The 72,089-nt window shown below is 39.3% G+C and overlaps 2 protein-coding genes across 2 annotated transcripts; one reads left to right on the top strand and one right to left on the bottom strand.

Annotated features, from left to right (window-relative positions):
• Window positions 1-22,416: 22,416 nt before the first annotated feature.
• LOC121599533 (knirps-related protein-like) lies at window positions 22,417-53,940 on the bottom strand. Its single transcript, XM_041927404.1, has 3 exons — window positions 52,716-53,940; window positions 26,191-26,268; window positions 22,417-24,170 (listed from the first exon to the last, which is right to left on the bottom strand). Exons 2-3 carry the CDS (start codon window positions 26,266-26,268, stop codon window positions 22,635-22,637), a joined length of 1,614 nt encoding a protein of 537 aa, XP_041783338.1. The 5' UTR covers window positions 52,716-53,940; the 3' UTR covers window positions 22,417-22,634.
• Window positions 53,941-60,672: 6,732 nt separating this feature from the next.
• LOC121598696 lies at window positions 60,673-62,378 on the top strand. The gene is made up of 3 exons (XM_041925914.1): window positions 60,673-60,957; window positions 61,804-62,014; window positions 62,077-62,378. Exons 1-3 carry the CDS (start codon window positions 60,673-60,675, stop codon window positions 62,259-62,261), a joined length of 681 nt encoding a protein of 226 aa, XP_041781848.1. The 3' UTR covers window positions 62,262-62,378.
• Window positions 62,379-72,089: the final 9,711 nt, after the last annotated feature.

The raw sequence follows: 72,089 nt of genomic DNA, 5'->3' as shown, positions 1-72,089 counted from the left end.
TATGGTTAATGTTCGAAGTAAAAAGTCCGTAGTGCAGATTCGCATATATTTTATCAGAGGTATGTCAGGACAAAAACTAAATAGATTGAGCATCATACAAAAATGAAACCCATTTAAACAAACATGAAGTATAACACATGAAGTAACTCAAATGAAGATACCGAATGAAACAATTGTACATGAGAGACATGTCTCTCTGTCACGGCAATCAGCATTCTTTTGCTTATCACATTTATAATACATCTTTTTGCCTTCCTTTCGCTTTCACCTAAAAAGCAAAAAAAGAAAAGATACATACACATATGGTAAAACGAAACACGATTCAATGCAGCGCAGCTTGTTCAGATGATAGAAGTATTTCTGCATATCGCACTTAATGGAACCGTTTAAAAGGAGAGTGGAATGGCCAGGATCGTAAAATTATTCTCAAGTTTAATTTGTCGAGTGTCTCGGGAGCAATTAACGCGTGATATAAGGTGCAGTCAGTGACGCTAGTGAAGGCATTGTGAGGAAGAAGAAAATAACAAATATGAAGGGAAAGAACGTAAGCTTCATAAGGCTTGTTATTTGACGGGTTCCACGGACAATCGATACGTACTGTCCTCGAAAACCGTGATCGCGAAGATCAGTGCGATCAGGTAGGCACAGTGTGGAATGGTGCCTTAATTTATTACCAATAAATTATTTTTTAATTTGCATGGCGCAAAAAAGTTTGACATGATGACGAGACGATGATTACATTAATGTGTGCCATCAAATCTCCGTTCTTGCGTGTTGGGCTGTTGGCCAACATCCGAACTGGAAGAGGAGCGCACCAATTGGCAAGGGTCGTTTAGCGTGTTGTACAAGTTCAATACTGGATCGCTGTACTGAAACGAAGGAAGTGTGCGAGACCGATATTCCACTTGTGTGGCTGCTCTTTATCTGACATCTTTCTCTTTTTGAGCAGCGAGGATAAATCTCCTTATTTTCGTGATTTTTATAGCCATCATTAAGTGCACACAGTTTGGTCAGCCTGCGACGATCATTGAAGTTGTGGAGATCTCAACGTTTTCGTGGTGGGCCATTATACGGACGAGCACTCTATTCGAACGATTTACGTGTAACATACCGTAAGGAGAGAACGAGATAGAGCTTCAGGAAGAGATTAACAGAACACATTCTTCGGACAGTTCGATGTACGATCCGAATCTAAATGGATTGAGGGAAATAATACTGTCGCTGAGCAAATCAGAGTGAAGGGAGGAGGATTGGTGCGGTCCGAGTAACATTTGATGTCCTTTTATTGAAACACATTGGTTTGCTTTTAAAATTGCTTTCTTGGGCTGTAAAAATGAAATCATGTATGCACAATGTTGACCGTAACGCAATTGATAAAGCCACAGCATCTAGGTGCTGTTACCGTATATGAGAGGAAGAAGTTTTTTCACCTATGCATCTATGTATACTTGGAGGTTTCATTGCCAATTGTTGAGTACTACACACTAGCTGCTGCTACCTGTCTGATAATGTCATGTAGAAATAATAAATTCCCATTTATTTCGCAACAGTTCCATGTTTCGACGGTCCAAGTGCACTTTAGTGTCACATGCAATTGTATAGCTGCAGCGGAAAGCAGCAGGTCGTGTGGGCAAAATTTAATGCATTTACACGATCCGTCGCACGACAAAACGAAATCATGATTCATTTCTTTTCCTTACTTTCGTTTTGCATTGGACAAATCCGCGCACCTTAAAGCCGGTGTATTCGACTGGAGGCCATGAAATAATTCTTGCACACTGCCACTTCATGAATGACTCCACGACCGAACGGATCTGGTGGCCACACTCGCGTTTCTCACATAGGACTTTTCACACTAATCTCATTCATATTCATCACACCGTACTGCAAGCTTTATCGAGCAGTGCAGGGATGTAGCATTGCCGGGAAGTGTACTAGTGCTTCACGACCCATTTGGGCTGCTAAATCGCAGTACGCTCGAGGCTAAGCTTCACGATTTCTGGCTCCTGCTGCAGACAGGCTGGCAGCCTGGTTTACTCTCAACAGACTGGAAGTATTATCATCATACTCCTGGAGCATGGGAAGATTCCATTGGCTTAATACGTTTGCTCTACACACCCTCACCAGTCGCAGGGTGCACAATGCAATGAACAAAAAGAATGTAAAGTTTATTTTCTTGGAAATGAATAGCAGCACTTCCGTTTACAGAATGAAAACGATTTTCATCGAAATGTAAATGCAGCTTAAGCAGCACTTGTCTGGGACAATATTTCATCGGGATGAAATAATTTTTCATGAAATCAGGGATTTCTGATCCTCTAGTCGTCAAGAAACTTTCTGCCCTATAAGAGATGATCAATTGAATATTTCGACAGCATCTTGTAACAACATGGAAAAGCTTTGCTCAACTGTAGAAAACGATTCAACTGTTACTTTGCGTACAGCACAATTATGATATACGATTGTGAAACTTATGTAGAAAACTACGAATCTTTAATTGTATCATGTAGGGTAAATGTACCAATAGTGGCGCAATTTGCAGTGGTTCAGATGTGCCTTAATGAATTTAAAGCGTCAGGAAGCTAAATATATGAATATTTTAGCATATATCAATTGGAATATGTTTTACCTTCGCAATAACAACCATTTTTACCATAAAACAAAACAAATTTACGAAAAACTACATATTTTTGTGACTGCTTTGTTGTACCTATAATGGTGGTAAGGTTCCTATAGTCGTCGTATTTTGTTCCTATAGTGGTGATAAACAAAGATACCTCAAAAACAGCGTATAATATCAATGGAACTTAGTTTTGAAGTTGTTTCCGTACGAATAGCAAGTATTGTAGCCATAATATTGATTTTAACATAATTTGATCGTAAACAATGTATAAAATTGAGTTAAAGAACTCAAACACCGCAAGAGTGTGCTTGATTCGGAGTCGGTTTTCGCTCTGTTAGATATGTGAATTTTTATTTTTTTTGACAAATTACTTACAGGAAACTTTTTTCTATTGCTTATTTTTGTTAAAACATTATGAAATGTTGAAAATGCCCCCAAAAAATCTGAAATATCTTGTTTTTACTTATTATATAACTAAAACCACTATAGGAACATGCCTGTTCTGTGTACCTATAATGGTGATAATGTCAAGGAAAACTTAAAAATGTAAACATATGGTCACAAAACAATGAACTTGAGTAAATCGATGAAATTTCATAACAGTTATGTTAAAAACTGTTTAAGTGGTCATTTAGAATGTTAAAAAAATATGAGTTTCGTTATGAAATCCTAAGGATTTTTAAAAAAATGTTGACGCATTTTACAAAATAATGGATTTTTTGGCCACTAAGTAACGGAATGGCCCCATTTAACTTTTAAATCCTTTGTAAAAGACTAGAGATCCTTTCACACTAACATAAACAACTTAATCTCTCTTAAATTATAGTGAGGAACGCATTCTGGTGCAATACCACCACTAATGGTACTACCACCACTATACGTTTAGTTTATAAAATGTGCAATGTAATTGGGACGTATCAGCATCTTACTCTCTCTCTCCCTCGCTCTCTCTCTCTCTCTCTCTCTCTCTCTCTCTCTCTTTTCTCTATCTCTCTCTCCGTTTTTGTGGTTATTTTATCTAACTTTCATCAGACATTGATAGTTGAAATTATCGAGAAAATATCCAACATATTTGTCATTTATCATATTCACCAACAAGGCTGCATGGGTACAATGGTCATTCGGACCTTTTAGGAATCTCTATAGGTCTAGGAAGCTTATGGCTTATAGATCTTCGACATAACTGGATCAGTACGTCGTGGAAAAGCTATGGAATGAAAATTAATTAAGAATAATTTTGTGCCGATTTAATTTGTTTTTGGTTGGCGAGGATACGCTCTATGCTTGGTTACTTAATAACCAATATTCACGTATGAATCAACAAGAAATGTTCGTTGTTAGAGAACAAGAAACCTATCATTTATGTAAAATTTGAATTAAATACGCCAAAAATGAATTTTGGTTGCCTGTTTTTAGTTTCGTTAACTGTTATTGTGCAATTATGAATTGATGTTTAAGTATGAAGGACGCTGCGAGATGTTTTTATAGTTTTGTTTTTAGGATGCCAGAATCACTATTCCTCTACAGTATGCATGTAACTTGAATCCAAAAATGAAAAAAAAGAATCGGAGCGAGAATCTTTAGGTAATGGCTTAAAGCAAACAATCATAAATGATCCCCAGGAAAACAAATATATGATCACTTATATTAATAACTCGTGCGCTTATCAAAGGTTTCAATCTAAATTTTTCAATTTCTCGGGCCGTCAGTTACTCCCATGACTATCCCCAGCGTTATGCACAGTAAATATGACTGCGTTATGCTGCTGCTTCATGCAAGGGGATGAACCGTTTTGTTTGGCTGTGTGCGGATGGTTGTGCTACATTTTGAGCGTAAGTTTCACGGCAAATGGTAACAGAGCAGAGTATCGGTTCTTACAGCCAGTCTATATTTCATATTCGCGACGGTGTGTTCGCGTTTCTGCGCGAGAACACATTTCTCATATTTCACAGACGGTAGGTGCGCGCGCGCTCGCGCGATCGAGCGTTCGTAAAAGCGATTTCGTTTTGGTGCCGGAGAGAACCCGGCCGTGGACTTTTCCTGTGCCCATCTAACATGCACTAAATCGTACACCAGTGTATGCAATGTTCTGAACGCCTTCCGATGAAGCGGTGGCAATGCGCCCGTTGGTAGGCAGTGTATTCAGCTTGTAAGATTGGGAATGGGGTGGCTGCCGCAAATAACAATAATATAAATAACAGTGTAAATATTTACCCCCTGCAATTTTTAATAAACTGATTTCAAAATATCAAACTGGTGCTTGAAATTTATTCTGAACATAGGAATACACATGCCTATAGGTTTCGCGGGACCTCCCTAAGCTTTCCGCATGTTTTGCACAGGGCATAGGATGGTTTTTAGGGTTGGAAGTGCAGAAGGGAAACAAATTGATGACAACCATAAAACGAGATAACTGCAGTGGTGCAGCTATCTTGAAAGCGTGGAGCCTTTGATACACATACACGGTTGTTGGTGGTTTGCTGGTGTTAATGCGTAAGGCGTAAGATTTACATGTAGTTTAATTGGTGCATTCAGACTCCTAATTTGTGAAACCATGGATCAACGGCAAGCAGTTGGAACCAATCATTTTCCATGGTTTGTGTGTGTGTAAATCAAGCAAGAAACATGAGCCTTAAACAATCGGCTGCAGTCATCAAGTTATTTTAAAGTGTGCGCCGTGATTGGTAGCTCTTATGGCTTATTGGTATTTGGTGAAACATGATGCGCAGTCAGCATTGAACAAATGTTTGGATGCATGCAAAAAAAAAAACACACACATAGAAATACACAGCCTAAAATGCATCAGTGCTTTTTCCGCAGAACGTCCGGGTGATGGGAAAAAATCGAAAGGTCCGTGCCTTGGCACCACCAGCAAGAAATCGATCGCCTGTAATGATAAGCAGTGCTATAAATTTAATTAGAAGCGCAGATGAAAGACTCCATGCTCAGGTGGCTCGTATCGGTGTGGCTGAGGTGGGCTTAAAAGATCCGCCAACCCCCACGGGGGCGCCCGAATGACTCCCTGAAAAGCGATCGCACTACCGTAGGGCTCGGAACAGAAAGGAAGAACGATACAGGGCGCAGTGCTGCATGGGAGCGTGTGTAAAAGAAATTAACGGAAATTATCCGTAAGTAGCAATTAAAAAATTTGCTTGCCCTGAAAGCAATCACGGGCCTGGGAAAACCGTGAGAAACCTCACCTCCAGCCCTTGTACTTGTTAACAGGCTCGGTATGAATTATGCACTTTAAAGGGGAACTGAGCGGAAAATAGGGAAGTGTAGTGCCGGTAATGAACCTTTGACGCATCGTGGGCGATTTAGAATAAAAAAGGTACATTCACACGAGCAATGGAACGGAATAAAGGACATGACAGTAGTTGTGATAAAGAAGAAAGTAGGGAAGAACCATCGTGAATGATGATCCGGTCTATGTAAGGAATGAATTATTATCTCTTGGCAAAAGAACTGAGAATGAATCTGCTCGTAAACGAATAGATTGTGGCGTTATTCTTTGCAGTAATCATTACGAGTTTGATAAAATGTATTGTATGATCCACATTCAGCGTTACTATATACGTTTGCATATTTACACTTTCTAAACACTATAAGTAGTCGTAACAATAGGTGTATGTAGGGCAATTAAAAAAATATAACATTTTTTAATTTAATCAAGCCGTCATGCAGATACCTGTATCCTTCTTACATAAAGAATGTCGCGGTCTTTCGTGTAATTTAGTGTACACTATTTACAACTTTCATGATCACGAGATGGCGGGCTATTTTTACAACCACCGTAGATCGCAGATGATTATCCGCGACCTCAGATACGTGGTGTCACATGATTTTGGCACACGCTTTCAGATTAACGATATGCGTAAACCTGATGACACTCGGCGCCCCGTGCTGTCTAATTAAAGGTACGCAACGTCTCGTCCCGCGTTACGTGAACCTTCGTACCGGTGGCCTATGGTTATTGGCAATGTATAAAACCATATTCAAACGTATGTTAGATTCAGCAATCAAATGAATGTCAATTAAAATAAATATATTGAAAATAAAACGGGCGGGCCGAATGAGCACCGACGAGCCGGACGTGTGCATGATCATTTTCCTTCAATAAACATTGTAATAGTTTAGTGTTGCCATTTGTTTGACTAGTGCGAGGGTTGTGCAGGCATGTGATGACACGAGTGCTATATGCCATGCATTGCGTTACCTACCAACAATACATCTCGCCTTGCCAGCAACGAACAACTGGTGGAAGTTATCCGTAGATGTAGTACCGGACAAGGGACACCCTGTTTGTTGCTTACTCGTATAGCGAACGTGCATTTCGTTCGTAATCGGTTCGCCCGGGACAACATATTTACATGATAAAAGTCTCATCTCTTTTCGAGGCAACTGCTCTGCCTGGTTAGGATGGTAGAAACACCCGATGGTTCTGGTGTTTAAGTACGTTCTGGTGAAGTCAACACAAAGAACCGATAGTGGACGCGCGCGCGCGACCGCTCGCGATGCAATTATTTTTCTTATTTATGATGAAATATTTCGAATACTGGTGCGATTGTGGGATTGTGTCGATTAGCCAGCTTCGGTGCCAGCGTATGGTAGATCGGATTTCCACCGTGGTGTGCTGCAGGTGGAAGAGATACTAAGGGGCAAGAAACAAGTGATTCATGTTTATAACAAATTAGTCAAGCTTTTCAAGTGTTAAATATGATGTTGTGTGGATGCTTTGCTGACTCTCACCGTTCACATGGTCGCCGTTCCGGCTTGCCCGGGTAGCCTTTTACCAGTGCTAAAATGTGTTTATCAATATTTTTCATGTGTTTTCAAAGAAACCTCGACATATTGGAGCTGTCGAGGAAGCTTTTATCTTCCAGCCGTGCACCGCATTTCACACGGGCAACCTTGTTCGGTCTCGTGATCGTTCTGCAAACGAGTTAGAGGGTTACCGACCGGCCAGTTTTCCAATAAGTCGAACGGTATTAATGTTCAATAGGAATGTGGGAAAAATAAGCTTTCAGCGGTCACGGTGACGTTGTGTCAGTTGTTATCGATGATTTAGTCTGGTTGTAGAACGGATTTGGAACTAAGCATTTTTTTAAATAAATAGCTAGAGATTACCTGTGTTTGTAGGACATCATTATCATTATTCAACTAATATTTTGAATGCGTTTTAGAGTTCTATTATTAAGTTATTAAAGTGCAAATTATGGAAGACAAACTAAAAAATACAGTTGACTTAAGAGTAGATAAAGCATAAAATCTGCCAATAAATAGATCATACTTACTTCACACTACTTATACCAAGTATTTTTTTAGCAAAAGAACAGTTGTTTGATTTTAGAGTACATAACTTTTTGACCGGATTATTGGGAATTGCCACAGTAGAATGCAACAAATTTCAAATCAGCTTATTGCAAGCAGCGATTTTGTTTCAGTTCCAACGGGTCATTATGCTATCAATATCTGAGAAATAGTTGCAATTACTAGCGTGGAAAGAAATAGCCATCGAAAAAGCTTATGCGCAAATAAGTTAAAGCTTTGAAATCTCCTAGTGAAATGCTGTTTGCAGCTACGAACAGAGGAGAGTAAGCAGAAGGTATACTGTTTTCGTGAAAATGTGATGGACGATTCTCATTCGAGCAATATTAATAATCGCAATTGAAAACATCTCACTTGTGGTTCGGTGTCGTTAAATATTAGTCCATGACATGCAAGATCCCATCGTTTTTGTGCACTAGTGAAACCGAATGCCGTGGAATCGTTCCACCAATCGATGAACATAAATTTCACCCAACGTTACCCTTGGTGCCGAGTGCGACCAGGCTGTGGGTTTCAGTGTGGCGGGATATTCAAATTAAAATAAAATAAACAAAACCAACAGCTCGCAGCTTTTGCATTCATCCTGATCTGCCGCTTCTGGACGGGCTGCCCACTAGAGCGTTCTTTGCCACCAGTCGGTGTTCTTCCTTTGGCGACTTTAATGAAGTGCGATCTCTCATTTCAGCAACTGCTGCGCTCCAGGTGAAGATAATTGCATTCTGATGCGGCCAAGCGGCGAACGTGCGAAAAAGGGGTTTGCAGTCGCTCTACACCTATTACGCTCACTTCTCAACGAGTTGTTACTTTTCCTTGGAGAATGTCCCGCGTTTCATCGGGGTCGAAAAGGGGGTGTTAGGGAAAACGTATCACGGATAACGTTAGTTTCGAGCGCACGGGAGAAGAATTAGCCAGTAAATAAATAACTTTAGGGCGCAGAATCGTTTTCAAAAGTAGTTGAGGTAGCGCCGTGACACTGCCTAGCTGGATCCGCTCCATTACATACATAGTGAGAAATGAGCTAGATAATGTTCTCCAGTAAACCGGCAGCGTGTAAGTCATATTTTGTCGGTCGTCAGCTGAGCATTGCTATGCTATTTTATTTTAACTTGAATGAAAAAAATCTCCTGCAGTTGTAGTGGATGTGCGTCCAGGATCGTGCACAAACAGAACTCGTGCAGGCTTTGCTATGACAGAGGGAACGCATTTACTTGCATTTCATCTGCTGGACATCGATCGCGTTGGGCCCCCAAGGGGCAGTGCGGTTAATATATTTTATTTGCAAAACGAGACAAATCAATTTGTAGGCAATTATTTAAATCGTTCTCTGGTGATGAAGTCGTTTCCAGGATGTTGATCAGAAGTAATTAATAGTTAACGTGCGATTACCGCGGTACTTTGGTTCTTCAACAGCTGAGCCGACAAGAGAGTGTGAGGTAGTTATAAATATTTTCACGGTGTGGCTGAGTATCAACAGAACCGAACGCAACTCGACCAGATATACTGCTCGCATTTGGGAAGATTCGATTATAAATTGGAACAATTAAGTATTTTAACGCATGTCTCGCATAAATTAACGAAAGTTGGTCGGATTGACAGGCGAAGCTGCAGCAAAAGAAAATGTCGAGATTGAGCGACAGTGAGAACCGCGGCACTGGCATTCGTGTAACATGGTGATGATCGCTATCAGGTTCAGAGTAACGTCGATTAGTTTTAATGGTTTCCACCGATGTGATTTATGTGATATATTTTTTATATATTTTTTAATATTACGTTGGCTCAAATGATTTAGTGGGATTGTGCGATAATACTTCATTGGATTGTTGTCTATTCCTGAGTTAATGTGTTTCTGGTAAAAATCTTAAAATTATTACGACTTGTTTTGAATCTTATCTTGAAAAATAATATAAAAATATATACATATAATAATTAAAATACATGAACAGAAAATTGACATTGGTGTTGATCTTGTTTTATATTCTTAACATTATTATAATTGTCTTTAAACGAAAAATTATCTCACATACGAGACTATTTGTTAGTCCAATAAGAAGTCGAAGCATCGCGGAGCAAGTAGTATTATTATGACTCTAATGTAGCCCATTCGAACGAGGGTGGATACAATAACAAGTTTTTCTTATAAATTTCCCATTATGCTATAATATTCACTTTCGTTACGTTGGAAATCAGCATACATTATAGTTTATAATGTAGTCAGTGTAACTCAATCATGCTGAAATGTTGATCACAGCACGGTTGTCATGGAATAGATGAGATGAGCTTGGTGCTTTTTTCATGTAAATGCTAGCACAGTATGCTAGGGTTAGCTTTCACCCCCGTCGAAAGCGCCCCAGCGTCATATTGTCGTATAAAATGTGTTTAATGCTCAGGCTTATGATGGCACGACGAGCAGTTCTGATAATTTATAACTTTTAATGAATTCAGCTTCATAAAGATGGCCATAGTATGGTGTTCCAAACTGTTGATCAGAATGTGGTGAAGATTACGAGGTGAACCAGAAATTTTCTAATATGACACGTTGCCATGGAACGGTGTCAGGTAGACGATTTAGTTGATGTCATCTGTGATTCTCATCAAATCGCAGCCTGTTGCTCCGGTTGTTATCCATTTTGAATTCCGTTTATTGCCTGCTGCGAATGATCAACATTTCGTGATTCCTGTTAGTAAAATGTCTATTTTCTTTCACGAATGTAGACATATAGGTAAGACAAGTTTTAACTATTGATCTACTCTTCTATGTGGTGTCCCATTACATTATGAGGGTATCGATTACTGGGCTTAATTTTTGCGCATTAACGCTGTCATGAACGTATTTAGGCACGGTAAGGTAGGATTGTAGGTAGGATTGAACGTTCTTGGAAGCATAAATGAAGATTTAACCATATTGATTACTAGTCTCAAGACTGTATTTGCGCCGTAAATCGATCGATATCTTGGTGTGTAGCTTCATTGTAGCCAATAATTATTGTTTTTGGGAAAAGTCTATTCGCGGTAGAAAAGTAAAACATCTTATCGGGTAGTTGAAATATTCAATTGTACCTGCTGGATCATAATTTTTATGAAAATACTTTTCATTAATATAATGTTCATTTATAAATTGTTTACCATTTTTCAGAATCTTACTTTTTTTTCTCACAGGAGCTTTATGAAGATGTCAATCATATCACTCAACTTTGCCCTCTTTCACTTTTAACATTATACACTTAGGCAATTGGGTAATACTTTTCTCGATGACTCTCCCCAAACTATCCAATTATAGATGGCTGTTTCTCCGACTTTCGTCTTCGTCATTACCAGTTAGTACGGTTTCAAGTTATCTCGACAGCGTGTAAGTTCGATGTCACCGAAAGTAGTATGAGTTGAGCAACCAAATTTACGTCCACTTGTTGTGGACATTTTAATTTTGCGATGAAAAAACCCCAGTCATCTTTCTACCGTGGCTTCTTTTGTGGGCAGTGAGCGCTTGAGCTACAATATTTTTGTTTTCCTTTTTGGTAATCTTACGATGGTAAATGTTTTTGGTCATCTCTTCAATCCATCAATCTGTTGGCGAGCTGGCTTGACAAAAGCAATTATTTGTGGCCAGGTCAATAAAATGTCGAACACTTTATATATGCTTGAGTGCGACAAAAGGATGGTTAGTAGTGCAATCCAGTAGGATTATATTTTTATACGATTTTGATAATGGTTTCTGGCGGATATAATGAAAGTAGCTTTGGTAGAAGTGCTATTTTTTTATATTTAAGGCGGTTTTTAAGTTCCTTCAGCACGAGTAAGAAAACAACAACGAAATAAGATCGATTATGATGATTGGAAGATCCACGTTCGATGCACCCCGGTGAGGATCAATTTAATATTTGGCCGCGGTGTGTGTTTGCATTGGAGTGCACAAGTGTAGAGCATAAAATTAACAGTCATCATCTTTGTCCGCCCGCGCACAAAACACGAGACGCGGTAATTGTCTTGCAGCAGGCCAGACAAGAGCATCCCTGTAGCACACCCTATGGCAGACGCGCCATGAGAACCAATCCATCTGCACGATTTTGGACGTGTGTGTAGGCAGTACCTTCCAATGCTCTGTATGGTTTATTCGCATGAATCACCATCCGCCGTTCGTCTCTGTTCTTGTTGTGGGGTAGAGATGTCCTAAGGGATGCTTGCCAGTCATTTCGTACCGTTCGTCTATCGGGTTGGGCAAAGGGGCGCGTGTCAAGCTTTGATACATTTCAAGCATCTCTCAGTGTTCCTGGATGGGCCTGAGGTTCAGACAGACACAGATCGCGAAACCGTATATCAAACAACGTGTCTCCCGTTTACAACCGTCTAGTCTAATTTGCCATCATCAGCAATCAAATTATGACGAAATGGTGTAAATCCACCAACGCTTTTTAGTTTTTTTAATCATTCAGTACATGCGGTGGAAGAAATACATGTGTGCAACAGAAATCAAAAAGATTGTATATTTTTAAATAAAATATATACATCATTGAGAAATGCTCAAAGAATCACAAAACTATCGAAAAAATAATAACAGTCCCATTTCTGGATGTTTCATAAAATTTGTCACACATTATCCACTTATAATACAATAACAATGATGAAGGTGGATCAGCATTTTGTAACCAAAAGTGTGTAGAATATGTTTCGTTATGTGCCAAACATAGGCATAGTAAACTGAAATAGAGAGCGGTACAGTACCCCCGAAGCAACGACTGACTATCCGGCCGGCTGCGTGGGACTAAGCCTCGAAATCCTGTATAGGCCGACATGACCACATAGGTCGTTACGCCAAAAAGAAGAAGAAACCGAAAGGGTACATCACACTGGTACGGATTATGGTACAAGAGCGAAAAAATATGATACACTGTTTCGGAAAATGCAATCTTTATCGAAACATCGTCTTATCGACTGTTTGTGTTTTCAAAGAGTAGCTTCAATCAAATTTGATGTATTGATTCCCGTGACAGTAGCAACGGCGAACAATGCTTTTCTACCCTCCAAGGGTGGTAGTCTGACAGATCTGACCACGATGGTGGTGATAATTATACGTTTAACATTTGATGGAGGAAGAACCGAAATTATAGTTGAACTGTGGATGATTACCGAAATCAAGAGCATTGCACGCCATACACGCTGAGCCAATTCTGTTCACGTTCTCACAGGTTTTCCCTTTCACCTTAAATGTTAGGACGCTGCTATGACGAAAAGAGAACTGGACCATCGGAAGACGGACGCGCTAAGTCGACTAGACTCGGTAGCCGGATGGGAGCGCTTGTTCCTTCGCCACTACGGGCGAGCACGAGCCGTGTGAACTGTGAAGCTTTATCTAAATTACAGGAAAAGCGTAAACACTGCTTTGCCGCTTTGCGCTCTATTCATTCTGCATCCGAGCACTTAGAGATCCAGACCATCCAGGCCAGCGTTTCAAACATCATTTGATTGGCAGTGAACACAATTTTGTACGGCGGTGGTCTGGCACAATCTGTTCACCAGCGAAAATCGATTAGCCCGGACGTGCGTCTCTACTAAAGCTGGATAGTTTTAATTGTATCGAAACGATGCTTCGTACCCATGGTGAATCTGTGCGAACTACTGTAAGCATCAGCTTCGTCTTTTGTTGAACGATGTGTGAACAGCGATTCAAGACTGGTAGCAAGTTCAAAGAAGAGGTTCGACATGAAAGTGTTTTTTTTTTAACCTGATCGCACATTAAATTTGGTCTCGTAGGAATATTATATTAACAATGCAGAAAAAATAAATTAACAGAAGTTCTGAGGATTAATGAAAATTCCTGTTCACTGGAGTTTCATTTCAAATATTTATTCATTTATCGCAAAACGGCCGAAGCCGTTCTTTTTGAATAATAAATATTTATTCATTTATATTTAACATCAGATTTATTTGGAGGTTTACTTTTATTGAAGATTGAAGTCTTCATTTATTTTCCTATTATAAACTAAAATTTATATACAGCAGTAAAAAAACTCAATATTGTATGGCGGCTAATTACCTGGTACAAAGAATTCATTAGGCTGAGTCAAACTTGGCAGTAAAATCTGTAAAAAAACATGTTTCAATACTGCCCTCGATGCGAAATCGTTTAATGAAGCACTGAAATCAATGAAACGTATCTAACTAGACGGATTCATGCGAACAAAAGACGCTCAACTGCAATTAGTGCTGTGTTAAATCTGGGTTTGTAACAAATATTTGAAAGAAGGCTAAAATATAAACCCCATTAAGCAACATTAGAATATGTTAATTATATAACTTTACTGTTATTTTATATTTTAGTATTTCATCAATTTTGAAATACTAAAAATACATATATTATACCTTTCCATCTGAACTTGATTTCTAAATATAAAATGTTTTGACAATCGATCAGTTGTCTGTTCTGTAATAACGCTGTACAATTATTTGGGATTGGGGCAAATTTACAAAAAATATGTTCAAAACATCATTGAATGCTGTGCAATATGAAATAAGATGACCTTTCGATAAACCCGTTAATGTACGTTAAGCCTCGACTGCATAGTTTTGCGCTATCAGCTGCCAAGCCGACCGAACTGGGAATATTTCTTGACCACATCTCCCAAAACTCTTATCCTATATCTTTGGCCCGGAATTCCCAACACAAAAAATGGGGGAGAAAACGCGAGCACTAATTCTCTATATTTAACAATAGATTATCTAATTGAACCGTGAATTCTTACAATTCGCTGGCTTGGTTCCCAACGAATTAAAAATCAATAAAGCCAAATTGTTTCAAGAAGCAGAGAAAAAATCAAGATCGCAGAAGTGCACCCCCGTACTCCGTGGCTAGTCTAGCTGGTAGGTGGGCATCTTCGTGGCTTCGAGAGGTTCTGTGAGATTCTACGTGTATGTTACCGGCACCTGATAGTACCATCGAACAAAAATTCAACGAAACCCATAATTTTAGATTCATTCATAGAAGTTTGATGCGAGCCCAATGCCACAACCGCTGCTTCTCTTATGTTTGCTTTGGATGTTGTAGTTAAGGGAGCCAAGGCGGCTGAACGTTCGGATGGGGGCCGCTTGAACTGGATGATGGTGTTATTGGCTACTGTTTGGAAGGAAATCATCGAAACCACCGAGCATTCGAATCATAATGGATCAATTAATAACTAAGCCTCTTTTTTCGTCGGTTAAGTTGAATCCAATAATTTATTGTGTCGAAACGGTTGCTCAGATCGCAACGATGGGAAAAACGATTGAAGTTACGTTACACAGGAAATTATCTAACTGGACTGGTGTGTTTTATTCGGCAAAAGAGTAAACGGAGTTTTGTATAGCTCCTGTGCGAAAACAAATAGCTAAGGACAATGACATATAATGGAAGTGTTAGGGTTTCTCTGCTTTAAGAACCTGATAGTAAATAAGGCCAATGTGAAACGCTAGTATATTGTACGTTAAAGGCTATCTATCTATCGGTTATTTATTTTTTGTTGTTCAACAATAAATTGATGTTGTATTAAGTAAAGGAAAAGAAGCTTTCAAAGGTATTGTTATTATTCTCAAGGTACCATAACAACTGAAGAATGAAATTCTACAACCAATTTGGGAATTATTGTTTTCGTAACGTCAACGCCATCATAGCGACTATCTCTTTAATATCGACACATAAACAATGCTCCAATTTAGAAATTGCGGAACTCTCTATACTAACCGTACACTCCAGTCTAACCATTAGTATGCATGATCTCGCACGTAAGCAACCCACGATTGTGCGATATCCCCGAGAACAGGTCAGTTGTTTCGTGATCGATTGAGTGCAATTTATTATGAAATGAGGGTGAATTATGTTTAAACTTTGCCTCTTCACGCCGGTTATGATTTGGTTTTTTTATGGTTGGCTACAGTATTGTGCAGTGATCTCAATTCTCACGCGAAGATCGAATTCTATTTTGGGGCCCTCTAACCATCGATCATGACATGACTTCGGAAAGGCTTAGATTGCTCGGAACACACGGAAAACGTAGAAATTAACCCATCCCCACAATAATAGAGACTATACGCTCCCTCTTCCATACGATGGAAAGAGCTGCAATGCTGCGTTTGTTAGGAGCTTTCGTCGCGCGAGATTCGTAATGTAATGAGAGAGAAAAGTGCATGTGCCACAGACGATACCGCAGCACACGTGCAAAACTCCCACAATATGCATCCATCCACCGCTCCACTTGTTTTTACTTCGTTTCAACGCTCCTTGTCCTTGGTGCTGGTTGTGATATTATTCACGCTTCGATTTTTCTGCCGCGTTCTGCCGGGCAGTGTAATACTTCAGGTTGTCCGCAACGATGGATACGTGCTGATCAATATTTCACGGGAAAATTTATGCTTCATTTCATTTGTAATAAATTTATAGCAATTTTGCTCTAGAGAAGGTTTGGTCGCACAAGGAGCTGTGGATGGTGAAACACATTGGCCACGTTAGATGCGAGCAGTAGACGCAGCAAAGATTCAGAAGCGATTGAACTGAACGGGAAGTGAAGGGGAGTAAGTTCCCTAGCAAATTGATAATTTTGTTCGGCGTTTTAGGTTGGTTGGGGGTCTCGAATACGTCCGGACTCCAACCAGACATCAGTTGGGGCGCTAGAGCATACGCAAACCATCAACCGAAGTCACCTTGCCTCACATGATGAATCTGCAGGGCAACGTGCCGATACAAGAATTTACCTTTCCGCAGTTTCTTTCTTTTGGTTTTTCATCCCTTTAGGAAGTTGATGGGTATAATTCCAAGTTCGGAAGGTGAAGCGACATGGTCTTCGTATAACGGGTGGTCACACGGAGGAAAGTGACTTCGACTTCAACGGCTCCGTGCGCATCTATCATATGACCTTTGGTCGCGCGATGGTCTTATTCGTTCGAGTTTGTTCAATTCCGCATTCCGCGCCGCAATCGCCGGGGAAGGCGTTCACGGATTATAAACGCTCATCAAGCAGTTCTTGGCGTTTTTGTTGTGAATCGGTCTTTCACAAAAAAGCGCACACATACACACATTAACACTCTTATGCATTATTTCTCCTCTTGAACACACTCTCTTTGAGTTTATTATTTCTTGACAACACACCTCCCAAAACTGCTCGTGTTGGAAAGCTCGATTTTCACCTGATAGATGTTGTCAGGATGATGTTTTGTACGTAATCAATTAGTGTTTGAATTCATCTGCACATGGGCGGACACATTATTTACAATGGGATGTAAAATTATCACAAATTAGACGCTTATTCAAAAGAGACTGCAGTAGATGTGGAAGACGATCACTATTTATTCATGTTTAGGAATATTATGATCAGCCATATAGAATGGTAGACGTGGTACACGTGATCTCACAGTGCATGTTCCTATTACGATTGAGATCATTTCTTGTACTGTGTTAAAAACAGATCGAAAAGTAGCCGTTCGCTTCAAAACAACAAACAGGGCATAACGTACCATGGTTGCTGTGTCAATAAAGAAGCAGAAGGGTGAGTACGTAGATATTCAGTCAAATTACTATGAGCTATAAACATACATATTAACATAAAACCGTCGGCCGAAATGTCAAAGTATTTAACAAAATAAATCAGAGAACTAATTCATTTGTATATAGCTGCTTACATTTATCTTCTTTCATTAAATTAGGCGTCATCCATCAACTACGTAACGCAAAACTTGCAAATTTTCGACCACCTCCCCGTAGTGTAACGTTGGAAAAAACCCCCTTCTCCAAATTACGTAACAGATGGACCGCACCCACCCCCCCTCTTTAAATAGCTTACTTTAATGAACAAAATCAGATTTTTTGTGATTTTTTCTTTGTTTCATTTTTTCTGGTATATTCACATTTTACACATTTTTATAAAATTAAATTATGTTTTATATAAAGAAATACCCATGCAGCAATCAAATTCAAAAAGATTCTGATAATCGAATGCTCAGCACGTTTTGCAACATACTTGCATCACCATTATCAGAAGCGTTTTTCATCATGTCATCTTCCTGGTCTTTCATAAATATATCTATTTTTACATAAATGTTTTTTTCTTTAGATGTTGTATCATCGTTAAATTGATTATTCTATTTAACATAACAAGTGATGTTTAATCTGTTACATATGTCCTACAAAATACGAACAAAAGCGGTAATGTTTGCAACTGTTTCGGCTGCATTTTCGATATATTTTTAAAATTACGACCAATGATCAACTCTGACGAAAAAAAAACCGACTGCATCAATTCTATCTCCAATTTGTTTGAAACTCAGCTGGATTAATATTCCACCTGTTTAAAGCGTTACAATTGATTATTGTGCAATTTGGTTCAAATCACGTGTCGTCACTTGCGAATTGCATGCTACTATCAACAAATGCCCTCCTGTACAATCGAGTGGCATACACACTGTGATTGTCGCAGTAATGGAATGTAACGTTACTGCGACAATCCTGTGCTAAGTATTCCGTTCATCCGTCCGTCGTAACCAAATTCAACACACTTGTAATTCGGACCAAATGACGGACTATACGGCTGCTTAGTACATAACAAGTAGCGAGATCTTTTTTAGAGCGGCATAACCGCGAAGATTGTGAAGTCATCAAGAAGAATCCTAGCTTTATACTCCTTTGTTATTTGAAAAAAAAATCAATCATGTTATTTTCCGTTACGTAACAAAAGTTGAGCTCCCCCTCTCCCCCATGTAACAAATCGTAACGTTTCACGACACCCCCTCCCCCTATCAGCGTTACATAATTGATGGATGACGCCTTAGTACCATTTGGGTCGGTCTAGTGCTACAGTCTTCAACTCGAACGACTTAACAACATGCCCGTCATGGGTTCAAGACCCGAAAAGGCCGTGCCACCATACGTCGGACTGACTATCCTGCTATGGTAACAATATGTCACTGAAACCCAAGCTCACTTCACTAGTTAGTTACAGGCATGTCTTGACCGACAACGGTTATTGTGCTAAAGAAGAATGCATTACAAATCAGTGACTAATTTGTTTGTCTATAGCAAGTTAGTCACTCCCGGTTGTAAAGGACTTGTTTCATTCCACATACCAAATTTGCTCGAATTTCCATAGCGTTAGAGGAACTATGATGAGACTTGAACTTTTTTCCCATTCATGAGTAAAGTTTAACTTAACTAACTTTTATTGCGCATTCGAGTTATTATTAAGTTTTTCCAGTTGATCATGTACAAAATTACTGGTACATTTTTTTTTAAATATTTTGAAAGATAAGAGATGCTATGTGGTTCCTATTTCTGTATATATCACCATCAATAAAGTTATTCACAACTGATAGAACTCAATTGTAACTCTCTCTTTCTCTTGTTGGCCTGCTCAAGATAGAGCACGTCAGTTGACAAGACCCGGTCAACAATTATTCCAGAATTGTAAGTAGCAAGTACTGTTGTAGTTCAACTTGGAGTTATCTTTTGTTGGACATCTACATAGTTTTTGGCTTATATTGACCCTTTTCTAAGGTGTAATAAACAAGTTGACTATCTATTATCTATCTATTGTTTCATGCCGGATAATTTGGTCTTAAAGGAATGAATAATTTACTTCTTCTGAGGCACATTTAAGTTGAAAGATAGCATTAAAGTTGTCCTCGTACTGAAGTCGATAAAAATAAATCGAAATTGGTTCGTTGTTGATGTTTCATCAATATCTTGAATGTCTGCAAGTCTAAAATTTTGTTGGCGAATTGTGTAATTTAGATGATAATTAATGTAGAAAAGGAATTTTATATTTTAAACCAAAGTTTGCTTATTATGTTTACTCCAAAGTTTGATATTTTTGTAAATAACTTTGGTAGGTGTAGGAGTGTTTCGAAATATAGTATCGTTTTAAATGAAGTTTCATTTATCCAAAATACTTTCTTAAATTTCCATATACTTATAGAGATGGAAAAAAACGTATTAGAAAACGTCTCATTTTAACCTTTGTCATCTACGTGATCTTCACAATATCCGCTCGTAAATGTAAACTGAATCGAACCTTGGGATGCTTGGATCATTCGAAAGTGTTTCATGACTTCCTTCGGTAATGAAAGTGGGGGAAATTAAATCGCTAATGAGTCCGAAGTGTAGCGTACTTTGAACCGAGATAAATACCTACTTCTTTATTGCACACGGATGAAGAAAATGTTGTCACTGGCATCATCTTTCTTTCTATCTGATATTCAGTCGTGGGTCATCAAATGCCTCAAAGTGCGTGAGAATCACCTTGGTTACGTGGAATTACAGCCAAAAACACACTGTGTAGATTACTGTTCCAAAAGCGGAGCCTAATTTCATGTGACCTATGCCACCCATCCGGATAAACGGTATTCTTTTTTGATTACCTTTGGCAGTCTCCCTATGTTCCTGTAGGAATCGGTGGAACAAATACGATGCTCTTTATACTGCAAATGAGTATAAAAACACTTGAATTCCTGTGTGTCGTGGTATTCCTTTTAGTTGATCTTTAATAAAATATGTTCAAGCATAGTTGAACTTTATAGCATCTTGATTTTTTTGCTTGTCCACAAAGTAAGGAACACTTTTTAATCGTTATTTTTATGACCTAAACAAAGAGAGTAAGTAATAGTTGGAATTGATTGAATTTCTTATAGATTGCATGGTAGTGGTATTCAAAAATATGCTCATATATGATGTATTATAGACTTAACTCTATAAAAATAAAATTTAATTTCGGATGAAGTTTGGTGGTACTCTTAATAAATTTCTTTTCTTTGTTTTTCAGGTTTTTAATTATTTTAGATTTATTGGATTTAAGTGTTATTATTCTTATGACATGCACAACTGAGTTCATCATTCATATAAACATGTTGAATTTCTAGATTATTTTCCTAAATTTAAAATAAATTTATCAGAACGTAGACTTGATTGCATGCTTAAAAGAATTAATATAAAAATTTACCTATACGTATGCAATGCATGTGCCACGGTTGACGTTATTCGACCATTCGGACCAGTTGAGGTTTAATATAAAACAAACATTACATTACCATCGTCTTGTAAAGGTGTGTGAGGATAAATCATGTTAATATAAATAGGATCGATCAGTTATCGACTGTTTTAGCGGCTAACAGAACAATCGCGCAGTTTAATAAATAAAGTTTTTTCAATAGATGGAAAGTAAAAGAGCTAAGTTCTAAGCTAAGATGTTCATAGTGTGAAAATGTCTGGATCATACTTCTGAGATATTTGATTACGTTATGTTGTATAGAAATGTTGAAAGAAAAACTTTTTTGATTATGGAATTTTATTGCACGAATTTTAATTTCCTCTCCATAATAGCGATATTATGACAAAAGCATGTTTTAGTAATCGCCATAAAGAATGCTTTTAACGTTAAACTGTGCCAAACTGTGAATTAATTCGATTGACGTAGGCAAGATATTCACAAAATTATTATAACTATTGTGAAGTCCTTTTTTTTAGATTGTAGGAGTTAGTTGAACTTGCCGAAGGCTTGGTGCAAAGAGTTGGTAACGATATATTTTCCCGCTCAAACATAGGCAGTCTGGGTATGGGGAAAGAAACTGAAGTCCTACGAGACGAAATGAAAAATGATGATGATATAGAAAGAAAAGCGGTCGTTAATTTGTATGCATTTAATCGACACTCAACCCAGCATGTACATTGTTGGATAGAAGCAAGGCGAAGCATGATGGGATCCACTGTCTCAAACCAGTTTGAGTAGCACCAGAAGCCTTTTTTCTGGAGTATTTGTGGCACAGGAATTCCGGTAGCTGCTTTGGCGTTAAATATCCGTATACTTTCGTTGTTTTTACAGGCTCGTTTATTACATTACTCAGAGTCACCCACCAAAGGCAAACTTGCTTCTTCACCCATTAAAAGTACCGTTTTCATAACGAAATGTGGAATGTACAAAAATATTTGGAAGTAGAGGAGTCTAATAATTGACTATATTGATATGAGGCGTTCGGCCCATCCCATTGTCAGCGGACCTAAATCGAATCATCATCAATACTGACCACTGTTTGTTGTCTTGCCAAAATGATTATATCTGACTGGTAATCTACAGGTGACATTCCATGTACTGGCACATTGTTTTTAATGAATAACTCACTTCGACAAATCAAGTGTGGCGTTTTAGAATCGTCGAGTTTTTACAACAAAACATCCCACTTGAATATATGTTGATGCTTGAACCAAAAAATGGTCGTTTATGTTTATGTCATGGGATTCTCCCTTCATGCATTTGAATTTGCAATTGCAAATTATTACTGTCTGCACGATTTTACTATTCATCTATTGATATGGACACACTTAGTGTCTGCAGCTATAGCTAACAATGTAAAATATTTACAATATTCACATACATGAACATCTGTATCGAACCATTGTCGATCTTTGGTAATGAACTGCTGATAAATGCTCTGCAGCTTGTTTTGATATTCATCGTGCGATATTTTGTTAAAACAATTGCTACTTCACTTGTACTATACACTTATTATTCTAGGCAACTGGCAACTGGTATCGCAGAAGATGTTTTGCACTTGTTGCGAAACAAAACCTAATCAATCATCAATTATTTTCACTTAGCTACACTCGACAGTTCTAAACACAATTGCACCACAACATTCACTTCGGCAACATATACGGGAAGCGTCCTCGAACTTGGGCAGCTTAAACCTTAGTGGTAAGGTCCAACGGCGTGGTACCTTGCAGCTTCATACGTTTAACCTCACGATCGTACTCGGTTTCCTCTGGCTCGAGGTCTGATTCGCTTCCACTTCCAACATTATGTGCAAGAGCGTTACGTTGACGATGTGGTTGCTGCTGTAGATGCTGATGATGGTGATGGGTTTGGTAATGGTGTTGCAAGTGCCGCGGAGAGTCAGATCGTATTGGGGACACTCGGTGATGCTGTACCGGGTGTGATGGCGATACTGACAACGGGCGTGGAGAATGATGTACTGTATCGTGGTGATGATTTTGGTTGTTGCTGAAGCTGTTGTTGTTGTTGTTGTTGTTATGATGGTTAATATTGTTGGTGGCCGAAATGTTTTTGGTAGCTACAGGGATTGCTGTGGTAGCCAAGGTAAATTTATACTTGTCCATTCTGGATGACGGGCGACTGTCGGCATTAGCTTCATCATCGGAACCATTCGATTCGGCACCGGACATTGAAGATCTGCGCTCGTCAGTGGAAGTGCAACTGCTTCCTGTTTTCATACTCAAATCTATAGGATTGTCTTGTTGATTACGATGGCTGGAAGGAGTCGGAGAATTTCGCACTATCGTGTTCTGTTGTGGAGCAGACACAATAGGAGACCGTGGAGGAGTCATCGTTGCAGGGACCACCTCTTCCGATTCAGGTTCGTCTTTATCGCTTCCTGTCGTGCCATTACTAGGACAACGCTGTGATTCGAGCACCTGATCAAGAATGTAGCGTTTTGAGAAAGACTCTGGGGATTTTCCGTTATCATTACCGGGTACCGCGGTCGGATGGACGCTCTGATCGGTGTTGTGATTTGGTGTAAAGCGACTGTTGTTGTTGGCGAGGGGTGAGCTAGGAAGCGTTAAATGAGTATCAGCAGCCTTTAGCAGACCTGCTTGTGGATGGGAATAAAGTGCCGGATGGAAGCCTGGAAACATGAGATGTGACGAGGGCAGGAAGCCAGGAGGCGGCATCAATGGTAGTCCACCAAACGGCAGTGGAAGGAACAGATCCTTATTGATTGGTGAATCGTGCAATTTACCCTGCCGTAGTAGCGCATTTCTGCGATCATTGATCTCATTGGAGCTATCCGAGTTGTGACTATCAGGAGAACTAACGGAGGGCGATGCAGATGGGTGCTTACTGTACTCCTCTAGGCCGAGAAGCATCAGCTCTTCCTTTGTGCATGGTGGCCGAGGATACATGCCATGAGGATAGCCCCCGTGAAACATTCCCGCATGGATCCCGACTGGTTGTGACGGTTTCTGATGGTTTCCTTGTTGCTGAGCGGCTTGCTGTTGCTCCTGAAGCAAGCAGTGGATCTTAAACCAGTTCGACCGACGTCCGTAACGAGAGCCGCTTTTCGACATTCCAACCATCAGGCATTTGCGCAACCGACACGCCTTGCAGGCGGTTCGATTCTTTTTATTAATGATGCATTCTCCGTTATTTTTACACTCCGAGATCGAAGATAAGTTGTTGTATGATCGGCCGAAAAAAGACTGGAATTAAAATGAAAGGGAAAACAAAACGAAATCGTTAGATATATACTTGTAATGCACATGATAATAATGGTGACGCAATGTTATATTAAATGATATTAGATTCTTAATTATTGTATCGTGGTGTATTTGTATAAATCAGTGAAAATAAACTGAAACTAGAACAGCATAGAAATATATTGTGAAATGAACAAGTAAAACTCTTTTCTTGATGAAGACTAATGATCATTGCAGTATACCATACCAAATAAGTGAAATGATGGCAGAAACATCCTTCAACAACTAGCTTACAAGTATAACCTGTAACAAAACGATCGAGGAAATCGAATATACATAACTGCAAGCAAGTGTTTATGCACTTGTACGTATGCGCTTGTACGTGACCAGTCGACTAGTTCAATAATTTTGAGTGATGGGATCTGTACGTTGTGGAAAAGAACGATTGCTTAATTCCATACAAAATAGCGAATGTACTTAGAGACACGCTCTTCAGTTGATGTTCACGCAAAGTACTGTTCATACTCGGAGTAAATTAAGCTGTCATTAGCCTTTTCTTCTCGTAGAAGTTCAGAAATTGTTCTACAATCTGATGTTTATCGTGGAAGAAATTTGTTGTTGTACTTGAAATTAATATGACTTGAATGTGTTGGTTACGCAACACGTGGCAGGTTATTGCTAACTTCTAAAAGATCACAATGATCTAGAATGCTTTAAAATTAGATAAAAATTGAAATTGCGTTTGGGTAATATCACAATAGATGTAGAAATAGAGCTACATTTTACACATACATTCGGTGTGAAATGAAATCCCACTGTATTACCACTGTTAAACAATTTGATTGCATTTACCACGTGCAATGAATTTGATTGATCTAAAGGGTCATAGCAATACGTGATGTTAAAACGATGAGTGGGAATCACACAGCAGGTAATCTGGTTGCAACGGTAAGTTTGATTGCTTTTTCAACTTCCATTCGATCGGCTCTCATCAAACGATGATGGCGGTTGACTAATGTAGGCTAGGACTGATTTGTCATTTGTAATTTAACTTGAAAACAAAAAGAAAACAAAGCTTCACCCCCACCCTCGTGAATTAGAAGAACGGACCTGCTCTATCGTACCTACGAAAAGTACGGTAACAATTGTGTTTTACCACGATCCCTGAGAAATCGCCGCAAGCGAAAGAAACTTGCTGAAATTTATGAAAATAGCCCACATCACTGAGGCTCGATCGATTCAAGTCCGTTTGTCTAGTTTGACCTTTAACGTACGGCAACGTAACCTTCATTAGAGCAAACCAATGCGATGTCGCAACTTTTGTTCTCCTTGTTCAGCAAATGAATGTAGACTTATCCTCTTGATCGGTCTGAATCCGGTTACGCTTAGTGAATGGGCAAACAGTTGATAAAGCCTGACAGTAAGAATTGTAGTTATAATATACAAGTAACTAAACAAGTAATGTAAAATTTCAATAATGGAATTTGAATCTGTTCTAAATCTTTAACAGAAACCATACACACAATGAAATATAGCCACTACATTTGCAGTGCGCGAGCGATTGGCAACTTATTTGCGATCTGTTTAAGCGTGGATTACTATGTTCCCTTGGTGACAAAATGTATGTGGGTGTTGCATGGGATGAGCGTTTTCGTTGTGATATTTGTAGACCAGAGTCATTGAGCAATGAGTTGTCACTCAATGCCCCGCAGTGTGATGCTGATTCATCAGTCCTTCCACAATCGTTGGCAATCCCATAAAACAAGATATTTGGGTGGATGGAATGAATGAATTTGCTGGAGAGTGTGCCTAATCTGAACAACAACACGCTGACGATCCTTTTACGTCGAGATGCTATACTGAACAGTGTTGAACAGAAACACTACCAAGCAATGCGGAGTTCCACCAACGTCAGGAAGGGTATTTCTTCCGGCTGATGCATTACTGTGCGGTACTAGACGCAGAGTGCAGAATGAGGTTGTTGTTCCCACCATTATTATGAAACAAGAAAACAGCTTCTTACCTTGCAACCTTCGCAAGTGAAGGCTCCAAAATGAAAACCGGCTGCCGGTTCGCCACAAACTTTGCACTGCTGATTCATCTGGAAAAAGGAAAGACAGAAGGGTAGAATAAATATTTAGAACGAAAATTTATTTTGTTTTTTTTTGTTGTTTCGGTTAAATAGGGTCTTAAACGACCAAACACGTCTTACAGCATATTAAAAAAACGCGCGAGGAAAGGAAGAAGCATCAGTTAAACCGAGAATAACTAAAGCTCAAGTGGTAGTAGATACATTTTGTGGAATCCTCTGGTACACGTAAATGCAAAAAAAAGTAAACTTTGTTGCACTGCTACATGTTTCCAGTTAGCTGGCATTATCCTATGATTTACTGTTTACGAGTTCAGAATTGTGTGTTGCTTCCATTTTTGCACAGTCCACACCGATTGGAACCATTGGAAGCGGTAACGTTGGATGTGGGAGTCTGGGGTTGATGTGAGGTTTGAGGGGTTTCCCGAGAAAAAGGCGAACTTAATTACTTTGCGCTGGAAGTTGCAAAGAATAAACAAGCGTCTCGTTTTACCACATGAAACTTACATTTTGACGTGGTTTGATTTTCAAAATTTCTCTTGAACGGTTAACAGCAAAATTCAGTAGAATGTTATGCCGCACTTTGATAAAATGCGCGTTTTGTTGTCAACAATATGGAACACAAGTGCGACTAGAAGTATGATAACTTGAAAACAGACTACCCTTACAGCCTGGGAAAGAGATAATTGAGTTTTACGGCTGCGACCTTGTATTGACCTGTCCAAGTAAGTCTATCATAGCACGATGGAAATAAGCCGCGAGGAGATTTTTCAGTTGAAGAATCTGCAATGTGCTTTGCTTATGCAACACATAAGCATATATGTGCAAGCGTTGCTAATTTGGGAGGTGTTTTATAGATGTAGCATCTCTATGCCAATAACACTAATTTCGCGTGGATATTAACAAACGCGAAATAGTTTTACTTGGGTAATGGTACTTATGATTTAGTTTTGTGCAGGTGTAGCGCCTGCAAGATAGGCAAAACGCGCGCAGAATAATTATAGCTAGCTAGGTTTAAATTATACACATATACACTTACACACATACACATAGTTAGATTTTTATTATGCATATATATATTTACACACATACATCTACAATTAAGGTTACACGTAGGATAGAATAGAATAGCATAAGATAGGAAATAGGAAATAGTAAAATAGGCGATAATTAGGATTAGCCAATGAGGAATAGGATTAAGGAATTTTGGCGCGAACGAGTGAGTATAAATTAAGGATAAGTTGAGGTTTAGGATGATTAACAAAAGTCCGATCTAAGAGGAAACGCTGCCCGAGTTAACATAGAAGAAATAAACTCCAAGTAACTACACAAATTCAAGCCACATTATTCTTTTGGGTAGTTAGAAGATTTCATATCACCACATGGCGACCGTGACAAGTGTGAAACTGTGATGCAAAAAAAAAAAAAAAAAAACTCGCGTAAATACGAAGTTAATTCGCGAGTGCGTAATATTCCTTCCGGTCAGAAGAATATTCTAGTATCTGCGTTGATGTTTAGCGTGAAAGAGTGAGAGAGTAAAGACGAGAGTGAAGCGCAACGCTACAATTGTACGATAATTCGAACTATCGTTATTCAAACGCAGTGATAAAATATAAGGGTTTCCTGCAAAATCACGCAAATTGCACAAAAACTCCTGTCGGGTATCGTCAACGAACCAAGGCGCAGTGAAAGAGAGAGTGTATCCCGGTTATAAAAAAAAGTGGCCAGGAAAAGTTAAATGAATGCTAACAAACATTCGGTGTTAAAAAACAAAAAAAAAAGAGCAGCGATAGTTAACGGGACCGTGCGTAAAGTGATCTAAGTGCAGTGACCTCGATCGGACAAGATTATCGCACGTACGAGTAAGCCACATTTCGTACCATCGGCGATAAGCATCACAGTTTGAACCGGCATGACCTTTTGCGACAAGTGACCAAGTGTCGTTTGCACGAGAGAGACATAACGTTGTTGCGAGAAGAAGGAAGAAGCGACGGCGAAGCAGTGAACTGTGAGAGAGCGAGCAGCGATTTGCAGTGGATAGGAGCGACGGTGCAGCAGTGTGCTGTGAGAGAACGAGCAGCGATTTGCAGTGGATAAAGCGAGATAACGCTATACTTATCGATCGGGCAGCGGTACACGGAGTAAGGATCAAGCGAAAAAAAAAAAAGAGAGAAAGTAAGGTAGGCTACACACTCAATATAGTTGCAATTTACTCATTTAAATATTTTTTGTAATTGCTCAATTAAATTCTTTTTTATGAAACGTACAATATTACCATTTTCCATTACAATATGCACATACTATTGGGGGAGTTACCATTGGTTTAAAAAAAAAAATAAAAAAAAAAAATAATTAAATAAAAAAAAAAAGTAATATTACCATTATCTGGGTATCAAAAAAAAAATTAAAAAAAAAAAAAAAAATATATATATATATATAATATATAATACATAATATATATATATATATATGTATATATATATATAATTACTATATATATAGCAAAACATCTCGATCACATCTCATTCAATGCTCTTAAAAATTAATCAAAATACTATAAGGCTTAAAAATATTGAAAAAAAATTATCGTGTGATAGAAAGTTTCGCAGATGTTTGCTTGATCATTACAGCGGTTCCGCTAAGTTTTGTTTTGATAAGATCAAGTATTACCTAGATTCAATTCAGGAAACTGAACCCGTTTCAGAGCTAAAACGAATTTTGAAGGAAGCGAGTGACATATACGCCAATATCCAATCGCGCATACAATTTCATCAAACAAACAAAATTCAAGTTAAGTTTAAAACTTTGGCAAAACTAGCTATCGTGTTCAACCGTTGGAATCAAAACAAAATGGAAACTTTCGATATCAAAACAGCCACCGCTTTGGTGCAAATATACGATGGCAATACAGATGGTTTGGAAAATTTTGTGGACTCTTCAAATTTATTAAAGGAATTATGTCCAAAAAATCCACAAATGTTGGTAAAATTTTTAAAAACAAGATTGATAGGAAAGGCGCGTTTAGGACTGCCGCCTAATATTGACGATTTTGACTCGTTAATAAATGATATACGGTCCAGATGTCAAGAAAAACTTAATCCAGATAAAATAATAAGTCAATTGAAATCTATTCGCCAGACGGATACTAAAGCTCTTTGTGATGAGGTTGAATTACTCAGCACAAAATTAAAAAACGTTTATTTGCAGTTGCACATTCCCGAAAAAGTTGCAAATGACATGTCATTAAAGCATGGGATTAATGCTCTGATTGAAAAAGTTCATAATCAGGAAACAAAAATTGTTTTAAAAGCAGGTCAATTCGCATCTGTTTCAGATGCTTCAGAGAAAGTATTAGAAAACGAAAGGAATAGCAACGGTTCACAAATATTAGCCTTCAACAGAAACTACTATGACAATAGAAAATTCGTTCGTAATAAATACCCGCCGAACACATACAATAGATTCCAGCCAAACACAAATAATAGATGGTTTTCCAATAGATCTCCTCTTGGTAATAATCAGGCAACTAGCAACAGATTCCAAAACCAAAGATATTCTAATAACTCTTTCAGAAAACAATTTCCAAATACAAATACTCGTAGAGTCTACAATACACAAGCTGCAGAAGAGGAACATTTTTTAGGGGTACCACAGGCGTTAGAAGAAATCATTCAACCTACAAACGATGGTCAACATTAGCGATAAACTTAAATGCTAATAACTTTATCAAAATTAAAGTAGAAATGGCAATGGGTGAAATAAGCATATTAATTATCGACACGGGAGCAGACGTGTCATTGTTCAAAGTTGATAAAATAAAACCAACACAGCAAGTCTACGCGCAAAATAGGATAAACTTAACAGGCATAACAACCGAATCGGTATCAACATTAGCAACTACTAGCACTAATATAACATTCGGAAATGCTTCTATTAACCACACTTTTCATATCATTCCTGCAGAAATAGATATCACAGCGGATGGTATTTTGGGAAGAGATTTTTTCACTAAACATAGATGTGTTATAGATTATGAGCACTGGCTTTTAAATTTCAATTGTTACGGTGTTACAATCAGCCACCCTATTGAAGATAGTATCAATGATGGTTTCATATTGCCTCTACGCAGTGAGGTTATCCGAAAGATAAATTTGCCCGACCTCGTTGAAGACTCTATTGTCCTTGCGAGCGAAATATTACCAGGAGTATTTTGTGGCAACTCTGTGGTATCAAAACAAAACCAATATGTAAAATTTGTAAACACCACTGAAAGCAATGTGTATATTGAAAAAGATTCATTTAAACCACAGATTGACCCGCTGAAAAATTATATTCAGAAAAATTTAAAATTTAAAAGCACTAAAGCAAATGAATCTAAAATAAAAACATTATTGAGCAAAATCGATAGTCAGAATGTTCCTAAATATATAATCCCTCATTTAGAAAAAATATTATCCGAGTACCACGATATTTTCTGCACCGATAATGATCAAATCCCAATTAATAATTTTTACGAGCAATCGATACAATTGAAAGATAACGTACCATGTTACATTCCGAATTATAAGCAAATATATTCTCAAAGTGACGAGATAAAAAATCAGGTTGATAAAATGCTTAAAAATAACATAATAGAGCATTCGGTTTCTCCATATAATTCACCAATTTTATTGGTACCAAAAAAATCTGGAGATAACGAAAAAAAATGGAGATTGGTAGTAGACTACAGGCAGTTGAATAAAAAAATAATGCCTGATAAGTTCCCACTACCTAGAATCGATGATATATTAGACCAATTAGGAAGAGCAAAATATTTTACTACTTTGGACCTTATGTCCGGGTTTCACCAGATACCTTTACACAAGAACTCTAGAAAATATACTGCTTTCTCAACTTCTTCAGGCCATTATCAATTTACAAGACTCCCTTTTGGGCTGAATATAAGCCCTAATAGCTTTCAACGGATGATAACGATAGCAATGGCGGGACTTACTCCGGAGAGTGCTTTTGTTTACATAGATGATATTATTATAACGGGTTGCACAATGCAACATCATCTAGAAAACTTAATGAAAGTATTTAACAGGCTAAGAAATTATAACTTGAAGCTAAATCCAGAGAAATGTAAATTTTTCCAAAACAATGTAACCTATTTAGGTCACAAAATAACAGATAAAGGCATATATCCCGATGAGTCCAAGTTCGAAACGATAAAAAAAATACCCAGTACCAATAAATGTGGATGAAGTTAGAAGGTTTGTAGCGTTCTGCAATTACTATCGCAAGTTCGTTAAAAATTTTGCTGAATTGGTAAGACCGTTAAATAATTTACTAAAGAAAGGAGCTACATTCACGTGGTCTAATGAATGTCAGCATGCTTTCGACACTCTTAGAAGAAGCCTTGTATCACCTACTATATTACAGTACCCAAACTTTGAGAAAGAGTTTATCATTACTACTGATGCGTCCGATGTAGCATGTGGCGCTATCTTATCGCAGAAAACAGATGGTAATGACCTACCTATTGCATACGCGAGTAAAAGTTTTACTAAAGGAGAGAAATCTAAACCGACTATAGAAAAAGAGCTAACAGCAATACATTGGGCAGTAAATTATTTCAAACCTTATATTTTTGGAAAAAAGTTTAAAGTACGAACCGACCACAGACCATTGGTATATCTATTCAACATGAAAAATCCTACTTCAAAACTAACACGCATGAGGTTAGACCTGGAGGAATTTGATTTTGAAGTGGAATTTGTGCAAGGAAAAACGAACACAGGAGCTGACGCACTATCGAGAATTGTCATTGATTCAGACAAGTTGAAGCTTATGCAAAAGAATAATGCAAACGAAACAAATGATAAATCACTACTAGCAGTGAAAACAAGAGCAATGACAAGACTGAACAATTTCAAGCCTCCTCCAGAATTAAACGAAGATGAAAAAGATTCCATAACTAAACCTACACTTTGGCAAACAGAAAACCCAACAGAAGTAAACAAACTTTTGAAAATCCTGTCAAAAACAGAATATGGCAAAATCAAAATAACAGTTTTCAATAATAATTACAACAAGGAGTTAGGAAATACAACAATTCATTGTTATGAAGATGGAAGTCAGGCGCTAGAGTCTGCTCTTCTAAAAGTACAACAAATAGCAAAAGAATACAATCGTGACAAAATTGCAATTTCATTAGAAGATCCCCTATTCAGGCAATACTCTTTTTACACCATAAAGGAAATCGCAGATAATGCCATTTCCGGTTTAGAGATCATTGCTTTTATTCCACCAAAATGGATTTCAAAAAAGGAGGAAATAGCAAATATTTTAGAAAACTATCACATGTCACCTTCGGGAGGACATGTCGGACAGTATCGATTATACCTCAAAATTAGAGAAAAATATAAATGGAAGAATATGAAGGAAGAAATTAAAAATTACGTTAGAGGCTGCAAAGTATGCAAAGTGAACAAAATCGTAAGACATACAAAAGAAAAAAGTGCTGTTACGACTACACCTTTAAAGCCTTTCGAAGTAGTCTGTATAGACACAGTGGGTCCCTTGCCGAAAACCAATAAAAATCATAGATACATCGTTACAATGCAATGTGAACTCTCGAAATACATTGTTCTTATTCCAACAGAAAATAAAGAAGCGAACACGATAGCTAGGGCCATGGTTGAGAACTGCATATTAAAATACGGGAGGTTTCTTGAGATGAAATCGGATCAAGGCCTTGAATACAATAACGAGGTATTAAAAAAGGTAGCGGAGTTGCTGGGGATCAAGCAGACTTTTGCCACTGCCTATCACCCAGAAACCATAGGTTCCTTGGAAAGAAACCACAGAACACTCAATGAATACTTAAGAGCATTTACAAATGAGCATGGTGACAATTGGGATGATTGGCTAAAATTTTACGAATTTAATTATAACACAACACCTCATACAGATACGAACTATAGCCCATACGAATTAATATTTGGAAAAAAAGCAATTCTTCCCCAAGATTTATGCCATGGTAATATTGAACCAGTATACAATTATGATGCATATTTTAATGAAATTAAATTCAAATTGCAAAAATCAAACGAAATAGCGCGTAAAAATTTAATTGAGCAAAAAGAAAGAAGACAGATTAGAGCAAATAGTAATGTAAACCCCCTTATCTTAAAAATAGGAGATGCGGTTTATCTAAAAAACGAAAATAGAAAAAAATTAGATCCGATATACTTAGGACCGTACATAGTAGTAAAGTTAGATAATGTTAACTGTACAATAAAGAATACAAATACAAACAAACTAAGTACAGTGCATAAAAATAGATTAATTAAGGGATGAAAAGCATACGCTTTTCATTTCTAAAGGGGGGAGGTGTAGCGCCTGCAAGATAGGCAAAACGCGCGCAGAATAATTATAGCTAGCTAGGTTTAAATTATACACATATACACTTACACACATACACATAGTTAGATTTTTATTATGCATATATATATTTACACACATACATCTACAATTAAGGTTACACGTAGGATAGAATAGAATAGCATAAGATAGGAAATAGGAAATAGTAAAATAGGCGATAATTAGGATTAGCCAATGAGGAATAGGATTAAGGAATTTTGGCGCGAACGAGTGAGTATAAATTAAGGATAAGTTGAGGTTTAGGATGATTAACAAAAGTCCGATCTAAGAGGAAACGCTGCCCGAGTTAACATAGAAGAAATAAACTCCAAGTAACTACACAAATTCAAGCCACATTATTCTTTTGGGTAGTTAGAAGATTTCATATCACCACACAGGTATCAGTCCAGGTAAATAGACTTCTATGCAAAACTTTGGACAAAATTGTATTAAGAAGCTTTACACTCATCAATGTTGTTGGAGAGCCGTTTCTTAAACCAACCAAATATGATATTGCTCCTGTTATCACCTTAGCGACTCGACGTTGGTTAATATTCAGCGGTAATGTTTACTGCAGTTGAAAAATCTGGTCGGCCACAAAATTCTGCATTCTAATGAGTTTCGATGAGCTTTATTGCTGGCATGGTATATTATGATAATGCATTTAAATTTTATGCCACTTATCCAACCAAAATAAAGCTTGGCCAGTGAGCATTCGCACGGAAACTGTTGGAATGGTCGTCCTCAGTCGGTGTTGCTATTTATCATAAACGGAACACACCTTCCACGGCACCGCAACCGTCAATCGCGCCCCACACATGTGAGCCTTTCAATGCCGATTATCCTTTCTTTACATCGCACTGCTCAGCATCTTCCTTCTGGTCAGGCGTGATAAACTGCTTGTGGGAAAAGTCATAAACCGTGCTAAAATAATTCATTTTCGTGCATCGCTCGCGGACCGAAGGAAGGAGAGGAAAGATGGGTGTCCCAGCACAGGTCGTCGTCGCGTTTGGCGGTGTGGATTCCCAAGTGTTAGCAGAGGAATAAATTTATATCACGATCACTGCATTGTATCTCATCCGAGTGGCATTGCTGGTTTTGTTTTGTTGCTCGCGGAAGATCCAGTGCAATGATGCATGAGTTAGGTTGAATCGCGGTTGAAAAAAGACCTGTTGCTAAGTTTAGCGAATTGCCCCAAAACCCGAGGGTGTTTTCGTTCTGCCTATCGGAATAAAAGCTTCAATAACGAGTTGAATGCTAAATCAAGTCTCGAACACACTATCTCCAACGAAGTGGATGGGGTTATATGATAAGTTGTTTCAGTTACTTGCTCGTTCGGTCATTAATGTGCACAGTTTTGTCAGAATGTGGTTTTAATTGCCACTTTTACGACCACTCGTCTCAGATGGTGGTGTTGAGGCGGCAAGATAAAACCGCATGGATTTGGGGTAAAATTTGTCGATGTATTTTATGATGCATTTAAAGGTGAGCGAACCTCGACCATGATGCATTTGTCCACGGCACTGCTGCATGGCGGAATTAAAATGATCCATCAATTCTCTGTTTTCTGAAGTCACCGTACATCTCTCAACTTCAAGGTTGGAGCACAATTTTAGAAACAACCTGTACCGTCGCATGTCCTCCAACATTTACCCGTCCTTAACATGCCGTTGACGAAACATTGGCTCGCACCCTTTTGGGACACGCAACTGTACCGTTTTGTTTTGTATTCCGTCAGCGTTCGAGCGTTGGATTTGAATATTCGCGCAATCGATCGAGGCCGCATTGTAGCAGTTTGGCGCTACGCTCTATTTCAGATGGCTCTCGTGTTCGTGCACAGGCACGTGCTTCAACGCTGCCGGTGGGCACTCAATCGAGGTAAGATACGAAAGTTGCACCGTCCATTACAAGAATCGAGTAAACGTGAAAGAATCTTTTTTTTTTTTTCTTATTCACTATCCACCATCCTAACTTCATAGTAAGACGTGAATGCTCAAACTGGTGGCTCAATTCTTTGATCTCAAATCTGCCCTATGGTTCTGTGGCAGAAGAAGGAGCAGGTATGTCTGTTTGTAAATGGAAAGAAGTTGCATGGGCCTGTAAATGCCGGACAGCAAAACAATGCCGATTTCACGCGCACTGGATACGTGTAGGAGTGAATAAGATTGACATAATTCGAACACTAACGAGACAAGTTACTACTCACCTTCCCATCAGAGACAAGTTTGGAGCGTTCCTGACCTAGCTCAAACCATTCGGAGTGTGTAGGCGTCGCGCAAAGTAGCGAGAGTGCAGAAGAGATAAATCGGTTGTCTTGCCGGTGAACAATGTAGTAAACCGAGCAGCACCGATCCACGAACGAGTGTGGCAAACAAAGAGAGTACTAGAAAAGCGCGCAAAAACATTAAACGGCGCAACTTAACTGGAACGCAAGTAGAATGAAAGAATGGAGCAAAAGTGAGGAAAACTTGGCAACGGAACTAACCAATTTGAACTGTATCAAGGTTGGGTTGTTTTATAAGCGCTCCAGTTGAGTTGAAAGTGAAACTGCCCGAATGGTCAGATTGAAATGAAAACGAAGAAATGAGCGAGGGGAGAAACATGCAATGTAAACAAACAGCTGTAGGGTTTGCAACCAGCTAATTTGCCTTGGTGCGTAAGGTGTATCTTTAAAGTATGGATGGTTAGCAAGTGAGCACACACCGCATCCAATTACCAAACAGAATCACCTTAAAACATTACAATTTAGTAAAGCCAATTGCTTGCAACGGTGGGATAATGCAATTAGTTGATAACATATATTAATTCCCATCTTGTCGTCCCATGGTTTGTAGGACGATTGAAAATAAATACTGCTCAAATAACCAATCGTTTAAACGGCTAAGCTGGCCAAGCATTACATAAATTTTGCCAAAAGCAAACGAAATAGTTTATATAGATTGTTATAACTTTATATCAATAAGCAGCAACAACGCTGCAACGCAAATCATAATTCACGAAGCATCGATGAAAAATGCTGTCTAATAGACTCGATAGATTGTTGAAAACTATACAGAAAAGAAAAGAATGACACAACATATAATACCCTTCCATCAGAAATGTTAAGTATTGTTCAACTTTACGAAATGTCCTAAATGAAATATGACAAATTGGTCCAAAGTTCATTTCTCATGACAGTTGTTCCGGTAAATCCTAAGGGACTAGTGCAATTTTCCTATTACACAGCCTTGATTGATCCGATTCCGATTAGCCAAGTCAGATGTTGGATCGATCGAGGCTGGTAAAATAGACTGGGGTGGTGAACAATTCCATAGGAGCGATCCATTTGTCATCATCCAACTGCTCGGTTAAGCACACGAAAACGGAACAGGGCGTGAGATAAAGGTGACGGGAGCATCTATACAAAGAAGCATTACACTATTTGATGTGTATCTTGCTGCAATGTTTCGATGTATACCTCCAGAAAAATGTGAAATCAAAATTATGTTAAGCGTACAGGGGACAAAGCTCTGCATGCGACATCTTACGGTGGCGAACATGACAAAGCAAGTTAGCGTTCCGAGTTTTGGCCAAATTCCAAAGCCTTGCCAATGCTCTTTTGCTCTCATTTCATTTGGGATAGTACGTAAATGCCGAAACACGATTACGAATGTCACCATGTCATTCGTTGAGGTTTATTTGGCAAATTGCTTGTCATCGAGCATTTATTGCACGGGAACAGCCGTGGGATATAAAATACTTTCACAAAGCTTCAACGATGTGTTGCATTTAATTGCTGTTTTTGCATTCTTGCGTTCGACGCTTAATAATTTGTGAATAATTTCGTCTTTACGAGCCACTAGTCCTTATTATTCATCCAATAAACGCAAAATAGCAGACAGAGAAAAAGAAGGAAAGAGCGAAAAAAAATAAACAGAACACTATTCATCCATCCATCCATCCGGAAGAACAGTGTTGCAGTGCGAGATGGTGTTCAGCAAGCAGATCAGTGAGATCATCATAATCCCATCATGCTTGGCACGAGAGGGAAGGAGGAACTGCATTTTTATAGCCCGCGTGGCAGCCATCCGCGATGGAGTTTGATTTATTTGAGCCAGTTCTGTTCCGTTACCGGCTTGTAGCTCAACCGGGTGAAGTGGTAACATGCAAGGCAAAAAAACAAGTAAAAAAGGGCATCGTAGCACCTTAAAACGAGTGAACCTGTGTTCGGCCGTTTGCCCTCTAAATATCCGTACACATTTACGCAAAAGGTTGTAACAGGGTCGTCGATCGCAGAGGCTTTTCGTTGCTGTTCCAACTTGGAAGTGATGCCAACTGATGATGACTGGCGAAGAGTCAATCGACGGTTCGCCCCATACTCAAGTGCTACAGAAATCGCTTACACTAATACCTTCCCAAGATGCAATGACACATACTTAGCAGTCGAACTGTAGCAAAGGTACACACCGTGCACACGAGTTTGGAACGTGGTACGTCGAGATTCGCTGTAGTAGCTCTCGAGTAGAATCCCCTTGCCCTAGAGTGTTGGTGTATTAGTAGTGAGTACGCTTCGCTAGCGGGCCGGTGAATCACAAGATCTAATCTCACACCCTCGTGGTTTCTTTTCGTGAGAAACTATCGCGCTGAAAATCGTGTTTATTTCTTCATTACCGTATTATTATTCCCGTAGAACTGATCTCTTTTTCTATTCGTTTGATTGTATCCGGCTGCAGCGCTCTTTTAGTTTTTAGCGGCTGAATACGAGCAGGCGGAAGCTTCCCCGTATCGTCCGGGCACAAGAGAGCAGCCCCACCGGCAGTCATGTAGATGCCATTAGAACACAGGTATGCGGTCATCTTGTCTCGTTTTCGTCTCCAATACACACACGGGCAATCAGCAGTGTTGTGGAACGGGGCCGGATGCTGCACCCAGCGCAGCAGCAACGCGGAGGTGGAAAGAGAAGATCGTACTCTAAACGTTCCAAACCCGGCGCGACGGTGCTGGTCATGGATGTGATAGTTTAATTTTCCATTTCGTGCACACGGCGCAAATTAATAGTGCATTCATGTTCGTGCTATTCTACTTTGCAGTTGTCTCCACAACACACCGTCAGGATTTGTGGCCATTCGCGTGCAATACACCGTGGATGTGATAAGCGCAGCAGAGAATATGGCACAAATCCCATTCCAGTGACCGGCTGTCAGCGGTTTATCGCGATAAGGTCAATCTGTTACTGAGTGTACAGGTATTCGGGTAGGCAGGCATATTCTAGTGCATCGACAACGAAGGTGATGTTTGTAGTCGAACTCAAAGTGAGAACGTTCTGGGGTTTCGTTTCTTGAAGCACCTTTTCCGTTCCCATTCAATGCATTGTTTAACCTCGTTCGTCGTCTGACCTTCCGGTCGAAAGGTGTCCATTAGTGTCGCAGCGTGTCGCCCCTCCGGTAGGAACAATAGCGAGTGACTTTTCAATGATTTTTCTCATATCAACTAATCTAGATGAAGCGGGAAACTATCGCATTGTTGCGTCGCTGGCTGATGACACGTTGACAGCGCTGCTCTTAAAGATGCTTCATCGCAGGGAAGCTGAACACATCCGGTAGTGAAGGTTTCGTTTGTTTTATATCGTAACGTGTTCTACGCTCGTAGAATCTTGACAATTTTCCATTGAACCTATATCATTAGTTGACGATTTATAGGTACGGCAGTATGTACGTTTCACCAATGATAGTTATAATACTCAACTGAAAATCGATTACAAAGGAAATGTGTTGTAAAACAAGTGTTGATCTAGTATAATCTTTTCTGACTATGTATTTAAATATGTTACAATAATTACGAAAAGCGATACAAATTACACTTCCGATTACAATAACTAACACACTAGAACAGCAAAGACAATGCAAAGAACAGAACGTGCAAGTATCGTTGATGTTTGCGCAATAATAACAATGCCTGAGTAGTAGTATAATCCCACCTAACTTGGTATACAGATCATTTGGGCCTAGCGTTCGTTGAATACTGCCGAAATGAGAAATAAGCATAAACTGTTAAAAATATGGTGTGATTCGTTACGCCTGGCTTGCGTTAAAAGTGAATTTTAGAGCTTGAGCTCAAGCGCATCGTCTAAAGTGCGAGGTTTCACGTGGGTCTCGTCGAGATCAGCAGTGTAAGAAACAAATCTGAAGCAAAATTAGTAGGTGTGTCACTTGCTGGCAGCAATGCATCTATTGACCCAACAAAATAGATTGAAGGCAAAAGCACTCATTCGTTTGCATGCAACTAGTTCGGACGACCGGTGAGCCCATCGAATAGATTTGATGCCGAAGCACATCGTGAATGATCGCAACAGGTTGTGTGTCTGTCTCCACAGTTGTGCTACATCCAAGCATAACAATGGGCGCAATAAGAGAGTAGGAAGTAAACAAATGGTTGATATTTGTACATTAGCTCTATTAATTATGCAATTAACCTGCTATTGTTGAATGTAAATCAAATCGAAGAAAGAATGAAACGAAAGTGAAGCGATGAATCTAAGCAACCCGTGCCACTCCCTGGCATTAAATCGTGTATCCCATTTGTTCTGTCTACTGTAAGATGTGTAAGATCGGGTTAGTTGGGTGTGTATGCGGAACTGAGAGTCACTAATCGCATTGTGAGCAGGGTGGCATCAATCGAACCTTAATTAAATAATTGAACTAATTTTAGCACGCGAGCTTCACGCTCCAATCAGGCTGAATTCATGGCAGATGAATAAGATCCATTTATCATCCATCAATGTGCTGACAAAATGCATATCTTGTGGATGAGCCTTGAAGTTAAGTGTAGGGTACATCCGAATTCTAGCCTCGCAAAAGGTAGACCAGTTTTTTGCCAGATTGAGTATCACTCAAAATGGGGCAGGTAATCTAGTTCAATTTGTACCGGACTGAAAGGGGAATTTGATTGATCATAGTCCGACATGTAACAACAATAGTACATTTGATCTGACACAATTGAAGTATCATGGAGATCATTTTAACACACTGATGGAAATTGCTGTACAGTTTTCAGCACGGTTCAAACCACTAGACAAATGCGGCAGGGTTGCACTCGGGCATCTCTAGTACAACATCTTAGCATTGGTTGCAATCACGCTGCATGCACAGGAGTGGATTTGAAAGAAGGCCGTACTTGGCGGTAAAATGCAATTAACGAAGGCGCTTGCTGCTCAGCAACACGTCTGTTTGTCGGATACATCGTGTTAGAAATATCCGAATGCAACTATTTACCTTCCCATTCTCCGTAGAGCTGTTCTAATCTAAATAAATTGAAAACCTAATAATGGATTTCAAACAAAGACGACCCTTTAGTTCGTGTCTCGTGTGCACTGTTTTATGGTAAACAGAACAGTGCAAACAGCATTTCCTTTAGTTGGTTAGAGATTCTCATTGACAGTCTAGATGTTAAAAGCATCCTCTTCAAGTGCCGACAGGCAATGTTTCTTACCGCTACACAAGTCAACCATGTCTGTGAAGCACCTTCTAATGCATGCTACCGGTATCGAACTATCCTCTTGGCGACCGTATTCCATTGTGTATAAAATCGAACGGAGGAAATCTACAACTGCTGTACTCTGAATTTCAAGGTTCGACGAGTCCAACTGCTAATTAATCAAACGATATCTATTGCCTCATGTGAGAGATGGGAGTTTCACGGTAGTGAAGATTGCAAGAGAATTAATTTCATGCAATAGGTTGTATTAAATAGTTGTTCATAGTATAAACATAACTGACTGCTATTATTATTTATATAAAGCGGCAAAAGGTTATTCGTGACAAACTTTTTCAATTATGTGTACCCACGATAAAATTGGTAATTTTGATTTTTTTTTATTTGTTTCTTAATTATTTGTTTAAATATGCTCTATTTTAAAACAAATTCATCAAGATGAAGACAAATGCATCAAGATGCCTATTGCGTCGCTTATGTTCGATGTTACACAAATACATTGGCGAACTAAACACGGTTCAAAAACAGTCATCATAGATGCTTACCTTACACGAACATCCCTGGTTTGTACGCAAAGAATTGCTGCAAATCACTCACAAACAAAGTAGTACAGTACTAAGCTAAATTATAGGTTTCGGAACGAATTCGTTGGAACTGAGCGACATTGCATTACGAAGCATAGAAGGATGAACCATTTTCTAGTGGTGTAATGAGCACATAAGTCATTTTCCATTGCGTGTGCGACAGCCGCCGTTCAAGGCGTACCTGAAGATGATCTTTGCGGTTTCGTGTAATTGAAAATTGCGCACCCTCAGTAGAAATCGTTATTGTCATCAGTTATGTTCACAGTAGTTGTCGCGATAGGCTCCTCAAAGACAGCGAGGGAAAAGGGATTTCAACACCTCTTGGCGAACAGCGTAGAACAACGGTGTAGCGGTGAGCCGAAAGAGTACGATGAAAGGTGCGGTCTTGCTAGAGTAACCTTTATAACCAACACACCGCAAATAAACTATGATTTACAAGTAATTGAAAAATGAAACGACCAAATGTTTGCACAACCGGTGGCAAACCGTTGCCGTTTCAGTTAAACAAATGTGAGCTACAGCGGCTTCGGGCTACTCATAGACAGTATTGAAACAGATAATTGAAGGTCTGTTTGTACGTAAAATATGCGACGTGAAAGTAACAAATCGATCCGGTTTGCTCGAGTGACAATAATTTCAAATCTGTTATTTTTAATTGTTGGCATGTAGAAACATTTCGGCCACGCATCGTATTCCGTTTACAGTGGTTGCAGTTAACGGAACAATTGAAAACAGATAATTTTGCAATTGAAATCGAAAGGGAACCAAACAACACATCCGAAATAAATTATTTTTTCATTTGTGCTACTAAGCTCTGGCAACCACATCAAAACACGTAACTAACAGGCAATTAGCGGTTATTCCGTGGCGGACAGATACGGTCAAATGTTTCAATCATCCGAACGACCTTGATTGAGCGTTATGCATGAGGTGCGCCATTTTTAAAGAGTCCCAGTGGACTCCTTTACATTAACGTCTGTTTGTCTACAGCTGCATGGCAGCATGAATCCCGCCTCCCCCCACACCTCGTAAACGGAATATGTCTTTGATCGTTTCGAATGAAGACATCTACGTGCCGACAAGTGCTGTTGGTGAAATAACCACTACAAACTCTTGCATATTCAGCTATAGCTTGTCTTTAGTTGTCAAGTGTACAACATTTCCATTGTACGGGGTAATTCATAAGTTCGACAGCTTACGAAAATCTGTAGCTACTGAAGCGTAAGCGATCAATCGTTTTAGCGCAAAGAGAAGCATTTATTGATAGGCCGAATGTCAAGAGAGCGCGAGCGAGACTCAGTAGAAGTTCGTTGTCTAACTGCTCATTGAAATCATCCATGGAAGAAAAGCAAAAAACTCTTTGATTGACGCTGCTCTCTTTCGGGAATGTATAACGCTACATAAACGTTCAAAAATAACTAGTTTCTTGTTCTTGTTCTTGCCATACTTTGGTTTGTAAATACACATGGTTTTGTAAACACCATTGACACAGATTATATACCATGCCGTGGTATGACTATGACATTGTGAAGCGCGTAGGAAATGAAATTGTTTTTAAATCGGTACTACGAAATCAAACTACATTTGAACATTTCTGTAACGTTTTCGGACAGCTAACAAGTGTTGGGAAGAAATGAAGGGGTCCTCAGACCAACGGGGTGGCTACAGATGGACATTAGGGAAACCACTTGGGCGCAGATGGGGAAGCAAGAGTGTGACGAGACAAATACCGCTACAAAAAACATCAACATCTTTAACAATGCGTCTTGGGAACTCCGATTGAATGTGCTTGTTTGGTGGGCGGACAGCTATGTCTGTGGTACGTATTGGGGAAAAACATGATAATTACGACGAAAACTATTAAATCGTTACTCTCTTACCAAAGGTGTCAGCGTTGTTTTTGTGTACGATGGCCGAGATGGTATACATGCGTCTACCCATCCTGAAGCGCGTACGGTAAAGTTTTTTTTCCTAAGAGCGGTGTGTGATCTTCACCTTTCGCTCGCCTTTCTCTATAACTAGCTTGCTTCCGCTTTTACAACCACGACTTTGGCCTCTTCTTCGTTTTTGTTGTTTGACACGATGATCGGAGGGAGAATGTGGTACGATGTACGTTCGCATTTGATGACTTTTGTAGTGCTTGGTTTAATAACAAAAATCATCACTCAAATATCAGCGATGATCATTAACGTCGGTCAACGTTGGGATGGTGCACTCAAGGTTCATGCTCGAGTCGCCAATACGCCGCTTTGCGCCGAGTTGAAGGTGATAAATGCCGGACTTAATGTGACTGGGAATGGTTTATTTTCACAGGTCAAAGTTTTCCGAAGTTGAGATAAAAAAAATAGAGCTTGATCACAACGTTAGCTAGGACATTTTATAGCGTAACAACACCTGTTAGTTGTTGTATGATGTTCAAGCGCTAACTGCGATGAATAAAATATATGAATGCGCTAAAAACGAAACGGCAATGTTAAGTTAATATCCATTTGCTTTTGCTAAATACGTTTCCAGTCAAGAAAGTCGGCTACCGAAAGGCATGTGTTTCAGTGGTGCAGCAGACATATTGAGACTCATATACTGCTCTGACATGAACATAAAGCAAGATAAATTAAGTCGTTGGTCAACATAATATGTACGCACTTAACGAGAGTTTGCCGATACTTTTAAAGACTCTGAGTGACAGCATTCGTGTCATTATGCGCTGAACGCGATTGAGTTATCATCATCCTACATGTTTCCCAGATGTTAAGTATCAGTGGGCAAAGAAAAGGAAAGATATAGTGGACATCATTTATCTGGTCTTGTTACAATCATCCCAATGCTGCCAAAGAAATTGAGCGATAGTTCTGAGAAAGTGGAACAGAAAATAATGCAATGTTTTTAGTTTGTGAAGTGTTTGTGTTTATGTGCATTGCATATATGTATTAGGATATATTATTATTATTTATTTATTTATTATTATATATATATATATAATGATTGTCTAAAGTAAATGATGCCAATTAATTTTGTCCATGTAAAGAAAAATACAAAATAATCTACATTTCACGTAGCTACAATACATATATCAACGATACATTAATGGGTCAAATCATTCATGCTGTGCTCTCGACCTGTCAAGTAATGTTAAAATGATACATTTAAAGTGTATTTGATTTGCTGTTCCTTATAGTTCTAGCGGAATATAGATATGTATGACTTGTGTAATAAAAACAGTTAAATTCAGAATAAAACTTCTAAATGATTATTGCACAAAAAACCTATCTCTTCATTGTATTTTTTATTAGTTTGCACCTCAATCGTTGAGAGGATAAGTAACTGGTTGCATGTTTGCAAAATCGCTAACGGGTCGCGACGGGATTGAACTGACCGCGAAATATCGATGCCAAACGAGAGGCGGCGTCCGAATGAACGGCTTTCCCTTCCACAAAACATACCCCTAGCAGGTAGACTAATCGTACTCGGTCGATCTTCGTTTGGAGATCCTCAGAAACCAAAACCCGTACAATCAAACCGTGGGAACTAGATCATTCAAATTCTTGAACTCGATAATCGTTGACGATGATGATGGTGACTGCTTCTACTCGGGATATCGGTTTCCACCCACAATCGTGTACACGTGCTGGACAGAGAGTAAAACTGCAATTGTAACCACTGCAAGCGACCGGTGCAGCAAGAGGTAAAAAAGTAGACTGGAACATCTAGCAAGTCACCATTCCGTAAGAATGGAAACGAAGCATTCATCAACAACCTCGAAGGCGTACCGCATCGTCTAGCTTAGTTAAGGTAATGTACTGCAATCTTTCTTTCTCGATTAAAAAATTTCTATACAAGACGCAAGATGTGCAGCGCCAACTTGCAGTTTGCTTGTGAAAATGTGAGCGTGTGCGCAAAGACGGCAGAAGTGTGTGGAAAGACGAAAAAAACCTTTCTTTGTGCTTCGCCTTCCATGCACTACTAGTAAGGAGATTTATTTACAAGAAGCAGTACGTACAATAATCCATGAGCCCAACTTCGTTATGTCAAAAAAATAGTCATCAACGCTCGATCATCGTCAATCGGTGGAACTTTATCTACATCTACAGCCATAGTCGGTTGTTGATGGAACTTGTCGTCCATTTCCTGAGAGTATCTTGAAAGTGTAAGCTTACGCACGATATATTGAACTATTTTAATGCAATTAATAATAATACCATTGAAGGGGGGGGGGGGGGAGGGCACAGCTGCTGCCACTACTACTGATATATTTTGCATAACCTGACCGAACAGACGCCCTCGAATGTCCTCGTTTTGTGAGTTAAGCTAATTATCGAGCTGCATCATTGTACGTGCCTTTTTACGACAACTCCCTTATAGACAATCGTTTCACGAAGTCCCATGGCCTCCACCGTTGCTCCTCTACCTCAGGCATCTACAACATCTTCCTCCCGTTCTCGTGCCACCAGTTTGCACCGATATTTGCCACTTGCCATAAATTAATTCACAAAGTATAGCAATAAAAATCGCGCGCAACAGGCATGAAGATGAGCATGAGCTGCTCGCTAGTTGTTTGCATCCTCGTCGACCGGACCCATTGAGCGTTTGTGCGAACAGAAATAGCTGAACGATAGGTTACTGTGGCTGGAGACGTGCAGTATAATGTGAAACAAAAATACCATCAAACCGTACAGAAAATCAGTCGATCTCGAGATGAAAGAAAACCTTCACACGTCCGTGCCGGTCACGTTGAGTATGGCTAATTAAATTTTTACAATCTTGCCATATTTGAATACATGTTTGGAGCAGTACGAGCTGACGAATGGTAACTGAGTGCGAGTTGCAAGCGCAGCTCTAAATTTTGAAACGAAAAGGGTAGGATATAAGTTTTTTTAACGATGCAGAGTAAAAGTGATCGAAATCTCAAACAAAGTAGTATTTATTTCATCCCAATAATCCTACTTTTTACTGTAAGATTTTGTGTCGAATAAATGTGATGGATCAAGAAATGAAAGCGAGCGACTTCAACGATCCTTAAGCGTTGAACGCAGAAGCATCCGCTGTTGCAATGCTTAACTATCACGAACAATGAACTTATTTTTCAATTTCGATCAACAATGATCAGCATATGTCCTTCAGCGCAAAACCGAACCAAAGCGTGATTTTGCTGTGTTGAATCTGTGCCAGGCTGGAGGGGTATAATTTTATTTATATATTTATTTATCGATCGATACACTGCATGGTAAGCTTCGTCAGCAGCAGTAAGTGCATCACAACAACATGCGTATGGGTTCGCTAGTGAATAGCACACAGGATCTTCGTTGAGCGATCAATGCTGTCTACCGGGCCGAAGTTGTACGAGTCTGATGCGTCAGTGCCCACCGCATGCGGTGCATTACGCAGCACGCAACGTACAGTATGACAATAATTTATTGTTTATTATATTCACTGCAATGCAATGCAATACGCGAACGAAAAAAACGGGATGGGATGTAGGGACAAGTGGATCTGTTGGGTGGCCTCCGTTTAGCCTGTTTTACAATTTGACGATACTGACAGTTGGCGACAATCATAGTTCGGCAGATTCATTCACTTTGACAGCCACATCGCACACATAGCGAAATATAAAATATTCACTTCGGAGAACGAATTATCAATAAGCGTAAGTAGTTTTTTTTAAATAATGTTAGTCAAGGATGAAAGGTATAAGTGATCAAATACAAATCGCTCAAAGTTTGCACAATTGTTGGGAAATTGAAAAAGCGACACATAAACGATCTACATTCATTCGAACGTATACCCACCCTCATGTAATACAAATCGTGCATTTCATACGTTTTTTGCATACGTTTATAACGCCTCCGAAACAGTCTGTTAACTAAAATTCAGATCACATAATGATGACAATGGACGACTCCCGCATCGAGTGGGTATGATTTGTGGCTTGTGTCCATGATTCTGGGTCGACGGTAAGCACCTACCGGCAGATATCTGGATCACATCGTTGAATATAGGACACGTACGTTTATCGAACGTACGCCATGTTTATCGGACCACGATCCTCTTTCGTCCTTAGAGGACCTTCGTGAATGAAGATGGCCTGCATAACCAATAACTGATTGTTAGTTTGCAATTGCATCAATCTGATTTGTTCTTGAGAGCTCTCCGCAAGGTGTTATCGAGGTTGAGTAACATAAACTGAAAGAGGTAGTGGAAGCAAAGCTGTTCTAATAAATTTTATCGTCGCTACTACTATCGTCGCTAATACTCGATTTGCCCAATCTAAATCGGGTCGTGTCTTAATGACTAACCCAGAAGAAAAAATAAGAGCAATTAATGAACCATCTGGGCACAGGCATCACATTAAGTGGTTTGTCATTACGAATACGAATTGAAACGTCATAATGATGAGTGGTGCCTGCAATATGCCTTCTTCATTCGACCAGAAGGAACAGTGATTGACTGAAATTGTGCCGATTATAACAATTTGTTATGATGTCATGCATCGTTCTCCACAAGATTTACACTCCAATTTGCAATCAACCTTTTTGGATGGGCAATCCAATATCGATGATCACAGCAGCATACATGTTTTGAACGTTGTCATAGCACAAGCTATGAAATGATACTACTTCTTATGTGTACCATTTGGTGCAGGTAATTTGACATCTGAAGACATCATTCGATACGAAAGCTTGTGATCATAAGCATAATAAATTTACGTATTGAAACATTTTCACGAGTTAACTCAATTTTGGAACAATAATGCTGATCGAAATCGGGTGAATCAAGCGTGTCTGAGAGGCAATCCATGATCGTAGCATTTTGCGATCGTTTTTTTTCGGTTAGCTGGTGAATAACAACAAAAACATGGGCTATTTTATCTGCACAACGAGACGTCCCAGCACTGGCCTATCCCTCCGTCATGCAACGATCAGCATAAATCGGTGTTGCCGTTCATTTGCGCCGACAATTAGTGAAGATCAAGATCGAACATTGTCAGCGGGTGCAGGTGAGCGCGGAAAGTCTTAACGCATAGGATCGATCGGATTGATATAAAACCGGTTATTCGTTTCATTTTCGACGATTATTCATCAGAATCCACGGTTCTTTCAGTGTCTTCCTAGAGCAGTGAGCGCGAGCCGTTTCCCAGAATAATTTCATTACCGCATTCAACATCTCGTGGAAACCTTTTATATCAAGACCCTTTCTATGCCTTTGCTGTTCATCATTCACATCAAATTTTATGACTATTCAAAATACTTGTACGGTCAGTCGGATTGGGTTTGGTGCTTGGCCAACAAATCGAACTACCATATCAGAAACAATGTGGATTACGCGAGAAGCTCCAGAACGGTTGATGTGCCGACAAAGCTTCGAAACGGATCCTGAACTGTTGACCGGCTGCCGTTACGGAAAGGCATCATCCCTGGGAGGCTTTTGAGATTTTATTGCTCCAAATATAAGTTGTTTGGCAGCGACCGTGGCTGGGGACCTCCGCTTGGCAATTGATGCGATGCTAGAAGGCGGCATTCGCCTTTCATCTGCCGTGTCTCGCCGGGTGATGCTTGCAATAAAGCGCACGTCTGTTTCGTTTGGCTCCCCAGCTCCATTCCAGAAACGACATTGCTTACTAGTGTACTCGTGTGTGTTGTCATTCGTCGAAGGAAAGCTCATTTGTTTTGACTCGAATCAATTACGTTTTACGACATTCTCAGTTCACTTAGCCTTTTTGTTCAATTAACACGTTCGACTCGTCCTCATCTTGGGAGGATTGACGGATCAGATTGTATGTTGAACAGCAAGGGCCGCTCATGGTCATCTCGCAGTAAAGTGTAAGATTTTTTCTCCTTTGCCGCCACACACGCGTCTTTGCCAAGCGCACCTCTAACCTCTGTCATTTGGCTCGGTTTGGCTGTCCGGGTGGCATCGGTAAAATCGAAGCCGACGCCCTTCGGAATGTTGAAGCGACGCAAATTGATCCTACAGTGCAAAAGGTATATTGCAACGTTTGCCTCTTCGAGGTGGTAATAAAAATTAAACCGCGAAAAAACTCTCCCAGCTGATGGATCACGGTTTGTGATGAAGTGCGCACAAAAAGGTACTGCTCTAACTTTCTCTACGCAGATCGCCCCAATGCAATCTACCTACAAATGAAAAGGAGCGAAAAAGAGTGCGCCGCAATATAAGAAGGCAGTGTGTACTCTTTTGGAAGGACGAAAGCAAGTGTAACTGTTTCTTTGAGTAAAAAAACTCGATCAAATTTCCCCAAAACAAAGCAAACCAAGCCGATGAGCCCTTGAGTCACGATTTGGCACCTTGACGATGGATAATGTACGGATTGGTATAAAGGGAGTGTAAAGAAGCCGCATATGGATTGGGAAATGAAGTAATCTGAAATCAATCGAACCTACCACATTGACCATAATACGATGGCCACCCCGAGAAGCAGCCGTTAAGGCGGCATGTATAAATCAGTTGATTTTACCGCAATAAAACAAATATTTTGATTAATGATGTTGATTCATATTTCTCCATTCGGTGTATTCTGTTAAGAGTGTTGTGTCTATTAGCACAACATATGCTGACTGGCAGAAAGCCACATTACACGGTGGCAACTGGGGTTTTGAATCTTAATATAACAACTACGGTATTTTTATTTTTATTTTGCAATTAGATATGTGATAGAAAATATGGGCATGGTTTATTTAGCATTTGTTTTGTTTCAAAACATAAAAATGACTAAATATTCTAAATTCCTATTGAAACAAATTATGTACATATATAGTAGAATAAAGCAATTAAGTGACAGCGTGTTAAACTATTGCACCTGTGAATCATATAGGATACGGCACACCGTTTCCCTTCCAGGTGCTATATTGCTATAAATTAACTAAATCTCGATAGTGACTCCACCTATCATGGCCAGCAACACGAAGCTTCATGATCATGTAAGCACATTGCACACAGCAACCATACCGCTAGACTAGCGTAAATGAATCCCCAAGTGCTCGAGCTCGCGCTAACCGGAATAGAGGGAAAGGCGCAAAGCGTGCCAACATGTCCTCCGCGCGCTTGATGCCGAAGACCAGAAAAAACCGTGGGAAATAAACCTATTTAACGCCTCCGGCTTGCGACGGTGGCTTTCTTTTGTTCCGTGCTTGTAACCGTGGCGCGAAGATAGGAGGATCATTGCTGTCGTTTTTCCCGCAGCTCGTAAGCTAGCATTAATCGTTTCGTTCTCCCTTCCTCATTCACCGCTGGTATCGACTGTCATAGGGACACATGGAGGCAACTCAGTATCACTGCTCGTGATCGGATGGATGATCAGTACCGGTCCAGTTTAAGTTCTTTTTTATGTATGGCGTTTGTCTGTTATTTGCTAAAAAAAACTTTTTAAAAATCAAAGGGCTGATTTTATTTGTTGTTATTGCGTAATGTATTTATCAAGAGAAATCCAGAGAAAAATGAAATATAAACTTAAACGCAACAAAATTCGTTGCAACGCAAACAAAACAAAATTTGTGTCTATGCAAACATACACTTGCTTTCCTAGATGGCAAAGAAACGCCTATATTGCAAAGCACGTCTAACGAATTCGCCTGCAAAATGTATGCTATGGTTATGCATCAATCAAATAAGACACCATCTTATTCGTTGCACTCTGATGGGTGATTCCAATGCATACGAAGTGTTGGAATTGTAATTAAACGCGAAAAAAACAACGTTTAAAAATAAGAATCGTCCAAACGCAATCACAGAGCGTGCAAAAATAAGACAAGCTGTCAAAAAGTCAATTTTTTTGGCAAATAGTTTCCTGTCGAGTCTGTCTGGCTTGTGCCGCGCGCTGGAAGTCTGTGCATTTAATTTGAATGCATTTGCAGCGACACTCATTGGGCCACCGGTGTACCCTCGGTACAAGAAACCGGCGATGTAAGCATGAAAAATTATCATCAACCAACGATATGAATTAATAATGGCAATAATCAGCAAAATAAAGACAACCACTTAGTAGTGGCGTTTATGGGCGATGCGATCGCGATACGCCATGCAGAACAATTATTCGCGGTCTCAAATTCCGTCGTCGGACGTCTTTGTGTGCGTATGATGTTTGCGAGTGGCCAATGAGAACAATGAGGTGCAATTTTGCAATATCATTAATCGTCGCACGCCACCCAGCAGTTGCATCCCGCACGGATGCAGCGCGATCGCAATGCGAAAGGGTGGACACACGTACCGTATCTGTCAGATGAGTGGTTCGACCTAATGGATGTCTGCTTTGAGCCACTTTCCCCGTATGCTAGAAGAAGGGTAGTGGCGAGAGGCAAGAATGGCGAGTTCCGTCTGCATAGCCGTGACCGATTTCTGAGTGACTCCAGGTGCTGATTGTTATTCACTTGTGTAGTACAGGATAGGTGAATTGAGCTCTTTGTGTTTGCCTTTTTGTCACGATTTCAATCGCCGTGTGTGGAACGCTTTTTTTGTTGTGTTCTAGACTACTGAAAACGCTACTGTTGCAATTTCTTCTTATAAGTGTACACACAAATAGTGACGATAAAAAGATTGCTGATCGCTCCCTCCCCTCCTCCTACGCTTTATTGTGTTCTTTGCCTTTTTTCTCTCTATAAAAAGGCTAATGAGACAAGAAGCCAGAGCGAAGTGAGCGTCACAGGCTTCAACGTGTGCAATGCGTCTGTCACGGTTTATTGAGCATAATTAAAATGTAATTTAAAAACACATTCCACAACGCACGGCTTCTTTTGATATTTTTTGCAATAAAAAAGAAGACACATTATAGTGAAACGTAGAGGTCAATCTTATCATTTTTTTTGCCACACGAAGTACACGATGCAGCGCTTCTTCCTTCATCCATCGTATGCATTAATGATTCTGTTGCATCGTGAGGATTTCATGGTTCGGTAAATTTTGCGTGTTATACATTTTCAAACGAATTTGACGCGTGTTAGATTTAAGTTTAACAATCGGATATATTTTTTTTACACTGATTCTCTGACTCACCTTTATATTCTGCTGTGCGAGATGGGAGTTTGCTTAAAGCTCTAAGCAAATGCTTTATGCCGGATACGGTTTCTTTGGGGTGATGCGTTTTCAAATTACACTACTGATTTACGTTAAATGCACTTTGAATATCGTTGTATGCTGCACGTCGTTCAAATAATTTCACAATCACTTTTTTAAACGTGTATTTAGTATTTCATCTACCGATATCGTGCGAAACGTGTAGACTACAAACAACTCATTCTTTCGGTATAGTTTGCTTTGTAGATTTGACCGTTTAGTTATGTTTGGCGACAAATGAAACACATTCCTTTTGGGGCACTGTTAACTAACACACGAGAGGCAAGATGGAGGAGATCGATAATAATAATCTGTGCTGCCTGTTGTCATAATCAATTTTCGTCAACACGCCACGGGTCCATCTTTTTCTTTGATTTTGTACAGTATTCTTGAAGTAGTTCGAAGATTTAAGCCGACGGTTCAGCGTGCTGCTTGTTAAATGAAACAATTAACATTCGTTACACAAAAGCGAACCTTTAAATAAACCACTTTGCACCCGGGATCATTTGATCCTTTTTAACGGCTTCTCACTTTTGTTCGCGCTTTGAAATTTTGTGTTAGTGCTTAATCACGAAGATAAGGGATAGCATCAATAGTTCCGGACAATGTACGAAGGCATCAAATTTTGTCGGTTCCCACAGCTATAATGCGTGTGATTGAACTGTGCCACTTGTTAGACTTTTTGTCGTATGTATATTTTTAATTCGGTGCAATATAAGGTTTCTTTTTTGCGATTAATTTGACACAATTCGTCACTAATTCACTCGAACACTTGAAACATCACTATCAAATGGGCCAATGATAGCATCATGCGCACGCAGCATAACACTTCCACTGAGAAGCGGCGATAACAACTGACCAAACTGCACTGATCGAAACTGCACCGGAACTGCACACACTGCATTGGGGTGCGTCCATCCCTTCTCGGATCACACGAACAAATCTTTTAGAATACGAGCACGGCGACGACGATGACGAGAGGGTAAGGATCGTAACAGCGAAAGTAAAACGCTGCCGTGGTTGCTGCTAGGTCCGAATCGGTATCGCAAAGTACGACGGTTGTTCCAACAACGGCGGCAGCAACACTGACATGCGATCGTGAGCGCGCCCTGTCTGAGACTGGAAAACATCTCGGCTCAAAGTGCGGCCAAAGCTCTGCCTGCTGCTTCTAAAGGTGACTCGAGTTGGGTTACCTTTGAGTGTGTTGGTGTGTTGTGTGCGCGTGTGAGTTTAATACCTGAGTTTGTTCGGATGGTGCTGTTGCTGCAAACAGGGGAGGTTAGAGACTTTTCGCTGCGTGAGTTAAGAAAGCGGATCGTAACACGACGGCTGCTCGTACGGACTAAAGAAGGGGAAGTAATCGCACCAATCGTGATCAATCTTCACATACGTTAGCTAGCTTACACGTGCGCAATGGGGAGGAGTCTAACGCAAAACAGCTGGAGAAGCTTCGGCTATCGCTCTTCTAATGTAAGCTTTTACCTAGGATGAATACCTTTTTGTGTGTAATACATCTAATCGAACTAGTTTTTAAAATTCGTTCGTCATTACGGAAGTGAATGTGTACTAACGAACACAGCTACACGAACAGACATTTCACGCTGTCCTTAGCAGGAATCGTCACAAGCGCATTGATATTGATGTGTTCTGAGTACACAGGTACATCTAGTGCTGATATTTTTGCGGGCGTAATATTTTCCTTTCCCGTAATGTTTGCTCAGCCCGCTCATTTTCACTGGATTGTAATTGAACCACTTTTTTGTGCTTTGCTCTAGGGTGTCAGGTCATAAGCGGCTAAGAAACGCATAGCAAGCGAGCGGAGAGTGCACACGCTTTTATTACTTTATAGTTTGTTTTGGGTCTCGATGATTTTATTGAACGCCTTCTTTTCATGACAGGCCATACATAAAAAAGGCATCCGTCTGATCCTTACCTGTACTAAACCGGTACCGCTCAGGTTTTTTTTGCATTTCGCTTTTAGTTGATTGTTTCTGCTGGTTGAATGTTTGCCATTTTTTGAATCCCATCTTTTTGCATTGCCTTTTTGTGATTGGCATTCAAACAACCCGTGTCCTTGTGCGGAATGCCACGCAAGGACACGTCTGAGGTACGCATTTTTGCGATGGTTTTTCGGAGATTCTTTTTTCGGATCGGATAGTGTGGTATGGTTTGTCTACCTATGACGGGTTTTATTGATGGCTCCCAGACCAAGGGATTTGTCATGGTAAGAGTATTTTTTGGCTGGTTCATTTTTTATTAACATATTTACAATGAGAAATAGTTAGTTTTTGCAGTACGCTTTACATGTCATCGTATTTCTTATTCCGATTTAAATTTGTATATTAAAAAATCATTTATCTGAGAATAGTATGCAAAGCATGAGCAGATTTCAGTGCAAATGACTGTTTTTTTTAGATAAAATGCATGGCTTTATTTACAACGGTTTATAGTATAGTACAGCGTCGTGCAAATCGTTGAAAAAATGAAAGATAATTTGTAAAATCAAATAGTTTGTTTTTAATGCAAGAAAATGTTCCATAAAATTAATAACGCTTCGTCACTGACATAATGTAAAATGAGTTGAACGAAGGCGTGCTCAATGACTGTAAGAATTACCTGTTGATGAAAGGATTAGTGGAGTTACTTTTGAAAAGCAAACATAGGTATAACATCAGAATGACAGTTTGCGCATCACTTGAGACTGGGTCGTTATTTCAAATATTTACCAGTACGTGATTTGAAAGCAGGCATCTAAGATTCTGAAGCGTATCCCTAAGGTCATAAGAATTACAAAAGAGTAAATAGGTAAATAGGTACTCAAAACGTAATGAACTATTTAGCAAAAAGTTAGAAGAAAACCACAATCTACGTTAAACATTTATTCAGTTCTAACTCCTAACTTGTGTTTGACGTATTAGTTAAATTTAAAATTAGGCTGATAGTGCCTTAGTTTTATTTATGATATGCAAAAAGCTGGTTGTGTGAAACCCCAACCGTACAAAAAAAATTATAACCAAACCGTATGAACGGCTGTAGGCTCTGAGACAAATCAACACTGCCCCAAAAACTAAACCAACAATTCGGAACGGTCAACTCAGCGGGAATTTTTGAGCCCCTCTAGTCAGCTCGGCAAATTCCAGAGTCAATCGAAGAAAGGCGGCAAAAAAACTGTCCGAAGCGTAGAACGGATACCGTATGCAATCATCGGTTATTTCTAAACAAATATACATAATTCATAGCTGTTATAATTTTTCCCTATCCTATTATTCCTATTTGTCTTAACAGCATGCGGTAATAATGGATTAGCTTTTTGTGGAACTTCCTTTGGGATTGTCCTTCTGGGGCAAACATCCTTCTCAAAGAAACCCAAATAAGGCGAAAAGGATGCATCGCACCGCAGCAAAGCACAGCAATACAGAAAAAGGGTTGACGATATCTGCAGAAGCATTGCCTGACCGCAGTGTGACTTAGAAACAGCGGGCAATAAAAAGATAATCCTTTCTTTGTCTTTCCCATTCTTCCAGGCGTTTGGATGCATCGTGCAGTCTACGAGAATTCAACGCAAATGTTCAGATAGCAGAAAAGGGTTAAAGGCAATTGACAGTTACCCTTTTTTCTGTACATAGTGGATCCACCGAGTAGTCTATGAAGCTGTACATTCGGGACCTAGATCATAAATCTTCGAGTGTCTTCTCGCTACCGTTGGCCTAGAAAATGTACGCAGAACCACAGTAAGGCTTCCGTTTGATTCAATGTGCCTTCAAGCAACATGGTGTTAAATAGCAGAGTGGATGATTTGCATTGCCAGATCAAAACAGAACCGTGCATAATTTATGAATTGTAGTAATCATTCCCTCAACAGTGTAGCTTTCTAAACAGATTATTGGACCAAAGTTTTTGACCTGTTTTCTGCTAGATTCTGAGGTAGTCTCGAATCTGATTTGGGACAGCATGTGTAATAAGCATCCTGAATAGTGAATCCCATTTGCAATTGGTCATCTACTGCTGGGTGATCATGTTGCTGGTATATGGGCATTGTGAATGGTCAACCGTTGGGAATGTTTTATTACTTTATTGTGCACATCATTAGCATGAGTAACATACCGGTAGATGTCATAACTTACAGCTCGCTGCTCATGTGTCGCGATGGTTGAAATGAATTTGATGAGAATCTGCTTTAAATGGTCAGCGCCTATTTGCCAGATATGGTAATTTACTCTTGCATTGAATGTAAGTCAATACGTTAAGCTTTCTACTATTCATTCCTTTTACGTAAAAAGAGGGTTTGTGATTCTGCTTGATAATTTCCTTCTTTATCATTGATGAGTTTGTGAAAAGATGAAAAGGGTGTGTTTTTATGTTATTTTAATTAGAATATCTTTTTACTATGTTTTTTGACGATATTTCATGTGGATTCATTTTTAAACATTTGATCAATCTGTGGCTGGAAGTAATGCCAATGTATCACACAATTGTATGCACAATGTACAATGTATCCAAATCATGGTTTTGGAAGAAATTAGAGTGGGCCTACACGTATCATGCATGCTTGCTATTAGCTTCAACGAGCTCTTAAATATACGATGTTTCTATCAATGCTTGATTCATGCCTTATGTATAGTATGTCTTTCATGGGATTCAATAAAGTACTCATTGTATTTACCCGTCGTACCATCGGTACAACGGTGCGGGAGGCAAAGTACAAAAGAAACGTATAATTAGATCTAATTTTTCCCCTCCCCTAATTGGCAAAACAGTAACGGTGCCTAGAAAGGATGCTTCGCCTCAATATCTTTATCTACCGAATATGGTTTGTGGCTCGCTGAAATATACCCTACACATTCTAAGATAATGCCGACAGCGGAAAGCCGACAAGCATACGAATGTGCCTGCGAGAAACGGAGAGAAAACACATACTGTCTTAATCGAAAGTGTGTCTACCCCCAGAACGATGGTTTGTTTTTCGAGTCGACTGCCACGGTGCGGTGCAGCCGATCTTGTTTGAGTAAAAAGTTGGCCAGCTCTACAGAAAACAAATGGCACATCAAATGGCGAATGAACATAGCGGGTACGGTTTGCCTGATAATCAGGTAAACGGAAGCGGATAGCATATACCCTGCAAAATGCGGGGCGTGATATATGGATTTTTGGCAGATGAACCATACTGGCAATGGTCTTTGGGACACATAATGGATCGTCGTTCATGGTATTTATGCGAATTTGTTTATTGTATGGGTTGTAAAATTTCGACATTGGTTCACTTTTTAGCAAACCAAACAGAACCATCTCCATATGCCACCAATAATAGAGAAAGACTATAGTAAAAAAGTGACATTAAAAAACAGTTAGGTATCGATCCAATATTTGCTTATCGTAAAACCAGCTAACAATTGAGCACATAAAAGTAACGTCTGCTTGAGGATAGTAAAGCACACGCCAACTTTTTTAAGCCGTAACAATAGCATATGATAAAAAATATTCGGTAGGTATATAACGAATGAATGCCATACTTACCTGTTTACCTGTATAGTTCTGTGTCCTTTATAATATGCAAACACAGTTTTCAAGCTAGCACAGTTAAAAAATGCAATAAACAACAAGGTAATAAGTGCCTTATTTTCAGACGCGCACTGAACAGTGAAGTCTGTTTGGCGCGACGAAGCGTATATGCTACATGATATAAGTCCCTGTAGGCAAATTTATAACGTACGTTTTCTTAACAAAATGTAAAATATTTGAATTATCTTTCGTAACGGGAGTACTTGCCCAAATATTTATTTTATTGTAAAATAATCAAGCAAGAAATCCTTCGAAGGAGATTAAATAACATATAAAGTTTTCGAAGAAATAAATACAGAAGTTTCAAACGAAAAAAAAAGAAAAAGAAAAAAAAAGATGGAGCATGTTCTAATGTGTCAAATGTACTGTTTTTGTACCGTTTTTTTAAGAACTATGTTTGATTTGCCGAAAACTAAAGTGCTATAATAACAACGATTCTTGAGCTGTCGAAAGGTACGTTGAAAAATGTTTACTGAACACGGAGGTCGTGTTTGCAGATTAATTGATATGCGATCAAGAGATCCAATCGTAGTCATCAAATAACAAACTAACTGGCGGATAAATGCTTCTGCTCGGCTTTAGATTGGGCCAAAAGGTTGACAAATATTGAACATATTCTCGCAAAGCTTGATCTGTGCAGTAACGGAAACCATGCGTACAAAAGTTTAGCCTGGCTTTTAAAGCATCGGGGTGGAATATTTAGTTTCAGTTCGGATTCATTTATTTAGCAATGCTCCAAGTACATCCCCTAAGAATGGCGATATGCACGCATTTTATCTGTTGCAAGGCGTACAGTTTAAAGGTCAAGAAAAGTGGTCCGCGACAGGGCGGTGTACGGTGCTAGTTCATCTTCTCACAGACAGTTCTCACCAAATCCAACAAAGATTTGTTATGATTCCGGCCCACCAACTGTCTACCCTGAGCATCGTTTCGTGGTTCTGAACAGGATGAACAGGGGTTTCCTTTGGCGTATTATTTATATCTCGGCTTCCTTGTGGCAATTCGGAACTTGGAAATTGTTGGGGGCTTAGACCTCTGCACAAAGGTGAGGCAATGCGAAGTTCAAGTTCAGCCACTTGGCCAAGGACTGACTACGCGAAGGAGATAGATGCAGCGGGCTTACGAACAAGTGATCACGACCGCAATGCGAAGGGTGTGTTACATCGACGCCCATGTGTTTGGTGGTGGACGGATTTGGATAGCGTTGGCGATGGTACCCCAACGATCAGCGGGCGGACAAAACCGAGTCATAGGCCACTGAGCCACAGTGATCAAGGAACTGAACATTATATACGGTTATTACATGTAGGTACCGGTCGGCACAGTTTCACTGTTTTGTTACCACGCAACGCGTACCGGTACGATGAGACGATGGATAATCTTCGGAGGAGAACTAAATCGAATTGAAAATTCATTTCAAACATTCCGCTGAGACGCTCGCGATAGCTAAACTTTTGACCTCTCTCACATACAGCATAACACGTCACGCTGGAATCTATGAAACGATACTTACACCCCCTAAGCTGCTGTCCGGCCGCCGATGCATAAGCGAAAACTTTGTACTGTATTTACTGGCGATCGGTGTGCTATGCTAAATTGTTTACATGTTTCATGCAATCCTCATAAGCATTGCGAACTGTATGCTGAATATTGAGTGATTAGGATTGTTTGTCTTAAGCAATAAATTGGTCTAAAAGATAAATTTATAACATCTATCTTACATACTGAAATATATATTTTCCTAATGGATTAGATTTCGTTTTATTTCATTAAATGTTTGCATACACGCCAATTTTTTTTTATTTGAATGGCCTGCTTGTTTGCTGATACATACTTTCAATATTTTTTGCTACACTAGTCAATTTTGCAAAAAAGATAAAGCCATCATCTTCTATCATGACACATAACGATTAAAAACTTTATAAATAAGCTGCCCGTATTTCTGAAAAAATCTAAAGTAGGCAGGTATCTATGAGATAGACAAGTTGGCTGCTACATGTAAGTTAGTTTTCTAACTGAACCGAGCCGCGTAACAAGGAAAACTAGCGGTAGTAATAATAAGTCTTGAGAATCTATGTAGCCCAACATCACTTTGTAAGTCAGTATACCAAAGAAGAAGAAAATATGAGAAAAGATGATTTTTTTTCATAGTAATTGATGACAATTCTGTCATTTTTTATTTAAATATTCAATGTTATACTTGAATCTGTATCGATCGGTTAATTTTCTTATTAATAATATAATCTCTACAAACGAATAATTATACAATAAGCTTATTATAGTTTTTACTAAAAAAACATGCGAACAGCTGTAAAAAGGAAAGTAGGTAAATCGGTACATGGAGCTGTTAAAAGGTAATTTTTTTTTATATAATCCTTTAGTAATATATTCTTGCAAAAAAACTTCCAGTCAGCGCATTAGTATCATTTTATTTATAGTTTTAGTTTTGATTTATTTACTAACAACACAAAACATTGGGAGCTGTATCGAAACCCTTATTTTTTTAGATATCCATGACACGATACAAGCTTTGGAGAATAAGATGTCATCCGAGAAATGCTACTCAGATGAACCTCCCATTTGGCTATTGCATCCAGTCGACTACAACTTACATTTAAATACCGTTAGTACTACCTCACCGAATTGCTACGCTTCTGTAATGTACCAAAACTAGCACCTTCTCAAAAATACACAATGCGCCGGTATTGTACCATTGGTTTGACACAAAAAATGAACAAACAAGTTCATCGCTACGGGGGGCTTGAAGATCATTAATAATTCATCCGAAAATTCCAACCACCGGAATTTCTGGCATCAACAGAGCTTTGAGCAGTGCGAACGCAGAGCCACTGAAATACGTTGGACCCAACTTTGGGTTTTTTTTGGTTGGGGCTTTGCTTTTTTTCTCCAGGTCAGGTTTACTCATCTCGATACTGGGATGACGAAATTCAAATGACAGCCCTATTTGTGCACCAACTGCTGCCACTTAAATTTTTCTTGATCTGGCTTCTGATGTCTACAGGGATTGATGGTTTAGCTGTTGACTGTTACAATTTGTACACATTCTTAGAACTTGTCTGCTTCTGTTTTGTTAACACTCAAATATTTATGCTGCCAGTTTGTCTGCCATGATTTTGGGCGAGCGAGCAAGTCAAACGCTTTGACGAATTAAGTGCATAAGAGAATTGTAATCCCAAGTAAAAATAAATGCATAAAAAGTTAGATATTTAGTGAATTGACAAATTTCAAACAATAATATCTTGATGGACATGATGAAACCATTAACATGTTGTTTTCCTTGCGATGTCCTTTCTTGTGGTGTATGAGAAAATAGACATTTGTATCTATCCCAACATGAACTCACTTGTCGGTAGACTAATCAAATAAATGTAATTAAGCTCGTCTCATCGAAGGAAATGAGGACAGGATATGTAATTACTGCCGATGGATGCATCGATTTGCGATACAGTTTAGGTATAAAAGGAACGATTTGAAAGAGTTGTGGCACAGTCAGCCAAGACACTTCACACATTCTATTCGTTTTTACGAATTAGACCGTAAATCTACTAAGAAATCCAAACCTACAAAGATGGTATCAGGAAAGACGGTATTCCTTGGTGTTTGTCTCTTGGTATTCATAGTTGTTAACAATGCGCCCGTTAAGGCTAGCCCACAGATTGGTAAGTTGAGTTAGATTGTTGTGATAAATCGGAGCATTTCTTAAACAAAATACTTGTTTCAGAACTTATGGGAGGATATGACATTATTGGAATCTGCATTACAAATTGTGCACAGTGCAAAAAGATGTATGGAGCATTCTTTGAGGGCCATTTATGTGCAGAAGCCTGTGTTCAGTTTAAGGGCAAAACCATTCCAGATTGCGAAGATTTGAGTTCAATTGCACCATTTTTAAACAAAATGAACTAAAATAACTTAAGGAATATTGTTCATATAAATGCACGGAATAAACAAATGTAAAGCTACTGCACCAGGAAATGTCACTGGGAAAAACACTGAATAAACGAGATCCTATTGACAAATAAAAAAAAAATCATAAGCAGTCTACAATTTATGACCGTGAACAATGAAAGAACTCTCTATTTGCTCAACCATTCGGTAGCTGGTGGAGGCAAGTGTTTAGATAATATAGTGAACTCAACATACCATATGGTGACCACCATTGAACATCAATCTACCGCATCACAAAATCGCGGGAACGTTTTGTTTGCCCAAGCAATTAAAAGGGCAGTTCTGGAAGCTCTTGATCTGGTGTAATCATAACAGTTCGAATCGAGCAACTGGACGCCCTTCATTGTGGATGTATGAGCGCTGAAAATCTTGAGCACTGTAAAGTGCTACCATTACGTTGCAATTGTCTGACATTAAGTGCTCCGATCCGGAAAGCATCCTTGGCGTTAGTCGAGTTGGATTTCATTCGGACCCAGTGATCTGGTCAAAAGACAGCAGCCCGAACTACGATAGCTACCTTCTCGGTGTTTAAGTGTTTGCCTCTGTTGTGATAGTTTGAGTGTCAGAATCTTCATGTTTAAGGGTAGACACAGATCTACATGGGTTTTGTTAAACCTTAGGTGGAGCACAGAGGCTTTGCTTGGGTTGAGTTTTGCCTCATACAGTATGTAAACACTTAGGAAGGAGCATTAAGAGGCTGATGTGATTTTTGTAAAGCTCCACGTCATATATCTACCATTTGTTGGGGCCAGATTGTAGGCAGAATTGTAACATATGGTTTGCTGGCTGAATCAAATGTATGGAAATTAGAGTACTTGAAATACCGTGAAATATTTGTAGTGTTCAGGTTGAAGTATATTTGGAATGCTTAGTATAAATATAAAAGTGACATCTGTTTTTCAGTTTGAAATTTTAAATACAGACGCTATATATTTATTAAATATAAGCTAGTATTAGGGCCATTCCATGTATTGTATGAGTTCACCTTGAACTATTATTATCCACACACTATGATAGAGTTCATGTTCCCACGATATCTTCTTGACGCAAATCCTTGACACGTTAGCGATCAACATTTGATTTGAAAAAAAAAGCTCTCCACTCCGCACTCAAATCTCCTGACTAGGTTCTGCAGTTAACATGAAAAATGTACCGCACTTTTAAACAGACCCAGAAAATCAATATTTGTTCCTGATTCTGTTGCCATTTACACCTTTTTTGCTCCTCTTTTGGGTTCGAAGCTCACTAGCGAGAGGGTATCGATCGCGATCGACTCATCGTGTGACCGTACCGAAGCACCAAAACATAGCGGACGTCAATAGCTGACTGTTTCGAATACCGTGGCGGTGTAGGGCTTAACAATACTTTGAGGACATGATTAATGAGATGTGTGTTAACCATGTTTTCAGTTATTCTTGCCCTTAAATCCAATAATTGAAGAAAACAGAGTACCAAACAAAAATCAACCGTACGGATAAAGGTGTACGCAAATGCCTTTTCGACTAGTTCATGCCGCACAAGTCTAACGTCGGGCTCAGCAAAGAGACCTGCAGGTTCAATATTGAAACTTCAATAGGCAACATTTGTATCCTCGTAAACCAATTTGTATGCTTTCAAATTATCATCCATCAACTAATGGGTTACTGCTACGGTGTGGTGCAGACAATTTTCTAAACAGAATACGAGGAAGAGATGCTACTCGGTAGGATGTTTTTGCTGCTCTTGATTTACCCGCTCCATGTGTAGAGCTGTTGACTGATCACCATTTTATCAAACTTCAGCCGTACAAGGCATTTCTGATAACCGTTACGTCACTAGAATTAGTTGTGATGTATCATGGAGCTACCGATGATTCTAGACACTTCGGACTAGAAGAACAGACCCGAAAACGACGAGCAATAGTTCACAGCCTCTCGTGACTTACTAATTACTTGTTCTCGTTAGAATCACCGCGATTTACACACGTTCTAATTAACGGTGTCGGAAAGCTCTGCTAGCGGTGCGGAACAGGCAAGCCAAAACTTTTCCCGAAAGTATTGTTTGTGCGGCATGTGAAAGCGACTTTAAATCTAATTTTAATAGCTCACATCTTGAGGGATAACCTGTTTTGTGCAGTAGCCAACTTTTGAATAAGCAAACTGTAGAGAAAGGTTTGACGAATAAAAATAAAACTGTGAAGTTTGTATGAGAAAATATTTTGATAACAAAATTTTTCTTTTATTTGTTTCATTTGTAATGTATTTGTATATAACTATCTCGCCTGGTAAACTTATTTTTTTCTAAATAACTAATTTATACCATCTCTGCTTTGCTACTTGGGATATTTAAAATAACATCGTAAACCGCTAAACACATTGTGGGCCGCTAGGCACATCGAATATAAAAAAGTACTATGTATAACTATAACAACAATCTTGCTCTTCATCTGAGAGTTGGAAAATGGTAATTAAGTTAAGTTAAATGTAACATTTGAATATTTATTAAGCCTTAAAAGCTATTCAATTCCCCACTGGATATTATAAGTAAATTAAGTAACGTTAAGGTGAAACATAAACATTCTCAAATAGATCAATTGTTTTTAAATTCTGATAGGAGTGTCTAAATTTATTGTAATGAGCCAAAATAGCATTTCATTGTCTTCATTCTCAATTAATGATCTGCACAATGGAACAGTATGTTACTTATTATTTCATTAGAAGAATTGCTTATGACAAAAACAAAATTAGGCTATCGTTAGCACTTTTCTTTTAACAAAGCGTAATATCTTTGATGAAAGTAACGAAGTAGATTCCACTTGTAAAACTCAACATCATATTTAGAAGTAAAGGTAGACGGAATGCCAAACTGATCAGATGAACCAGTAGACGGATGTATAAATTTGTACCATCTTTGACACCATTACCGATGAATAACTATTTTAAATAGAAATTCTTGGCACCATATCTGGATTAAACACAGCTGTTTCTCCGCAGGAGGTAATCCGTATATCCGGTTCCGGTATATTTCTGTTCTTGTTTTAGTTGCTGTTTTACTGACGAATATCGAAACCAGATTTGTTACAGATCTCTTGATTTTTATCTAACACAGCATACAAACTCGTAGAAACAATGCGCTGTAATAAATTGATGTGAAATAATTTATTCTTAAGTGATTATCCATTAAAATGTGATAATTATTAGATTCGACCGAGCGATAGTGTATCATCGGATTTGTGGACGTAGTAATCAACATTGCCGCCTATTGAGTTTCCTTTTTGGTCAAAGCTGTTGAACGAGTGACTTGATTTTGTTTGAATTTCTCACGATACTCTTTTGGCTGGCTGCTACTGTCAATTGGTATTTCAACAGCGAGCAAATCATTCCACTCCTCGAAAATGTTGCTTCTTGCTCAATCTTCACAACGTACGGTTCAGTAGATCTCATGCAGATGGTACGGTGAGCTCGTCGTCCCTTGCCGAATGGTGTTCAAGTTGAGCGACAACGAAAAATACGATATTGTCCCATTGCTTCGTTGTGTAAGTATTGATCTGAAAGCTTACGCTAGCCACAACAAGTACCAAAAAAGTGGTAGCGAGAAGAATGCAGCCCCCAGATAATGTAATTATCGGGGGTGTGTCAAAATGAATATTTTATTTGGATGTTAATCAGTTTTGTAGTCTTGTCAAAATACGTCGCTTGGCAATATTTTGTTAACTAAGCTATATCCTTCTATTCTGTAGTTGTTATCATTAAAATCGTAGTTTTGAACCGTTTGAATAAACAAACAGGTTTAGAATCGTATTGTTTGAGGTTTGCAATTTGTTAGCAAAACTATCACGATTTATTAGGAATTTTCGAAGAATTATGGCAGATTAATCAAAAAACACCCAGGAAATTCTGCCCTTCAGCTGGCCTGCTGCTAATGAAGTTCTTTCATTTATTTTTATGTAAAATATGATTAATGTGATAATGTTAGTGTTCGGTAACTACCGACTAATAAGAACTGATGTTACAAGACGTGTAAATTTAACCAGCGTTACAAGTTATTTGACTGGCATCAACCTACCTTCTGTTGATCCGTCTTGATTGTATAGCAGCGTTTGGCCTGCTCTTTGTTATAGTTATTTAAGTTCTAGGTTTAATTCAGTGATAAGGCAGCTTGTTTGGCCAGTCACTTAAACACAATATACAATTAAATAATTAAAGAATATTTTTTTCTTGCAACAAGAAATAGCGAAAAGGTGTTACTGTCATCCGTAACAATGCATCATATAAATCATTTAAAAAAATACCAGGAACTAATAATCTATGAAGCATAAAAACGTGTTGGATCTCCTCCCTTAAGAGTACATCCAACCTATTTGTTGAAATTCTCATTCCGGAGCATCTGCTAAAAGATTAATCCACCACTGCAAAAAGCCTCTAAGCCTTAATCATACCTTCGTCCAGAGCACTAATCTCAAACTTTCCCGCATCAGGTAAAAGTCACACCAACATCTGCCTGTTTGGGCGGCTTACACGCAGTTATCATTTCAATGAGTAAGCAAAATAAATAAACATGAAATTATCTGCGCAGCTCAGACACCGTCTTTTTTCTCCTTTCCTACCCTGGTGCAGCTATGTGGTTGGAAACAAGGCGATTTCAATCTTTCTCCATAACTCACAGCTCACTGGGCATTCGTTGCAGGCCAGTGCATTGGTCGGCCAATGCGCATGCTGCAACTTACCGGAACCGGGAAAACATTTCGACTGCCAATGCTTTCACGTTGCTGAGCGAACCTGAAGGAGTGTTATTGTAGTTCGTCTTTACAGGCATCTATCGAGCTTATTCTTACTTGATATCTTCTCCGGTATCCCGGGCCCCGGGAATCCCGTTCCGGTTTCCTTTCCAGGAAAGCAGGAGGTGACAAAAGTAGAAATTATTCAGATTAGGCTTACATGTCTAATCCGCTTGGTGTGCGAGAGCAGCAAGCACGGACAGTTGATGTTGTTGCGTTTAACATATTTTCGGTTATGTTTCGTTGTTGCATCGTGACTGTACTTTTAGCAACCGGAGTTCGTTGAGCAGCTTGGGCTGAGAAAAGCGATTCAAATGCGTCGATCTGATAGAAGCAGCAGAGCCCATTTCGTTTTTTGTGTATTATTGTGCACTGAGTCCCTGTATAAATAAACACACTTTGAACCGGGTTAACCGATGACCGGGTACAGATACAATGGGGTTCTTCCCGACTCAGGACTTTCAGGTGAACTTGTAGTATTGTCGAAGGCGTAGAGCATTATAACAAAAACAGTACGTTTTGTGGGCAGGTTCTTCATTGGGGTCCAGTGGTCTGGTTTGCTCGTTTCTTAGCATTTTTAAATCATTTGTTGCTTAACACATAGCCATACCTCATTGAATGCTGCTGGACTTTGGAAGGTGGTAATTTGTTACAAAACAAAAGAATGAATAATTCGTTGCACCTTCTACAAATGATTTCCGATGCAATCATTTTTCGATACAATTTCAGAGGAAACTGTAAACACGAATAGCAGCAACAGCATGCTCCCTGTACAAACGCTCTTACGGCTCTTACAGGCAACGATTGCATACGCGTCCGTGTAGAATTTCGTAGTATCGATTAGAAAACTCATAAATCCTGCTGCACAACATGTGGTAGGTATTTTGAACTGATAATATAGAAGTTGCAACGAATTCACGCTCCAGGGGACACAACGGTGACACTTTGGTAACGTTTAGTCAATGATATATGAAACTGATTGGTTGTTGGTAGTTTGTGAATGGTTTTCTTCTGATTTCGTGAGTAAGAACGGTTACCATATTATTGTTATCATTATACGTGTAAAAGTTACTCTCCTGAAATAGTTGATTCTCATTTTCTAAATTTTTTAACAATACTAACCTCTCAGTTCGGTCGATCTACTAGTATCGATTATTGATCGATCTCGATCCTTATTGGAAAGAAAACATGTTAATATAAGAAAAGCATGTTATTAAGTGCATTAAGCATTAACAAACACTGGGAAGTATGTGTTGTTTCTAAGCAAGTCATACTCACACATATTTTAAATTATACAGAATGTATTATTAATTAAAACAATCACCATGCACAGAGGTATCTGTTCTGATATAGGATATTGGTTTCCGATAAAGTTATCCTGTAGTGTAAATATCGACATTGCTGGTTTGTTTTGTTTACAAGAATGTCGTTTACCTGCATATCTGTTAGTGATGAAACTTGTAAACAGTTTAAAACAATGAAATTATTTATTACCTATATAAAACTAATCAATTGCGAGTATTTCAAACAAAAAGCGACGCAATCTCAACAGAGCAAAGAAATCAACAATCTCACGCCAACAAGTATGATAAATACAAAGTGCTACCGGAACAGATCGTTTTACATCGATAGTTGCACCTATTTACATTCCTATAGACATCCTCGGGCGCTAGTTAACAACAACGACAACCGAACGGAAGATGCAGTACTTCCGAAACCTTTGATAGTAAGACCTTTGACCAATGTGTGCCTTGTATTGTGGAGCTTCTTTACGTAAGGAATTTCCATGCGCACTTACGAGCACATTTAGGTAGCAAAGGAGGCATGCACCGTTTATCTGAGAACAAGCATTAGCTCCCGTTCGTTTGTAGCACATGGTTGATTGTTTTACAGAGACTTTATTGACATCGAGATACCTCGATCACCTCAGGTCAGATTTCAGTTCGCTACTTCAGAGATAAGGGCCTATAACAGCCATAAGAACAGACCAATTGGAGCGCTCGCTTTTTGCTTTTCTCACGTTTTCGCTCAACATTTAATAAGGTTTTAATTAGACTCGATTTAAATCCGATTTTCAATATTTCGTAGATTGTGCTGATCATTACCGATAACCGCAAGGGGTCGTGGCTTTTGCCAAGCAAAGTCTCAACGACTGCAAGAGCGCTGGAATGGTTGAATTCAGCTCGCACACCAGCCTGTGGCCATGTGGGATGTATTACAGAGGTAAGGGAGTACAACAGTGTGCATTACCGTATCATGTGAGCATCGTCTCTTGAGAATGTTATGGCCAGTTTTTCCTAACTCTTGCTGTATACCGGGATGCGAGGGATGGTTTCAGCGGAAAAGAGGTAACAATCAGTGACATCCTATAGACTACGGTAGCAGTTTCTCATGCGATGTCGTTCAATTCTTACTGGAATCTGGTGGCCCGATCATGCGCCTCCGCTTTTAATCGCTTGCTTCCGTTACGATTCTGGCGTCAATTGGCAAAAGGAAGGTGGCTGTATCGGCTGGGAGCGATGTTGCAGTAATTTGAGCATGCTGGGATCAAGCTGCAGAACATTTATTGTGCATGTTCTGTTCAATATCGTGCCAAAAGTGGATTAACGATAGCGCACTACAACGGGGACATGGTTGGGTTAAAGTTTCTCCGTGCGCCTGATCAACTCCCGTGAAGCGAAACGTTACTTTGGAGAGCGAGTGTGGATGAACCAATGAACTTTGCTTCATCTGGCGCCAAAAGGCTATCGTCGCGATTCAATTGGTGTTTGGGACACATTCTTCAGTTGCCTTGGTCAATGTTGGCAAATAATCCACTCCGTACCGCTGAAGCATTCTTGCAGCGATGGAAGATGCAGGCACGGGAACTGTGTTTAGATACACAAACTGGAGCCAATTGTAGAGGAGTGAGACGATGGCATGCAGGAAAGAAGAAAGCAATATAGAGTGTGTCTGAAGAAGGGATCATCTTAAACCGATACTGAATGAGTGGGAGCAAGACGCGGGAACCTGTGCAGCAGCATAGACGGTGAAACAATTCAAGCGTTCACCCCTGCGCTTCACTGTTTGCTGACGGTTCAAAAGATGTGTCCACATACTCAATGACCCAATATTACCCGGAAGAAGAAACGCAAACCGCTTCACCTGAACGCTATCTCATGGGACCACCCAAGCGCACCAGTCCATTCTGAAGTTCATGCATTTTGTCGCATGCCGCTGCCAGCCACACACACGGTAGCCGTAAAAGAGGTTGGTGGGCCGCAACGGTCAGAGCATAAGATGACAAGCGCAAATAGCACTTGGAAAATCTAATAACAATAAAACGTTCACCTTTTGCAAGGGATCTGAAGGGACCGTGGCTGAGCGATTCGTGCGTGCCGTGCCGCCGCTGACCGTTCCCGAAATCGCATCAGCTAATCCCATCAACCGATGAATCATAAGAGAATCTCTTTCGCTCCGCTAGTACCCTGTTCGCGTCGTTTTGCTGGATAGCGTGGCCAAAGCGCTTGCCACTTGTAAATGCAAATTTTGCTACCACATTCAACCGCCAACACTGCGATGCACCCAGCGCCTTTCACCGCACATAGCGTGTAGCGTGTCCAGCGTGCTCTTACATGGAGACTGTAAAAGGACGCAAACAGACCGATACAAGTCAGTGGAATGGCCGTATAGGTTTTACAAAAAAAAAAAAAAAAAAAAAAAAAAACAATTGCTCATCGATCCTCCGGATGTCACGATCCCCGTACGGCGCGAAATGTGCGTACTGGCACGGGTTTCTTATCGATTTCCTCAGCAGCTTCCTTTGATCTAAAAGCTTATCATGTCTGGATGAACTAAAAATTATGTTGCACATATGATAATGCAAAACTTTATGCAACATCGCAGGCTGGATATAATAAATTACTTAGTTGTTTCTTACTACTAACATTATTGAAATATCATATACTTTGTTAGCTAACAATTTTGAAAGTTTTTAAAATTATCAACACACCAAGTAATATTTAATGCCTAAGACTTTTTAAAGGCACTGTTTTACGAGTATCTTGTGTATGAATTATGAACATAGCTCATCTTGGCTAATGAAGAACAAATGAAAAACTTTTCGGTATATGAATGCATTCTTGCATAATCCTGTGACTACTTTCCAATACAGGCCGAACTCACTTAGTCATCTTAATGATATTTAATCCTTTCCTCGCTTGATGTGTCATCGCTTAAAGTTGAAGTAAATATAGGAGTAACCCACATCGTTAAACAGGCTGTTTAGCGACCGGCGATAGCAGGGGGAAGTATCAAGATTCTCGGATGACACCTTTCACACCTAGCATGGATTTATTTCCCACGACAAGCGTTCGAGCACAGAAACGATGGATGACCACGGCAGACAGGCGTACACGCGCGACCGATCGTGTGTTTCAAATATTTCTAAATTAATGATGATAATAGTTTAAGATGACTTTTATAAATAAGAATATTATTATAATTCATAAAAATTACATTTCATTAATTTTACCAACATTATCATTATTCCTGTTCGAGTTACGCCGCCGAGCGATCATCGTCGATTAGCGAAGGCCACGTTGGAAGCGTTTGCGTTTGCTCTGAAGGTTGACATCGAGAAAACTTTTCCTGTGTACGTGGTTCGAGTAAAGCTGAAAAAAAACCAGCACGCTAAAGCAAAGGTTGGGAAAGTGGGAGCGTTCGGAAACTGGTGGACGTAGAAAAGAGCCACGATGTTCATAAGGACTGGAAGTAGTTGGAAGGACAGTCAGCAAAAGGTAAACCAACAACAAAACGACGACGAATGCAAGGGAATCCACGATTAAGAGCAGAATACTGAATGTCAACCCAATGAAAATGGGCAACCGTCCTCCTTCTGTTGGCAGGTCTATCAATACTGACCACACAAGATGGTGCTTCAGAGCTATTTTTCAATTGAACCACCCATCAAACCAATCTAAGGTCTAGCTATGTACAGGTGAATGTGTTTAGATGTAAGATACGTGATGCACTGCATTTGACTTATAAAA

Source organism: Anopheles merus, chromosome 3L (assembly GCF_017562075.2).
Source record: "Anopheles merus strain MAF chromosome 3L, AmerM5.1, whole genome shotgun sequence".
Taxonomy (NCBI): domain Eukaryota; kingdom Metazoa; phylum Arthropoda; class Insecta; order Diptera; family Culicidae; genus Anopheles; species Anopheles merus.
The sequence above is the reverse complement of the archived record's forward strand: the minus strand, read 5'-3'. Positions and strand labels throughout refer to the sequence as shown.

Excerpts from the sequence above, each read along its gene's own strand:
- LOC121599533 (XM_041927404.1), bottom strand. The coding sequence starts at position 26,268 with ATGAATCAGCAGTGCAAAGTTTGTGGCGAACCGGCAGCCGGTTTTCAT. Across the intron at positions 24,171-26,190 it reads TCACTTGCGAAGGTTGCAAG|TCTTTTTTCGGCCGATCATA; the intron begins GTAAGAAGCTGT and ends TTTTAATTCCAG.
- LOC121598696 (XM_041925914.1), top strand. The coding sequence starts at position 60,673 with ATGGAGCTGTTAAAAGGTAATTTTTTTTTATATAATCCTTTAGTAATA. Across the intron at positions 60,958-61,803 it reads ACAACTTACATTTAAATACC|TTTAGGTATAAAAGGAACGA; the intron begins GTTAGTACTACC and ends TTTGCGATACAG. Across the intron at positions 62,015-62,076 it reads TAAGGCTAGCCCACAGATTG|AACTTATGGGAGGATATGAC; the intron begins GTAAGTTGAGTT and ends TACTTGTTTCAG.